At 43.1% G+C, this 60,948-nt stretch overlaps 1 protein-coding gene across 1 annotated transcript; it reads right to left on the reverse strand.

Moving 5' to 3' along the window:
- Positions 1–19,393: 19,393 nt before the first annotated feature.
- On the reverse strand, positions 19,394–60,675 carry lypd6b (LY6/PLAUR domain containing 6B). The gene is made up of 5 exons (XM_002935292.5): positions 60,530–60,675; positions 23,832–23,991; positions 23,544–23,642; positions 22,470–22,600; positions 19,394–20,364 (listed from the first exon to the last, which is right to left on the reverse strand). The coding sequence occupies exons 2-5, from the start codon at positions 23,941–23,943 to the stop codon at positions 20,191–20,193; spliced, it is 516 nt and encodes a 171-aa protein (XP_002935338.2). The 5' UTR covers positions 23,944–23,991; positions 60,530–60,675; the 3' UTR covers positions 19,394–20,190.
- Positions 60,676–60,948: the final 273 nt, after the last annotated feature.

Consider the following 60,948-nt stretch of genomic DNA (forward strand, 5'->3'; position numbering starts at 1 on the left):
AGGATATGAATTATCAGTGTTCTTGCTCAGGGCACAGAGCTTGACTAGCGCAGTGCTAGTGAGTGAGTAACCCATAAGAAGGCTCTGTACTATGTGGGTGATTCCGAAGTCTGACAGGAGATGCTCTGAAGACCAGAAAAAAGATGGCGGCTTGATACTCAGGGAACAATAACCCAGGCTGTTGCAGTTTTTGATAAAGAGGAGGGTCAGTTAGGCAAGCGACTAACAACTTGACACTACCCCCCCCCCCACCCAGGGATTTTATCTTTCCTTCTTATTTAACAGTACAAACAAGCAGCATTTCAGCACGTTTCCATTTTCTTCAGCTTAAAGGGGAAGTTAACTTTTTGATAAACCTTAAGAATATTATAGCTAGAACTATTCTAAGCAACATTTTCTATAGTCTTAGGGCAGTACATTATGTCACAGCCACAAAATGCCAGAAAATACCTTGCCATGAGGAATACTGAGAATTGTCTCTGCTAAAAACACTCAAATCACGTAATATGTAAAAAAATGCATACAAAGGCATTTTTGAGCAATTACGTGATTTGAGTGGTTTTGCACAGTTTTAGATAGTTCTCAGTGTCCCCTATGGCAAAGTATTTTCTGGCATTTTGTGGCTGCGACAAAACATACCATGTGTCATTGCATTTAATGCTTTATTTTTTAATGGTTTTCTATATACAAATGTAATTGTAACCCATTTTTGGGAATCGTTTATATGTACACATTAATTGTTCTGTCTTGTGTACCCCTCTATTCTGTAAAGCGCTGCGTAAACTGATGGCGCTATATAAATAATAATAATAATAATATACAGGACCCCTTATCTGGAAACCCATTATCCAGAAAGTTCTGAATTAAGGAAAGGCCATTTCCTATAGACTCCATTTTAATCAAATAATTCACATTTTTAAAAATGGTTTCCTTTATATTTCTAATAATAAAACAGTACCTGTACTTGATCCCAACTAAGATATAATTACCCCTTATTGGGGGCAGAACAGCCCTATTGGGTTTATTTAATGGTTAAATGATTCCCTTTTCTCTGTAATAATAAAACAGTACCTGTACTTGATCCCAACTAAGATATAATTACCCCTTATTGGGGGCAGAACAGTCCTATTGGGTTTATTTAATGGTTAAATGATTCCCTTTTCTCTGTAATAATAAAACAGTACCTGTACTTGATCCCAACTAAGATATAATTACCCCTTATTGGGGGCAGAACAGCCCTATTGAGTTTATTTAATGGTTAAGGGCAGGAAGGAGGGACGTGATGTCACTGGGCGGGGCAGTGACATCATAGGGGTGGCCCACTGCAATCATGGGGCGTGGCCAATTGCCGCATTAATCTTGGAGAATCCTACCGAAAACTGGGCTGTCTGGGTCAGGTGGCAACCTTACGCCTTATGCAGGTATTGGACCCCTTATCCGGAAACCCATTATTCACAAAGTTCCAAATTACGGAAAGGCCATCTCCCATAGACTCCATTTTAATCAAATAATTCACATTTTTTCCAAATTATTTCCTTTTTCTCTGTAATAATAAAACAGTACCTGTACTTGATCCCAACTAAGATATAATTACCCCTTATTGGGGGCAGAACAGTCCTATTGGGTTTATTTAATGGTTAAATGATTCCCTTCTCTGTAATAATAAAACAGTACCTGTAATTGATCCCAACTAAGATATAATTACCCCTTATTGGGGGCAGAACAGCCCTATTGGGTTTATTTAATGGTTAAATGATTCCCTTTTCTCTGTAATAATAAAACAGTACCTGTACTTGATCCCAACTAAGATATAATTAGCCCTTATTGGAACCAAAACAATCCTATTGGGTTTAATTACTGCTTAAATAATTTTTTTAGCAGACTTAAGGTAGGAAATCTGAATTACGGAAAAACCACTTATCCGGAAAACCCCAGGTCCCGAGCATTTTGGATAACGGGTCACATACCTGTACTAGCCTTCCAGCTCTGGAATTGCCTATCCAGCAAACTGAAATTTACGGAAAGACCATCTCCCATAAACTCCATTATAAGCAAATAATTCTAATTTTTTTTTAAAAAAATTCCCTTTTTCTCTGTAATAATAAAACAGTACCTGTACTTGATCCCAACTAAGATATAATTACCCCTTATTGGGGGCAGAACAGCCCTATTGGGTTTATTTCATGGTTAAATGATTCCCTTTTCTCTGTAATAATAAAACAGTACCTGTACTTGATCCCAACTAAGATATAATTACCCCTTATTGGGGGCAGAACAGCCCTATTGGGTTTATTTAATGGTTAAATGATTCCCTTTTCTCTGTAATAATTAAAACAGTACCTGTACTTGATCCCAACTAAGATATAATTACCCCTTATTGGGGGCAGAACAGCCCTATTGGGTTTATTTCATGGTTAAATGATTTCCTTTTCTCTGTAATAATAAAATAGTACCTGTACTTGATCCCAACTAAGATATAATTACCCCTTATTGGGGGCAGAACAGCCCTATTGGGTTTATTTCATGGTTAAATGATTCCCTTTTCTCTGTAATAATAAAACAGTACCTGTACTTGATCCCAACTAAGATATAATTACCCCTTATTGGAGGCAAAACAAGCCTATTGGGTTTATTCAATATTTAAATGATTTTTAGCAGACTTAAGTTATGGAGATCCAAATTATGGAATGATCCCCAGGTCCCGAGCATTCTGGATAACAGGTACCATACCTGTAATACATAAAGAAAGGTTAATTACAAATTATTTTAGAATGTCACTGCCCATACCAATCTAAAAGTTAATTGCCATGTAAACTGCCCCAATAACATACCTGGCAACATTACTGATATAGATATTATATATGAATATATATATATGAATATAAATATAAATATACATTATTCACCGCTAGGTTGTGAACTTCGCTAAATGTGTATAAAACTGATAGGCCTGTTTTACTGGTTTCCCCATCCCACTACAGACTGTCGCTATTATGCACATCGTTATTGCATGTATCAGATGTTCCCTGAGGAAGTATCATTTCATTCTCACTTCCCAGCATTCTATTAGGCCTGCATGGCATATTGGGGAGAGGAAGACCTCCTTTCTTACAATGAAACTACTACAGGGCAGGAAATATATACCAGACAGGTTTGAAAACATGAACCCTTATAAATATACCTACAAACAGGGCCGCCATCAGGGGGGCACAGGGGGTACCTTAAAAGGGGGCCCGGCTGTGCTACAGTTTTCTTAATAGCTCGGGCCCCCTTAAATCAATTCCGGGCCCTGTCATTGGTGGTCAGCGGGTGATCCTATTGGTCGTGCAGAAGACAGGCCCTTTTATAAGGTTGCGCCCCGTGCGTACTGGCGTGCATGTACGCACGGGGCGCAACCTTATAAAAGGGCCTGTCTTCTGTCGGCACTCAGAAGTGCAGAGGCGTTGTCAAGGAACTACCTCGCCGGAGGAGCGCGAAGCTGCCGCTGAAGACGCCAAGACGCCGGGGGCTGTGCTGTTCTGTTCCGTGCTGTGCTGGCTACCAATGTACTGGGGTCGGGGGCCCTGCTGGCTACCAATGTACTGGGGTGGGGGGCCCTGCTGGTTACCAATGTACTGGGGTGGGGGGCCCTGCTGGCTACCAATGTACTGGGGTGGGGGGCCCTGCTGGCTACCAATGTACTTGGGGGGGGGCCTGCTGGCTACCAATGTACTTGGGGGGGGGCCTGCTGGCTACCAGTGTACTGGGGGGGGGCCTGCTGGCTACCAATGTAGCGGGGGGGGCCCTGCTGGCTACCAATGTACTAGGGGGGGGCCTGTTGGCTACCAATGTACTAGGGGGGCCCTGCTGGCTACCAATGTACTAGGGGGGCCCTGCTGGCTACCAATGTACTAGAGGGGGCCATGCTGGCTATCAATGTACTAGAGGGGGCACAGCTGGCAACCAATGTACTAGGGGGGGCACTGCTGGCTACCAATGTACTAGTGGGGCACTGCTGGCTACCAATGTACTGGGGGGGGGCACTGCTGGCTACCAATGTACTGGGGGGGCACTGCTGGCTACCAATGTACTGGGGGGGCACTGCTGGCTACCATGTATTAGGGGGGGCCTTGCTGGCTGTGAGTCCTTTGTACTGGTGGGAGGGGGGCCCAAAACATTTTCTTGTGAGGGGCCCTGTGATTTCTGATGGCAGCCCTGCCTACAAAGAAACATTAGAACAGTTTTCATGAGATTGAATCCATTTCAAAAATATAGGATCGCATTGAAAGGATACAGGCCGTTAAGAGAAGGGCTGCATCAATGCACCGATGGGCTCCTCGCCCCAAAGAGGTTTTTAAACCTGCCTGATCAACATCTGGCCAATTTTCGGCCACATATCGTTTGGGTAGGCCAGTCTGAGGACCCTGTTCATGGGCCAACAAGCTGCCATTTTGGACCATCCACAGATTCTATCTGCTCATGTACAGTATGACCTTAACTACAGATTCTATAATATATACTGTACCTTTTATATTTACAGACCTGTTTGATGACCTACCTAACATCAGCCCTGGCTCTACAGAATCTGGACCTGGTTCGATACTAAAAAAAGTAAAAAACAGCTAAAAGTATGGAGCCTTATAACTTTTAAATGTGATACAGTAGGGACAGCGTCTGCCCTCCATTAGGGATCACTGATACTGCTATATAACTGTGGACAGAGATACCAACTCTCCAGTATCTTTCATTAGTCTCCTGTATTTAAACAATGTGCTGGGGCTCTGAGTTTGATTCCAGCCAAGGGTAATGTCTGCAAAGAGTCTGTATGTTTTTCCTGTGTCTGTGTGGGTTTCTTCCAAGTTCTTTGGTTTCCTCCTACACCCAACAGGCAGGTTATTTGGCTTCTGATAGAATGTACTGTGTTGTGTGTGTGAATGTGGTAGAGACCTTAGATTGTAAACTCCACCAGGGCAGGGGCTATTGTGAATGATGAAAAGTCGCGATTAAACATGGTATATAAATAATAAATGATTATAATACCCTGAGCTTGTCGAAATAGTGGTTGGCATATGTTGGACTATGGCTGTATAATGGGGCTTGGTCAGGTCATGATGGGAGGTGTGGTTGAAAGCTACCATAACTCCATCCTGTGTGGTGTGTAGACCTAAAGCAGCCAAATACTGTGCAGCTATGGCTCCTCTTCCCTTCCTCATCTGCCCATGCACTATGCACTGCCTGATTAACAAACCAACCCATATTTGTACTAAATAGAGATTAGTCTGAATCATCTGGCCTGGTTTTGGCCCCCTCCTCTAACTCCAGCTGTGGAACATTCTAACATCAGCCTCAGCTCCCCCTCCTCTAACTCCAACTGTGGAACATTCTAACATCAGCCTGGGCCCACTCTTTTAACTTCAGCTGTGGAACATTCTAACATCAGCCTGGGCCCCCTCCTGTAACTTCAGCTGTGGAACATTCTAACATAAGCCTCAGCTCCCCCTCCTGTAACTTCAGCTGTGGAACATTCTAACATAAGCCTCAGCTCCCCCTCCTGTAACTCCAGCTGTGGAACATTCTAACATCAGCCTGGGCCCCCTACTGTAACTTCAGCTGTGGAACATTCTAACATCAGCCTCAGCTCCCCCTCCTCTAACTCCAGCTGTGGAACATTCTAACATCAGCCTCAGCTCCCCCTCCTGTAACTTCAGCTGTGGAACATTCTAACATCAGCCTCAGCTCCCCCTCCTGTAACTTCAGCTGTGGAACATTCTAACATCAGCCTCAGCTCCCCCTCCTGTAACTTCAGCTGTGGAACATTCTAACATCAGCCTCAGCTCCCCCTCCTCTAACTCCAGCTGTGGAACATTCTAACATCAGCCTCAGCTCCCCCTCCTCTAACTCCAGCTGTGGAACATTCTAACATCAGCCTCAGCTCCCCCTCCTGTAACTTCAGCTGTGGAACATTCTAACTCCAACTGTGGAACATTCTAACATCAGCCTGGGCCCCTTCCTTTAACTTCAGCTGTGGAACATTCTAACATCAGCCTGGGCCCCCTCCTGTAACTTCAGCTGTGGAACATTCTAACATCAGCCTCAGCTCCCCCTCCTCTAACTCCAGCTGTGGAACATTCTAACATCAGCCTCAGCTCCGCCTCCTGTAACTTCAGCTGTGGAACATTCTAACATCAGCCTCAGCTCCCCCTCCTCTAACTCCAGCTGTAGAACATTCTAACATCAGCCTCAGCTCCCCCTCCTCTAACTCCAGCTGTGGAACATTCTAACATCAGCCTCAGCTCCCCCTCCTGTAACTCCAGCTGTGGAACATTCTAACATCAGCCTCAGCTCCCCCTCCTGTAACTTCAGCTGTGGAACATTCTAACATCAGCCTCAGCTCCCCCTCCTCTAACTCCAACTGTGGAACATTCTAACATCAGCCTGGGCCCACTCTTTTAACTTCAGCTGTGGAACATTCTAACATCAGCCTGGGCCCCCTCCTGTAACTTCAGCTGTGGAACATTCTAACATAAGCCTCAGCTCCCCCTCCTGTAACTCCAGCTGTGGAACATTCTAACATCAGCCTGGGCCCCCTACTGTAACTTCAGCTGTGGAACATTCTAACATCAGCCTCAGCTCCCCCTCCTCTAACTCCAGCTGTGGAACATTCTAACATCAGCCTCAGCTCCCCCTCCTGTAACTTCAGCTGTGGAACATTCTAACATCAGCCTCAGCTCCCCCTCCTCTAACTCCAGCTGTGGAACATTCTAACATCAGCCTCAGCTCCCCCTCCTCTAACTCCAGCTGTGGAACATTCTAACATCAGCCTCAGCTCCCCCTCCTGTAACTTCAGCTGTGGAACATTCTAACTCCAACTGTGGAACATTCTAACATCAGCCTGGGCCCCTTCCTTTAACTTCAGCTGTGGAACATTCTAACATCAGCCTGGGCCCCCTCCTGTAACTTCAGCTGTGGAACATTCTAACATCAGCCTCAGCTCCCCCTCCTCTAACTCCAGCTGTGGAACATTCTAACATCAGCCTCAGCTCCGCCTCCTGTAACTTCAGCTGTGGAACATTCTAACATCAGCCTCAGCTACCCCTCCTCTAACTCCAGCTGTGGAACATTCTAACATCAGCCTCAGCTCCCCCTCCTGTAACTCCAGCTGTGGAACATTCTAACATCAGCCTCAGCTCCCCCTCCTGTAACTCCAGCTGTGGAACATTCTAACATCAGCCTCAGCTCCCCCTTCTCTAACTTCAGCTGTGGAACATTCTAACATCAGCCTCAGCTCCCCCTCCTCTAACTCCAGCTGTGGAACATTCTAACATCAGCTTTAGCTCCCCCTCCTGTAACTCCAGCTGTGGAACATTCTAACATCAGCTTTAGCTCCCCCTCCTGTAACTCCAGCTGTGGAACATTCTAACATCAGCCTCAGCTCCCCCTCCTGTAACTCCAGCTGTGGAACATGCCAAACATTTTTCTCACATATTAGTGGAAACATTAACAATACATTTGTTGACATAGCCCTAAAAGTATAGATAGTAAAGAAATTACCTTATCTCTGTCATTGTCATTCCATTGTAACTGCGCCCTTGTCTCTTCCACTCTGCGATAACAACCTTGGTTATTTGTGCAATCAATAAAATGAGAATCCCTTCTTGATTAATTGCATATCATAAAGTAATATATGTCAGCAAATAGGTAATCTGTGTCTATGCCTGAGATAGCAGATAATAATATTATTAGGTATCTCCAGGTCAGCATAACAGGATACAGGAAAGAATAAAACACAGAGCCGTCGACAGGCTGGCGTCGTATTAGCAAGTGGGTTTGTGATTGGTGCTGTGGGCTTGTTTAGGTATATTGGGAAATGTGTAGGAAAACGTAGCATGGTGCTGTGACCTGCACTCATACATGAAACAACTCACCGTTGGCTTTTAAAGCTGGCCATATGGGTAAAGATTTTTAAAAGATCTTTTCATTATCATAGGACCAAGTTTATTAGGTGAGTAGGCAGGGTTTGGGGGAGCAGAAAGAGGGCTTTGGGCAGATCAGGATAGGGGGGAACAATTAGGGTTTATAAATTTACTGGCAAGTACATTGTACAATGTAATATCAGCCCTAGCCTTGTCCTGCTGTGAAATGCCAGCCAGGTAGGAACCCTAGCTATGTCCTTTACTCCCACTCTTCCTGTTAGAACCTGCATTATTTCCTGTCAGGTGATCAGCGAGCAACACAAAGAACATCACAGATTGGCAGCTTAAAAAAAAAGCAGTCGCATAATAGTATATAGGTTATATGTAAGGTTGCTGCCTGTCCGGTTTTGACACTGGACAGTCCGGTTGTCGGAAGGACTGTCCGGGTCAATTCCTCCAAAATTAGGAAAACCAATTGGCCGATCATCACATCAATGTTAGTGAATCCCTTCCCTGTGATATCATGGCCCCATGACATCTAGGCCCGCCTCTTCCCTTCCCCCTATGACATCACCCCCTGCCCAGTGAAGACAGCTGGCAGAGGTGGCAACCCTAGTCATATGTTCATTTAGAACTTCATTCAAATGTGCATATATGGACCAAATACTAACAGATACAAGTGCTGGCAGTTGGTTTCCATCAAAATGATTGGCAGGGGCTCAGCATTTGCCATTAGCCTAAATGTTCTAAATGACCCATACAGTGTCCCTATTCAGTTCTACTTACTATACCCCGTCGTACTTGGCCTTTACGCTGCCCAGCTCATTATACCAAAGTCCTTTTCTCAGAGAATATGTGAGTGGCATGTTGGAAGCTGTGGGAAACATTAACCAATGAGAGGAAACATTAGGAAAACAGCGGCTGAGCGTGATGGACTGTTAGCGAAGCGAATAATGGTGTAGATTATGTATCTCCATGAATGTTCCCTTTCTAGCCGGGTTTATGTCATTTGTATCTGATTTGTACATGGAAAGAGAACACTTTCTAGTTCTGTGCTCCAAGGCAAAACAAAAATTACACAGTAGAGTGTTTTGGCGCTCGCCCATCAATACTAATTAAACTAATTAAGCAATCCCAGCGAGAAGCACTCTTTTAAAAAAGCTCCTATACCCAGAACACAGCTTTACTAATTCAAGGAGCGTTAGACAAATGATGAATTAAAACTAAATGTAGCTCTGAATCTAATGCTAAATTAAAATTCCCAGAATTCTCAGTCAGCTGATTCTACACCACATTTCCCAGCATTCCTACCAAGCCATTAATTAGCTGCTAAATTGTAATCTCAGCATTCTTAGGTAGCCTATAGTATCCCAGCTGTTTTTGAATATAGCACACTTTACCAACTCCACTTTGGTTATTGCTGAACTACAAACCTGTTTACCATCTATTGGGCCAAGTGCTTTTAGACAGGCCTTGGGACTTCTAAATGATCGTATTTTAAAGTAGGAGGTACATTGTTTCTTATTATAGACAAGTTTCAGTCACATGATATAAGTTACATCACTCGGCACCATGAGTAACTGCTGACAAAAGTAAGCCAGCACTGTTTATGTAGGGAATAATGTTTTATACAGGTCATAGAACTCCAAAGTGACTTCTAATATCCTTATGTTTCACAACAGGGGATTATACTATTTTTATAATACACAAGTTCAATGAGTTATGTGACACAAATGACATCATTAAGCACCACTTATAACTGATGACATCACTAATCCCCATTTATAAGAATATCAATTGCAACTCTTCAATATCATATGAAGTCTGCAGGTTGGGAAAATTATTATTAAGTTATTGTCACCATCCTTCCCTTCTATAATTTCCACTATTTTCATATCCAACTAAGGGTATAGAGAGCTATACCTTTAATATCAATGATAAGATATTTGCATCATGTATTTTTATAATATAAATAAAATAAGTGGTGTTATTTCAGCAGAATGCCAGATCCCTCCTATGGCGAGACCACCCAGATTTTCTACATCCTGGGTCTGTGTTATCTTAAAAGCACTTAGGCTGTTGCGTGCATGTACAATGACTGATTGTATCTGTATTTTCTACAATAGGGGCATTTTCTAAATTCTGAGTTTCTGGGATAATAGCCTTGCAAGTTCTTTGCCCTACAGTAATATACATGAATAATCCAATGGGTTACAATTCCAGGACAGGAACAGTTTGTGGAGAGACAGTACTACCTTTAGTGGATCACATAGTCATTACTAAGCTGGCTATACACTGGCCAAGAAAGTTTCATACGATTAAAATGTATGAAAATACCCAAATGTTCATCTGAATGTTTATGGCCAGCATAAAGGGGCCACACATGGGCAGATCCCATTCCCAATGGATCAGCTCATTGATGTGGTCCTTGGTCCGACGGCTCCTATACCCCTTCTTGTAATTAACGATCGAATTAGTCCGATATAGGTGGGCAGATCTGCTCGTTTGGCGACCTTGCCAAGCAAGTGGACTTTAACAAATATGGCCAATGAATTAGGCACAACCTTGGATTGCTTCAGATCCAATTATATGGAAAGAGCTGTAGGTTGCCCAACATCTGTAAATAGCTCTGGAGCCAAAGGTCAGGGGTTGTTTACATCTGCTAAGTACAGTTGTGGTAGTGCAAAAAAATGCCATTCATTAACTTGTGTCTTGGGTCTAAAGCTGCTTCTTGCACTTCCGCATAGTTGTGCTGAGGGCACATTCATTCATTCCAAAAATACTGAGCAAGTGTGCATGTTGATGCAGGGGAACTTCAGCAGCCGCACCGCCACCTTGTGGTTGCACTTAAACTGAAATTATGGGAATAAACCCTGAGTGGGTAAAAAACACGGCGAATTGTGTCTATAATTGAACCTTGCACACTGCACTTGTGGCCATAAATGATTACTGAAAACAGTTGTTCCCAAGCTTAAGTGCTGCAGGTTGGCCAATATTTGTGTGCGATCGGCACTTGAGCTATAGATTACGTGCCTGAATTGGCTTTTTCTACGCAATCAGATAAACAGCCCCTTGTTCCATTAGCCCTAGAACAATAGTTCCCAAACTGCCCAGCCTGAAGGCCAGTGAGGGTTAAGGTGGCCATACACGAGGCGATTTCGCTCGTTGTGCGATGAACGATTATATCGACAAACGATCGTATGGCGATTGGGTTCCCATACGATATGCCATCCACGGGCAACGATAATTCGGGAAAGATTTCGTCGCATCATTATCGTAAAATACGTACGATCGTACATCTACGTACGATCGAATGTCGTTGACTTCCGCTGCTGGCAATCGTGACATGCGCAGAGAACAATCGTTGAAAGACAAATGTCTGACACTCACACCAACTGGCAGATTTTATCGTTAAACGACCAAAATTTTTAAACCTGGCCGATCGATTTTGGGGACGATAATGTCGGCTCGTTTAGTGGGCCGACGATCGTTCGTACACCACCAACTATACGATAACTTAACGATAGCATCGGATTGTTCGGGAATCGGTCGTTTGTAAGTAAAAAATCGGTCCGTGTATGGCCACCTTTAGATTTGGAGAATGCTTCCTAGAAGCCTATGGAAAAGTTAGAGTAGTGGTAAAAATTCACCTAAAATCTGCAGATGAGGAGTTGCTGTCACCATTTTACCCTACTATACTTCTATCCCAGCCTTATTTTGACCCTCTAAAAGACAACTCAGTGTATAAATGTCTGTACCTTAGTTTTAACATATTAACATCACACCAGTTGTAATATTTTAACATTTTAAGTTTTAGGGAATTATAATACTTTAATATTGAGTATTCCTATAAAAAAAGAGCATTATTTTAGTAGAATACCAGTTCTTTCCTCTGGTGAGTCTGTCCACATCCTTGATCTTTGTTATCTTAGGAACTCTTGGGCCAATGCGTGCCATGTACAATAACTGATTGGATTGGGGCATAGTCTATATTGTGAGTCTCTGGGATAACAGCTATTGCATACTATATGCCCTATAGTTATATATGTGATAAATCCAATGGCGTTATTAAGCTTTGGAAGTTCCCAGCAGTGTCAGACTGGGATGCCATGGGCCCCCCAAAAAACCTTCGCTTGTGGGTCCACTCTCCAGCTATGTTTCCTCCACACCTCACTCAAACTCTTTATTTTTCTTTTATCTTTACATACAATAATCTTTTATTCTATCTATTTAGTCTCTTTGTTTCTATAGAGAAATTGGGAATGACCATGAAATAGGCCAAGTGGTTAGAAGCAGGAGGGCCCACTGACCTTTATTCCTGGTATCCCAATGGGCCAGACACTGGTTTTCAGTGAACCCCAGTACTATTTAGGGGTAAACACCACACAGCATAACAGGGTGGATACCCCAGATCAGTTTAGAGACACTTGATTTAGTGTTTGAGCCAGAGATCATGTGCCCTTTAGAGAAGTGGCTCCCAACTGCAGTTTGGATGCATATTCTAAGGGCCAGTCAGAGTGAGATTTTGGGAGAATACTTATTTGCTTTCCTCAAGGCTCAAGCTCAACCTATTGGTTAGTTAGGGTCTAGATCAGTTTTGCCCTAGATCTGTGGTCCCCAACCAGTGGCTCGTGAGCAACATGTTTCTCACCAACCCCTTGGATGTTGCTCCCAGTGGCCTCAATCCATGTCTGACTTGGAGGCATAAAGACCATGGATACAGCCAAACAGATTCTCATGTAGTCTGCTAGTTCACATTGGGCTACTAAATAACCAATCACAGCCTTTATTAGTCACCCCTGAGGGACTTTTTTATTTTATATTTAAATGTTGCTCACGGGTAGAAAAGGTTGGGAAGCCCTGCACTAGATCATTTTGGAACTCAGGCCTGATGTTTTCATATAACTGTAACCTTGTTATAAGGTAAAAGGGCCGTGGCCAAATGCTGGACTTCACAGGTCAGTAAGGAAGCCCTTTGCCAATGAGAGCCATGAAGTGTTGGGTGTTTGATCCTGCTTGATCATCTTACCCTACTGATTAGGCAGACAAATACGATATTCTTATGGTATTCTTTTAGTATTCTTAGAGCTATACTTCAAAGGGGACACTGATTTCTTTAAGCTATGTGGGCTATTCTTGTGGATCCCCTTGGATAGCCAAATTGGACAATAACTGTAGAAAAATTGCTGTTCTAAAATTCCTTGCATGCCATCAACCTTATCAGCAAATATCAATAGAGGGGCCAAGTTAATAAACATACTACTGGTTTCTCCCTTGTTACCCTGTTCCAGACACGTAAGACCAAAGATGACGTGCAAACAGGTTTTTGTGCTCTCAGAATAAATGTAAATTTACGCACAAATTCAATATTGTCTTGTCAACCTTCATGCGTGGTTCACATTCCACGGATGTTATCTCTAAGTAGCATAAATCCACACTTAATCCAGATATATTATAGTTCAGACATGGTGTTAGAAGGTTGTGTGCTTAGCAGGAAATAGATAAATCTACAAGAGTCTGGATAAGGGCCATCTCAAGTGCTAATAATGCGCTCTGGGGTCTGGCGCCCTTCCAACACACCAGTTACTTACTGTGAGCCAGCTCCCATACTGTATCAGCCACTTTCATATACTGGAATCATTTATAGGGGAATTAAAAACTTAAAAGTATTTTTTTTTTTTAGTTTTTTACATTTTTAACATCAGTAGTTTAATAAGATGCTGAATAAGAATAAGTGGTTTGAAAGCTTAAATAGATAAGTTAAAAAAAAACTCTTAAAGGTGACCAATCAGATTTTGGCTTTCAGGTAGGACTATGATGTTTTCCTGCAACAAACTGAGCATCTTTCAGACATGGGTATAGCAATTATTGTTTTACTATATTTAAACTGCTTTCCAGTTCTTGGCTCACCAATAGGGTTGCCAGCATTTTGCCAGCCTAGCCGGTACAACACCTGCCAAGACTGGGGCCAGTATTATTATTATTTATATAGCGCCATCAATTTACGCAGCGCTTTACAGAATAGAGGGGTACAAAAGACAGAACGGTTAACATGTACATATAAACAATTCACAAAAATGGTTTGCAGTTACATTGGATGAGGATCGGAGACACTAGGGGGAGGGCCCTGCTCGCAAGAGCTTACATTCTAAAAGTATTACAAATTTACCGGCAATATAGCTGGCAGTAAATCTGTAATCTCCTGAAGTTCAGCCCCTGGCCTGCCCCCTTAACCCTCAATCTGCCCAGAACCCGCCCCAAGCTTACCTTTCCTCTTCCTTCTTCTCCTTCCCCGATTCTCCAAATGTCTGTAACATCAGATCCCAATCCTTTTGTCACCATCATGCCCCCTTTACATCACAGCCCGTCCCTTTTGTTTCCACCCCCCCTGCTGGCCAGTAAATTTATATTAAAAAGGTGGCAACCCTACTCACCAACTGTCAGGGACAGACTAGCCCATTGGGACACCAGGAGAAATCCTGGTGTGCTGTATCACCCTGAACTCACCAGAAGGCAATGACATGAGAAAGTGGTGGCCAGACAAAGTGCAACCATGGTGGTCAGCCCTTGGGGTTGAGTTTTCCAATGGGCCCAGATATCCCAGTAATGCCAATAGTGTCTGGCAACAAGGCTGTCCTTAAGGCCAAGGACACATGGGGCCTTAGCTTTTTCGTTCATGCATTTAACTGCAGTTGCCCTGGAAGGAGGCATAGGCCAGGGATCGCCAACATAGCATATTAAAATGGCCACTGTAGTTGCCTCTAAAATACTACCTAAAGAACCTGCCTACAGCATTACTAACTGAAACCTAATCTAAAGGTAAAAAAAATGTATAAAATGCTGTAAATCCCACCATGAAAGCAACTGTGCATTACCCTTTTGAGCATCAGTCCCTGCCCTTGCAGATATATAATTAGTCAAATTGTGATGTCATTTAGAAAGGACATGTTGATTGCGCCTTGTCACAAATCCCCAGTGCCAAGTCTCTTTCCCATTAAATACTACTTCAGTCCAAAAACAAAAAGGTACATTGGACAACAATGGCCCTGACTGGACAATTCTTAACACTGAACACCCTCAGGTAGGGATAATGTTCTTCTAATTCTGTGGGCGGTGCAGTGCTATGGACATATTATTTGTCAGGTGCTTATTAGTGCTTATTAGTGAGTCCACATAATGCACAATGGGGAAAGCATGGAGCACAAGGTTAATGACGCTCATTCACGCAGAAGGAAATGGTTTGGTGCAGGTATGTGCCCTTTCCACCTTATGCATCCCAGACTTAGCCATAACATTCCCTTCTCCATTTTCCATCCAACTGCTCGGAAACAAAATGGCAGCCTGTGTTGTCTAAATGCATTGTTTTCCTATGTTACCAGCATGATCCATTCCTGCATTCGCTCACAGCTCACAGGGACTTTTCCAGCGCACATGCCCCAGCAGTTCCCAACCTGTCCAAAGAGCCTTTATGTCAGCCTATGAATTCCCAGTAGGCAACAAAAGATGAAATTTCACACGTTGCATCACGCCCTTCGATGGTTTCAGAGGCAATATCACAAAATTCTTTGCATGGATTATGAAAGGGAAGCGATAGGAAAAGCAGTGTTAGGTGAGTTTTGTGTTGCTGTGTGTATGTTGTGTGAAATTTGCGTGTTTGTGGTGGAAACTAGTACGTTTGTGGGTTATAAAATATGTAGTACTTACTTGTGAAAGTAACAGTAACTTGTTCACTCAACAAAATTCTTTTTGGGCCCCCTAAAGGTTTGAAATGCTTCCCTGTACCTTGCCCCCCCAGTAGTGCCAGGGTCTGCTTCCTCTATACTTATGCCCATGGCTGCAGATTATTGGCAATGTAACAGAAGGCTGCAATTCATATAATGGAGGCCCATAAGGCTTATTGTTCTTGGTAACTAAATGTTACTGACTGTCAGCGGGAGGGGGCACTGAATGCTCCAGTAAACTGCCCCACCTCTACTCTTCCTTGCTCAGAACAGGTGTGAAAGGGGAGGGTTATCAAGGGCTTAAGGTGAGGATGGGAAGGAAGGGGGCCAGACAACGTTTTTGCTTTTGTGGTTTTGGCTCAGGGCTACATTTAAACTGCTATCTTCATGGCCCATTTGTTAGGGAAGGGCAACCAGTAATCAAGAGATCCCAGCTACAAATCTCAGCTATGTTTGAACTCCTAACAAGATGGAAAGAAGGCAGCCCAGGCCCATTTGTTAGGGATGGGCAACCAGTAATCAGGAGGTCCCGGCTCCAAGTCTCGGCTATGTTTGAACTCCTAACAAGATGGAAAGAAGGCAGCCCAGGCCCATTTGTTAGGGAAGGGCAACCAGTAATCAGGAGACCCCAGCTCCAATCACAGCTACATTTGAACTCCTTGTTAAGGGCTCTGGTACATGGGGAGATTAGTCGCCCGCAACAAATCTCCCTTGTTGCGGGTGACTAATCTCAAGGGAGATTTGTTGGGGGCGACTAATCTCCCAGTGTACCAGAGCCCTAAGGAAGGGCAACCAGTAATCAGAACGTCCCAGCTACAAATCCCGGCTATGTCTGAACTCCTAACAAGATGGAAAGAGGGCAGCCCAGGTCCATTTGTTAGGGAAGGGCCACCATTAATCAGAACGTCCCAGCTCCAAATCTGAGCTACATTTGAACTCCTAACAAGATGGGAAGAAGGCAGCCCAGGCCCATTTGTTAAGGAAGGGCAATCAGTAATCAGAACGTCCCAGCTCCAAATCCCGGCTATATCTGAACTCCTAACAAGATGGGAAGAAGGCAGCCCAGGCCCATTTGTTAAGGATGGGCAACCAGTTCCTATGAAAACAGCTGAGAAGAGAAAGGTTCTAGATTTGGAATCTCTACTTGACGGGTACCTGGGAGTTTCAGAGGTATCTTGGAATCAGCTGATTAGTAGCACTTTATTTAGACTGTCATTATTCTATTGCAAAACCTATCACTATTGATTAGCTATTTACTAACTTCTTCAGCACCAACCAATAAGAACATGGAGTTAAAGCCTGGGACAGATAAAAATAGTATTGGTTCCATCTTAAAGCAGGTGGGAATAGGTAATGTCTTTGCCCAGGGCCTTGATAATAAAAAAAAATGCTATGTTCTTAACCTAAAATGCTGTGATTGTGTGTCTGTTTATACATTTTCCATTTTTTGGGGGACTAGAAAAAATGGTGTAAAATCACAAAGCACTGGTATCATAATACTACATATACACATATATAGATAGATATATAGATAGATATTATAATGTTGTACATGAAAACAAGGCCGTGTGCTCTTATTAGAAAAAATATTACTTCCGCTTACTATTATCCATGTGTGGTGCAATTGATCCCTGATTGGATTGGTTTGCAATTCCAACTGATAATCAAATAAAATCTAAAATAAATGCACACTGGACTTTATGAACTGTACGTTAATCCAATAAAGTACATACAAGCTTATGTTCAGGGTTTATTTATCATAAATACATTACAAATAAAAAGAAAGACATGATTTAAAAAAAATCTAACATGGTAAAAAAATATTGTATAACTAAAAAATGTAACGTTTGTGTAAAAATACAATTAAATCTGAGTGCATCTCATTTTACATACATTAAGGCACAACAAAGGTCACAAAATAGAATCAGACACATAGAATCAATCTATAAGATTGACTGGCATCAAAAAAAGGGGAGTGATTGTCGCACAAACGGACATAATTGGGGCTGATTGCTGCCAAAGGAGCCTCAACAATCCGGTTTCGCTGAAAATCTAACCATAGCAATGATCTATAAAAGTCACCGTTCATTTTTCAGAAATTTTGATGAAATTCTGTACTCGAGGGGGGTAAAACCCATTATTTACCATGGGAGGCCAAACCTAGGCTATACAAAAGCCATAAATAACCTGTAAAATATGTAGGTAATAATGTACCCACTGAATCCCCAAGGAGTTTCTTGATCATATAAAGGTACAATGCTGCAGCCCAGGTGATGGAATTCCAAGGTTCCAGAGGTTTCACAATATTTTATATACCCAATGCAGTTCAGTGACTCCTAATAACCGTATACTGTATTTTATTATAGGTGGCACATTATCCTTTATATCCTATACAAAAGATATCAATAAACAGTTGAATACATCCTTATATTTGTAATGTAATTGGTTATTATTAACACATGAAGTTACTTGTCATGTAAATCACTGAAATATGTGTCAAGAAATTGTGATACTAACTCAGCCTGCAGTCTTGTGCCTTTATATGGGCACAGAACCCCTCAGTGACTTCTAATATCCTTATCATTTACAGTAGGGGGTACATTATCCCTTATAATACATGAGTGATACTCAGAGTTCCCTGTATAACTCAGCCTGCAGTCTTGTGCCTTTATATGGGCACAGAACCCCTCAGTGACTTCTAATATCCTTATCATTTACAGTAGGGGGTACATTATCCCTTATAATACATGAGTGATACTCAGAGTTCCCTGTATAACTCAGCCTGCAGCCTTGTGCCTTTATATGGGCACAGAACCCCTCAGTGACTGCTAATATCCTTATCATTTACAGTAGGGGGACATTATCCCTTATAATACATGAGTGATACTCAGAGTTCCCTGTATAACTCAGCCTGCAGCCTTGTGCCTTTATATGGGCACAGAACCCCTCAGTGACTTCTAATATCCTTATCATTTACAGTAGGGGGTACATTATCCCTTATAATACATGAGTGATACTCAGAGTTCCCTGTATAACTCAGCCTGCAGCCTTGTGCCTTTATATGGGCACAGAACCCCTCAGTGACTTCTAATATCCTTATCATTTACAGTAGGGGGTACATTATCCCTTATAATACATGAGTGATACTCAGAGTTCCCTGTATAACTCAGCCTGCAGCCTTGTGCCTTTATATGGGCACAGAACCCCTCAGTGACTTCTAATATCCTTATCATTTACAGTAGGGGGTACATTATCCCTTATAATACATGAGTGATACTCAGAGTTCCCTGTATAACTCAGCCTGCAGCCTTGTGCCTTTATATGGGCACAGAACCCCTCAGTGACTTCTAATATCCTTATCATTTACAGTAGGGGGTACATTATCCCTTATAATACATGAGTGATACTCAGAGTTCCCTGTATAACTCAGCCTGCAGCCTTGTGCCTTTATATGGGCACAGAACCCCTCAGTGACTGCTAATATCCTTATCATTTACAGTAGGGGGTACATTATCCCTTATAATACATGAGTGATACTCAGAGTTCCCTGTATAACTCAGCCTGCAGCCTTGTGCCTTTATATGGGCACAGAACCGCTCAGTGACTGCTAATATCCTTATAATTCACAGTAGGGGTAAATTATCCCTTATAATACATGAGCGATACTTGTGATAATTATTCCCTAAATTATTTACAATACCACATACATTATTCCCTATATGATTTACTGCACGGGGTACATTCTTCTCTATATTTTAGGAAAAAAACAAGTCAGGTTGATTTCACTTAGTATAGTGTAAAACAAAATATTACACTAAACCTTTATTAAAGGTAAAGTACACCTTCTCTAAAATGATGGTGACATTTGTATGCAACTAAGAACAGAGTCAAATGTGAATAAAGCAGCCAGTATTTACACTGGAGAATCCTTTTGCATCAGTTGGCAGAAACATTGCCATGTAAGGTATATCTCCCCTTTAAGGTTCTGCATCGATACAATCTTTGTTAGTAAAAAACACAGCAATTTCCAGTGTTCCCCCTAAGTGCATAATTAGGGTTTATATTTAACTATAAATCTTCAATCATACAAGTAGCCTTATTACTAGGGGCTACCATGGCCACAGCCAACTGGGGTGGTCTTATTCTTGCTCAACAGCCAGTCATTTTCAATGAATTTTCCAATGAAGAATCTCCTATTTCCTTCTTTAACCCACCAGGAAAAGTCTGCAAAGTCTGTATTTGTTTCTAAATACATTACTGGTTTATCCATAATGGGTTTAACGTACTAATTAGTGTGTTTGTGCTGCTGTACATTCATACAGGCGATTCGTTTTTCTTTCATCCCATTAATTCAGAAGCTGTTTCTTCCACCTTATTAAAGTCAAATTGGTCTTAAATTGCATTGCAGTTGTAGGAGTGGGCCACTATTTCCAGCCATAGTCATTTGATCCACTTGCACAGACCAACTTCCAACTTTGCTGCTTCTTCCTTGGCTATGTCACTCTTCAAGTATATAAATTCACAGAAAGCAGGGTTTCATAAAGTCTACTCAATCCCCATGAATATCCATATATGCTTCATGGCTGAAGTTGAAGGAGCAATAATAGGGCTGAAGCTATTGTGATGGAGTAAGAGGCAGTTCTACAGGCATCAGATTTCCTATATGACTTCATGACGCTAAACACAGCGTTTGTGTGATTCGTTGGAACCTCCACGTTGCAGATCATCCCATCACAGCAGGACACACATTCCTATGGGTAAATACAATGTTAGTTAGGGGGTGGAAATGTGTTTCCTTGCCAATATCTTTGATGGTTTAGGGCAGTGTTCCCCAACCATGTTGCTCACCAACCCCTTGGATGTTGCTCCCAGTGGCCTTGAAGCAGGTGCCTATTATTGAATTTCTGATAAGGAGGCAAGTTTTTGTTGCATAAAAACCAAGTATAATGCCAAACAGAGCCTTCTGTAGGCTGCCAGTCTATATAGGGGCTAAGTAGCCAATTATAGCTCTTATTGTCACCCCCATGAACCTTTTTTTCATGCTTGTGTTGCTCCCCAACATTTTTTCCATTTGAATGTGGCTCACGGGTATAAAAGCTTGGGGATCCCTGGTTTAGGCTAATGTCCCACGGAAATATTAGTCGCCCACGATAGATCTCTCCTACCATGGACGGCTAATCTCTCCGAAATGCCTTTCCACCGGCAACAAAGGGAATCACCGGTGGCAAGGCTTATGCATCGCTTCGGCTTTCCAAAGTGGCGCAAAGTTTCTTCTGCAGGCAACTTTGTGGAAAACTGAAGCGATGCAAAGGCCCTTCATTGCCGGCGGAAAGGCATTTTGGACAGATTAGTCACCATGGTTCTCCGTGGGACTTTACTCTTAAAATTCTAAGCTGTGTTGCAAAGATACAGAAGCCTAATGTCTCAGTAAGTTGCTGTAGAAATCAATGGATCCTGAGCCTTTACGTCTTCTTAAAGTGGGCCAGATATGGTCAGGCAGCTGATTCCAGCTTAGCTATCTAACTATCATTGGTTGAGAAGCAGTTTGAAAAGACCATTTTTCTATATGACTACCATGGACATTAGCAGTGACTTCTGGATAACACAGGAGCCAACAATCACAGAGGTAAAACAAACTGCAGAGTCCCCCGAGGGACCTTGGCAAATGACTAGGACGAAGCTAACGTCTAACATCTCAGGCCTTACTAGGAGAATACGCTACTGTATTTCAGCTACTCAACTTCACATTTACAAATATGCCGCAGATGGAGGTCAAAATGACAAGAACATGAATGAATGGCTGTCAAAATAAAAGGGAAAGTAAACAGGGGCCACTTAATCTCAAGTACCTTGATGACATTTGTGATGTGGCAATCAGTCTCAACAGTCAGTTACTCGAGCCGACTGACAAACCTCAAACGCCTTTAACCAATTAATAATACGCAGGTAGTGGACTATAAATATAACCGGCACACAGTAGTGTTTATCTTACTGGCCACCCTTTGTCTTTCTTCCTGAATAATATGTACAGTCGGTGACAACAAAATTAATTAATAGTTTTTAAAGAGATAAATATATTCTATTTATAACTGGAGTTTACTAGGAGGGTGTAGCTAACTGTGTGCGCAGTACATTCTTTATCTGCTAATTGCCCTGGCATTCCAAGTACACAGAGGCCCAAACAGCCCCCCACCAGCCTAAGGCTGATGCCACACGTGGCGTTTTTACGCTGCGTATTTTCTAATTCTCTCGGCGGCTGAAAAACGCCTGATATCATCATCCATAGAAATAGCTTGAAAAGACGCGAAGCAAACCACACAATGCGGAAATACGCTAGAAAACGCCTAAGCACGGATTTATCAAGCGTTGGCTGAAATACGCCAGTACTTGCAAAGCAAGCTATTCCTATGGATACGCAAAGGCAGCTGCCAGACCTAGCGGAAATACGCGGCGTTTTTTGTTATTTCGCACTATTAGCACCATGGCAACAGGATTTGCTTACGTCACCAGTACTAGGCTGAAAAATGCCATGTGTGGCTTGTGCAGCGTTTTTAGGCTGAGAAAAAACGCCGCGTAAAAACGCCACGTGTGGCATCAGCCTAATAAATAGAGACTTGTCTATGGCATCTTACAGCAGCCCCTCTGGCTGAATCTAATTGCCAGGCCTGAGCTACAATATATCTTAGAGCTTGACATGGACCAGGCCTTCATAACAGATGCTAAAGGGCGTCCATAGTCTATCATAGTTCCACCACGTTCATTTGATTTCTATAGGAGGCATATATGTCAGTGGGTGAAAGTGAGAGTTGACGCTTTGATAAATGTGCATTTAAAAACCCTATAGAAAGTTTCTTACCATGTGTCCTGAATCCAAGCGATGGTGACACCCTACAGCGTGGCATTCTTCCCTCGTGGCACATTTTTTAGTGACGGATGTGCTCTTTCCCTGGGTATTAAAGTGGTGCACCGTCTTGCAGAAATGAGTGTCTACAAAAAAAAAACAACAACAAGGTTCTGTATAGTGAGATAAATTTTTCACCAGGTTTTGCCATGAACAAAATGACTCCAATGGATGAAATGAAATTGCATGGAATGGAAAAAAATGGGGTAGATTCACTAGTTTTGAGCATAAACCCGGGTCACAGGGGTAAATTACTGTATTCTCCATATTTATTGTATGTATGTATGTATGTATGTATATCTTTATTTATAAAGTGCTACTTATGTACGCAGCGCTGTACAGTAGAATACATTAATACAAACAGGGGGTTATTAAGATAATAATAGATAAATACAAAGTATAAACATAAATACAGATAAATACAAGGTACAGTTGCAACAAGTTAAGAGTCAAAGACACAAGAGGATGGAGGAATCATTTAGGTATCAGAAAAGAATCAGGAGGAGGAGGAGGAAATTTAATGAAATAATTCCGGCTCCAAGGTGTTGACAGTTACAGAGCTGGGTATGAATGTCACATGGGGAGGGCATCAAAGGTAAATAATGAAGGAGAGATCAGGGGTAATACTGTAACCATCATGGGGCTGTTATTTAAACTTCCCCTGGACTTTTTAGGGTCACTGTGGAAGGAAAGTTAATCAAAGCTAACTCTATGACGACCAGGACTGATAATAAAAGTTGTATAACGTATAACAACCTCAGTAAACTCAATCTCTATTATTAATAAGGACATGGAAAGACATTACACATTGCTCATCGCCTTCCACAGTGAGTCTGCAGATGTTAGAAACGGGTAAGTGCACAAGACACATCATTACAAGTGTATAAGACTCATCATCAGCATTGCCCCATTCATGTGAATTAAGAATCACCCACTAAAAGAACAACAGTCAGACTAAAGGCTAAATAACCCTGTACTCTGAGGTTATTTATTTAGTGATCAGTTTATGAGAATATATTTCATACTTACGTTGTGGGCACCATTTGTCTTCTGCCCAGCGGTTGCAGAGGTAATTATCTTTAGCTTTGTCGCAGGTAAAACACTTGAAGCTATTAGGGAACGGTGTGGCTGGAATTAGATATACACATTTATGGAACAGAGGCCAATCATAAGTCAGTAAATCAAGCTGAATGTTTAACATAGAGAGCGGTCACTGCTTTGCCCAGAATCTACAGTGCTTGGTGCAAACAACTGACTGAACGTATTATTATGTGATATATGTTTTTCTTTATGATAAGAGGGGACAAGGTTACTTACGATCTGAACGATGTCTGATGTGGTCGTAGTTGACATTTTTGGCGAATGTTCTGCTTCTGAGCAGCATGATGATCAGGAAGAAGCACGCTACAAGCAGTTGTGATGCCTGCATACTTGGGTAGTGGCACGCATGGGCAGGAGAACTCAACAGTTGTCAAACCTATGGAAGGAAAGGGATAATATATTGATTAACTGAACCTTTCCAAAGCAAAATTCATTATATTTCCTCCAACATCTTCTCCTGTCCCTCAGGTTTCACTTACAGTCAATAACATCACCTTTTAATCAACCACATAGGCATGCTGGCTAGGAATTTTTACACACACCCAATCACTTGCCAATTCTTGCTACATTGCCCGAATACGCCCTTGCCTCAGTTTAGACACAACTAAAACACTCATCCAGTCTCTTATAATTTCCCATCTGGACTTCTGTAATTTACTCCTTGCAAGCATCCTAACACATCACCTTTCCCAACTCCAATCTGTTATAAAATGCTGCTGATAGTCTAATTCATCTATCTCACATTCTACATCAGCCAGTCCCCTATGCTTATCTCTTCACTGGCTCCCAATCTCCTCTAGAATCAAGTTCAAATTACTAACACTCACATATGAGGCCGTTACTAATGAAGCCCTTCCCTATATTTCAGCTCTGATCTCAAAATACACTCCCTCACGCAACCTACACTCTGCCTCTGACCTTCGCCTCTTTTCTCCTCTCATCACTTCATCCCATTACCTTTCTCAAACTACTTGAAATGACAGATAAATGCCTTTTCTGCACAACTACCAATATAGCCACACACAATTAGTCTGCACTCTCTGAGCGGTTGACTCTAGAAACCAAAGAAACTCAAAAAATCCAGGCATATAAATGAAGTTCCACTAACTGAATAGTGAAAGATCTGCTTTTTTCCAGGACACCAGATGAGTATCTTCTCCCTTTACCTGACCACCCAGTTCAAAGGATGATATGAATGTTTGGTTCTTGGGCCAATGTAGGGACCCCCAAACCATTGAGATGTAAGAAGTGTTGGTGAGCCACAGAAACATGAAAAAGGTTTCTTGGGGATGCCAAATAAGGATTGTGATTGGCTATTTGGTAGCCCCATTTGGCCTGCTGGCCTGCAGGAGGCTCTGCTTGCAGTAAAACTGCATCTCTGGGATTCCAAAACTTGTCTCCAAGCCAGAAATTTTAAAAATGGCACCTACTTTGAGGCCATCCCCAACATGTTGCTGACGAGCCACTGGTTGGGGATCACTGGGCTAATGACTGCATTATATGAGCGGGCCAATTTGAGAGCATTCTCAGCCCTATGTGATCCCGTGCAGTCATTTTTCATTTTGTAAACTATGATTACAAGTCCTGATCAGATTTTGACCATATGGTACCAAACAGGAGCTCCAATAGAGACAAGTCACCAGTCAATGTCTGCCCATGTGATGGTACATTTACACGCTTAATAAAAGCCAAAAAGTACCAGGGCTAGTAACCACCAGTAACCAGTTAAATGTTTGTTTCATGTAGGTGACCAGTACATGCTACCTGCTGACTGGTTGCTATGGGCTACTAGACCTGGGGCAAACTTTGCAATTCTTACTGCATTACCCTACACAGTCCTATGCATTAACTAATTAGCCACACCCTATTTCACATATATTGCACTTTTCTATAGCTGGGCCTTGAAGGAAAACATTCCTCTCTATTGTTCCCAGCACAGGACAACATTACAACATTTTTCAGCTTTAGAAAAAAAAAACAAACTCCAAAAATTGATTTGACCTTTGGGGACTAATGTGTGTTCCCTTCGTGAGATTAAGTACATTTTTTCCAGTTATGTAAATACCTGGGATAATAATGGCCAGGACCTGAGGCTTTTTGTGCTCTTATGCAGAATTACCAGGAATCTGTACTGCCCCAAGGCTAGGGACTGTATAGGTCTCCCAGTAGAACAGTTTTGGAACATTTTTGGGTCTGGCAAACTTGGGCAAATTGGGCAGATTAGAATCACATGCACAAAACTCCTGGCCCATATTTGTATCTGTTTAAGTAAGGGAGTCTCTGACTGTAGTCAGCCATATCTCCCTTAGGTAATGAATTCCCTCTATGTCTCTATGGGAAGCAGGACAGGGCTGGTTAAATATGTAACATTTTTGTGTGTGGGCATCATGCTTCATTGGTCAAGTCTCCTGGTGTTTTTTTAAAAGGAAAACCCATAGATAGATAAGAGTAGCAATTACATATAAGCAAATGTTCAACGGGATTAATCTCTGGCAGGGATCCAACGCAAAGGGAATCTGCCTTAACAGAACTATGCTATTTACTGGGTATAAAAGAAGCATTATCCATATCTATAGGTGACATAAAGGGCCATTATTAGACACACATAATGATTATTGAAGTGTCCATTGGACTCCCAAGCTACTCCCATTGGTGGAGGATCTCCATACCTTAAGTCTACTAAACATTAATAAACCCAATAGGATTGTTTTGCCTCCAATAAGGATTAATTATATCTTAGTTGGGATCAAGTACAGGTACTGTTTTATTATTACAGAGAAAAGGGAATCATTTAACCATGAAATAAACCCAATAGGGCTGTTCTGCCCCCAATAAGGGGTAATTATATCTTAGTTGGGATCAAGTACAGGTAATGTTTTATTATTACAGAGAAAAGGGAATCATTTAACCATTAAATAAACCCAATAGGGCTGTTCTGCCCCCAATAAGGGGTAATTATATCTTAGTTGGGATCAAGTACAGGTACTGTTTTATTATTACAGAGAAAAGGGAATCATTTAACCATTAAATAAACCCAATAGGGCTGTTCTGCCCCCAATAAGGGGTAATTATATCTTAGTTGGGATCAAGTACAGGTACTGTTTTATATTTACAGAGAAAAAGAAAATCATCTTTAAAAACTAGAATAATTTGCTTATAATGGAGTCTATGGGAGATGGCCTTCCCGTAATTCTAAACTTTCTCGATAACGGGTTTCCGGATAATGGATCCCATACCTGCATATGGGCTGTTGGACTGAGGAACTCATCAACGAGCCAATCAAACCTGCTTGATCGAGATCTGCCCAAGTTAAGGCCAGATATCAGTCGAGCAGGCCCATTGGCGGAGCAGATAGGCTGCTGAATTGGTCTAAAGGAAATCTGCCCGGCTGCCCGCGTATGGCCAGAGTCAGATGGCCAGCAAAATTTGGATAAACTTCATTGTTTGGCAACATCCCCTTATAAGACTAAATTACTAAATTAATTAAACTACTTTAGACTGAAGCGAACCAGGTAATAAAGCAAATGGGTTCATAAAACAGGCTTATTATTTGCCTCCGACAAGTGTGATTGTAGTGACAATGTGACCCATGCAGCTGCACTCTGGTTCTCATTCACTGCGGAAGCACCCGGTGTCACTATCAACCCTGCTGCACCCCAGGGCGTAGGAGATTAAGGGGGAAAATTGTGGGAAGGGACTGTGGATGTGGGGCCCCATGACTCAGAATCGCCCCATATGCCTCTGCCCTTAGTCAAATAAATCAAAAATTTGCCTATATAGTGTTTTTGTCTTCTTCTCACCTCACCTGTCTGAAAGTTTTATTGGCAGCTGGGTAACAATCCCTCTCCATTCTAGATAATGAGCTGAGGCCTTATAAGCAGAATGAGGCCCATGGCTGCAATTAGCCCTCCTCTGATTTATAGTCCAGTCTCTGCTGATGACTGTAGGGTCAAAGGCATTTTTTTTGGAGGGGAAAAATATTTCCCATCTTGATAACACCCACTCGGAACAAAAGACAATGAAAGGAGCAAGTGAAGCGTAGCCGCTACTGCTTGGAATCTGTCGGAGTGGAAATATAACCCATTAGGAAGCCTGGCGTGGCTTATATCTTATCTTCAGATTGAAGGGGAGGACATTAGCTTGACAAAGGGGGGAAAGAAAGGAGCCGTTGGCCACAAAGGGTCTAGCGAGCAGGACATCAAAGTATTTCAACAGCAGAGAATATATTAAAGGCAAAGGCAGAGTTAAGGATATGACTATTCATTCCTCAAATGTCCCACCTGGGAGCTTGTTTGTACCAACGACCATTGTGTACGGCAGCCCCACTATGATTCCCCATGGAAGGTGGGTTGGCGGAAGCACCTGGAAACTCCCCCAGAGGCAGGGTTTCTACCTTCTCTAGAGAAACAATACTGTCAATTTTATATTGTTTATATGCCCCCCCCCAAAAAACATTTTCTATTTGTCCCACTAAAATACCATCGAGTTGACAACTGCACCCAAGGGTACAAACAACGCAGAGACTGTTAAAATAAAGAAAGGCGCACTATGGCACTGCCATCTTTAGCCAGCTGGGGGTGCTATACAGGTGTCCCATTTGGATCACTCTATAAGGCAAAATATTTTTCAACACCGGCTGCCCCTGACCTGCCCTAATACAAAATAAACCTGACCTGGTTCACTGCTTATTTATATATTATACCTGCGCCCCCGTTTCCAACATCATTGTAGGGGTGGGGCTCAGGTATATCAACAAGCACCGGCCCATCAGTAGTGGGGCTGAATCAGTATCAATATGGCCACCTCGTTGACTCATTTTACTGCAAATTCACTTGTGTTCATAAATGAGCGTTTATGTATTACGTTCCAGGAATATAGGACTGTGCACCCAGACACAGTGGCGTACCCGCTTTTCTCATAGGAGGGATGCCGGGAGTAGTACAACAGCAGCAGGCTGGGCATTGTTGAACTACACAACAGAACTCTTCACGCTTATAAGCAATGCATAAGGGTAATGTACAGAAACCCTGCTCACAATTTGTTTGAGATTCTTGAATTACAGAGAAATCTACACTTTCTGGGTGTGACGAAAAGTAAATTGCTAGGCCCCAAGGCCAAAAACAGATATCTGTCAGCGTGATAAAGCAAATCTCATGCTGAGCCTGATTAGGGGAGCAAAGAGCACTGTATGCTGAGATAGGATTAATGGCTGAACAACACTGAATTTAACCATACAATCCATCTGAATAATGTGAGGTTTAGGGCACATAAGGTAGAGCCTCGGCTTCCCTCCATCTGTGTTTTCTCTGCCATTGTGCTCCTGTCCTCTCCACTGTGTCTCTCCACAGACACACAGATATTGGTGAGAAAATGTATAGTTTCACATTTCTGCACCATGCTTGTACCTAGGCAGGCACCATGCCCATCAGTGCAGAGACACAGTGTAGTGGATAGGAGCTCATTGGCTTTCCCCATCTGTGTTTTCTTGTGTGCCCAGGGTCGGACTGGACCAGCGGGGCACAGGGAAAAAACTCATAACTCCAGACGGCTGCTGTCCTACCACCCCCGGTGCACCTGAAAGTAACTATATTGTATGAGCGCTCAGGGGAAGGGGGTTGGGCGGGCAGCGGGGGGTCACTTGGGGGCATGAGGGCCACAATGGGACCCCTTTGGGGGTGTGGGAGCCCCTAGGGTGGCAGCCCTGGAGGGCCCTGCACCCCCCAGTCCGACCCTGTGTGTGCCCTTAGCCTAATGGCGCACTGGCACTTTCCACACTATAATCAGCACACAAATATTTGCAGTATTAGTGTTCTAGTCGATTTAAGTGATAAGGCTCTGCCAAATAGGGCATAAGGAGTTAATTACAACTGTGCTTATTGACACCAGGGAACCTTGGAGCCGAGTAGTTAATAGTCACCCCAGATTTGTGCCCAGTAAATCATATGCAACCCCTACTTTAAATATGTGTATGTACCCTATTTGCCATAAAACACAGGCATAATTGCATCCAGGCATAACGGCAGCTGTTGCAACTTGAAGAGGCGCTGCACTTACACTAGAGTTATGGGGGAAAACTCTGCATTATGGGTAAAAAACATGGCAATTTGCATCCAAAAAGGCACTGTGTACACCGCCCTTGCATTCATAAATGACCTCTATAACGCCTATAAACTCCACCAGCATATTTCAATTGAAAAGTGCCATGATTTCATGATGCCAGGCTCCTCAGCAGGATTTGGGATCCATGCCACATGCCTAAGCTGTCTGACAAGATCGCCAAAAAAGCGGATCATTGCCCAGTTTGGCCACCTACACTCTGGGTAGAGCCTACACTCCTCTGGGTAGAGCCTACACTCCTCTGAGTAGAGCCTACACTCCTCTGGGTAGAGCCTACACTCCTCTGGGTAGAGCCTACACTCCTCTGAGTAGAGCCTACACTCCTCTGGGTAGAGCCTACACTCCTCTGGGTAGAGCCTACACTCCTCTGGGTAGAGCCTACACTCCTCTGGGTAGAGCCTACACTCCTCTGGGTAGAGCCTACACTCCTCTGGGTAGAGCCTACACTCCTCTGGGTAGAGCCTACACCCCTCTGGGTAGAGCCTACACTCCTCTGGGTAGAGCCTACACTCCTCTGGGTAGAGCCTACACTCTGGGTAGAGCCTACACTCCTCTGAGTAGAGCCTACACTCCTCTGGGTAGAGCCTACACACCTCTGGGTAGAGCCTACACTCCTCTGGGTAGAGCCTACACTCCTCTGGGTAGAGCCTACACTCCTCTGGGTAGAGCCTACACTCCTCTGGGTAGAGCCTACACTCTGGGTAGAGCCTACACTCCTCTGAGTAGAGCCTACACTCCTCTGGGTAGAGCCTACACACCTCTGGGTAGAGCCTACACACCTCTGGGTAGAGCCTACACTCCTCTGAGTAGAGCCTACACACCTCTGGGTAGAGCCTACACTCCTCTGGGTACAGCCTACACTCTGGGTACAGCCTACACTCTGGGTAGAGCCTACAATCTGGGTACAGCCTACACTCTGGGTAGAGCCTACACTCCTCTGGGTAGAGCCTACACTCTGGGTACAGCCTACACTCTGGGTACAGCCTACACTCTGGGTACAGCCTACACTCTGGGTACAGCCTACACTCTGGGTACAGCCTACACTCTGGGTAGAGCCTACACTCTGGGTAGAGCCTACAATCTGGGTAGAGCCTACACTCTGGGTAGAGCCTACACTCTGGGTAGAGCCTACAATCTGGGTAGAGGCGTTGCCTCTCTGTGTGGAACTATCCCAGCAGGTGCCAGGGAACAATCAGCTACTGTGTGTCGCTCCATACAAATCTGCAGGAAGCACTAAACTTTATTACAGGAATAGAACTATAAAATAGACTATGAGGGCATAAGGGCCTATTCTCTCTTCCATTGTCTTTGCCAGACTATTAAAAAGAGGCACTTTCAGGTAAAATAATGCTTGGACATCTGCACCCAAAACAATGTCTTTTTATTTATTTTTCCCAAGGAAAAAGCATCATTCACAGTAAGGAAAAATACTTTACATGTACGGGGCAGGGACCTCCATCCTTCTGTGTCTGTGACTCTTAACTTATGTATGTATGTATGTATAACTTTATTTATAAAGCGCCACAAGGGTACGCAGCACTGTACAGTCTTAACTTATTGCAAATGTACCTTGTATTGATTTGTATTTATTGTTATACTTTGTATTTATCTATTATTATCTTAATAACCCCCTGTTTGTATTAATGTATTCTACTGTACAGCGCTGCGTACATAAGTAGCACTTTATAAATAAAGATATACATACATACATACATACATGTAATTCCAATATACATCCATTAAATATTGCCAGTGGTTTAAAGGGATAATGTCATGATTTTTATGGAATACTTTTTATTACTAAATTACACTGTTTATATAGCAAATAATTCCTTCTGCCATTTAAATTTTTATTTTTGAACCAACAAATGTATTTGTAGCTGTAATATTGGTGTGTAGGCGCCATCTCAGTGCATTGTGCCTGAGTCTGAGCTTTCAGCCAGCGCTACACATTAGAACTGCTTTCAGCTAACCTGTTGTTTCTCCTACTCCCATGTAACTGGAGGAGTCCCAAGCCGGACTTGGATTTCTTACTATTGAGTGCTATTCTGATACCTACTGGGAGCTGCTATCTTGCTCCCTTCCCATTGTTCTGCTGATCGGCTGCTTGGGGTGAGGGGGAGGGGATATCACTCCAACTTGCAGCGCAGCAGTAAAGTGTGCCTGAGTCTGAGCTTTCAGCCAGCGCTACACATTAGAACTGCTTTCAGCTAACCTATTGTTTCTCCTACTCCCATGTAACTGGAGGAGTCCCAAGCCGGACTTGGATTTCTTACTATTGAGTGCTATTCTGATACCTACTGGGAGCTGCTATCCCTTCCCATTGTTCTGCTGATTGGCTGCTGGGAGGGGGGGGATATCACCCCAAGTTGCAGCACAGCAGTAAAGTGTGACTGAAGTTTATGAGAGCACAGGTCACATGGCTGTGGTACCCTGGGAAATGAAGAATATGGCCAACCCCTATGTGAAAAACAGATTACAATGCAGGATTCTGCTGGAGAAGCTCTATTAACTGATGGGTTTTGAAAAAAAACATGTTTTCCCATGTCAGTATTGCTTTATAGTTAATTTTAAATGTCATTGTTATTGAGAGCAATGTCGGGCTGCTTGGTTATATTCTCGGCACTGCTGGTTATAACTCCTAAACCAGAACTGACTTCTGCTACAATGTTTCCATAGTCAGAAAGGGGAGAGCAAAAAGAGATAAATTAATGCTGCTTTCATTAGCAATTACATTTACAAGTCAGGGTTGACCTGTGAATTCCTATAGGAAATCACCTGGGAATCTCAGTCGCTTTCTGGCCATACGCCCCAGAGCAGGGAAGGATTTATAGTGAGGGAAACCTGAGAGGGCCATAAATCTGCACAAGTCTGCTGTGTGTGACACGGGGCCTACCCACAGGTCACAGGTAAGTTAATACAATAGCCCAGGGATGGAGGCTTGCGCTCTGTGCCCTCTTGATCCACAGACTGAAGGGAAAGCCATAAAGTGCCTGCAGTGTGTACAGGGGGACCGCCTGATACTACAAATATGCAGCCACTAGCTCCGGGCTGGGACTGGAATCACGATTAATGGCAGAGAGGCCAAATGTTAATGATTTAGCACATTTGGGAAAGGGTGGGACACCCAAGGTTATCTGCCGTGCAATCTGTGCAAGTAGAACTAATTCAGTGCACACGTGTTACAGGTTACTAGAGACAGCATTAAAGGGACTGACTATACAAAACAATACACACCTTGCAAGGCTTCAAATATCTAACATCTATATTCTCATATCATTCCTTTATGAATCCAAGTGTACATTCTACCATCCATACAAACGTGTCCAGCAGTGGCCACCGTCTCATTACATTCTTTGCACAAAGGGACCTCATCAGAGCAATCATGGCCGCTCCCACTAATAGCAATAATAACATGTAGCAGATATGTATATACCTTCCCATTCCAATACAGGTATAGGACCCATTATCCAGAATGCTCGGGACCAAGGGTATTCCGGATAAGGGGTCTTTCCATAATTTGGATCTCCATAGCTTAAGTCTACTAAAAAATCAATAAACCATTAATCAAACCCAAAAGGACTGTTTTGCCTCCAATAAGGGGTAATTATATCTTAGTTGGGATCAAGTACAGGTACTGTTTTATTATTACAGAGAAAAGGGAATCATTTAACCATTAAATAAACCCAATAGGGCTGTTCTGCCCCCAATAAGGGGTAATTATATCTTAGTTGGGATCAAGTACAGGTACTGTTTTATTATTACAGAGAAAAGGGAATCATTTAACCATTAAATAATCCCAATAGGGCTGTTCTGCCCCCAATAAGGGGTAATTATATCTTAGTTGGGATCAAGTACAGGTACTGTTTTATTATTACAGAGAAAAGGGAATCATTTAACCATTAAATAAACCCAATAGGGCTGTTCTGCCCCCAATAAGGGGTAATTATATCTTAGTTGGGATCAAGTACAGGTACTGTTTTATTATTACAGAGAAAAGGGAATCATTTAACCATTAAATAAACCCAATAGGGCTGTTCTGCCCCCAATAAGGGGTAATTATATCTTAGTTGGGATCAAGTACAGGTACTGTTTTATTATTACAGAGAAAAGGGAATCATTTAACCATTAAATAAACCCAATAGGGCTGTTCTGCCCCCAATAAGGGGTAATTATATCTTAGTTGGGATCAAGTACAGGTACTGTTTTATTATTACAGAGAAAAAGGAAATCAATCTTAAAAATCTGAATTATTTGATTAAAATGGAGTCTATGGGAGATGGGCTTTCTGTAATTCAGAGCTTTCTGGATAATGGGTTTCCATACCTGTACTTCTATTTTGGAAATTCTGTTTATAAATAGAGGAGAGATGTTTTGTACATGGTAGGCTGTACAGCAAATCTAAAAAAAAACACTCATTAATCATAAACTTTTAACGCTCAACTATAGGGGTTATTTACATACCGAAACATGCAGAAAAAAAACCCAAAAATGACTAAAATGCTGAAAATGTCGTTCCATTGTGGCTGATCAGAGAGAGTTTGGCTGTTGCACAGTTCATCAGCATATTAAATAAGATAAAGACAAAGAAAGCCCTTAGTCCAAACACTTGGTTTTTCGCAAGATAAGCGTTTGACAAATCATGGGTCAACACAAAAATCTGTAGCCCTCGCACTTTATCAGAGGAATGTCAGGGGCTGAGTGTCAGAACCCACGCAGATCAATCTTGTCAGGTGTACAGAACAGAGATACCTGGGGCTTATTGCATGTTATCTCGCCATTGGGTTGGCTCTGTCTGTGCTCTGGGGGGTACGAAGCAGAAAAACAAAAGGAGGGGCGGTGACAAGTCGGGGAGAGGGTGTAAAGTTGGCCAATTTCGATCTTAAAGATCGTTCGTTCTCTCCATTGACGTTCATTGACAATAGGGATTCTACCTCCACTTGACGATTCAGCCCTTAATGCAGATTTTGATCCCGTCTGATCGATGAGACGACAAGAAACAAGGAATTGTACAATAATATTGGTGCGTGTATGGCCACCTTAAGGCTATGAAGGGTGAAGGGGTTGAGGGCATTGAGGCTTTGGACAGAGAGGGCAAAGTGTTTTGTGGTAAGGAAAGTCTTTAGGCAATGTTCCTCACCAGCAATTGATACAGTCCCTCTGATGGCACTGATTAAGGCAGTGATCTCCAACCAGTGACTCGGGGGCAACACATTGCTCACCAACCCCTTGGATGTTCCTCGTAGTTGCCCCAAAGTAGGTGCCATTATAACATTTCTGGCTTGGAGGCAAGTTTTGGAAGCCCAGAGACACAGTTTTACCCCAAGCAGAGCCTCCTGCAGGTCAGCAGTCCATATGGGGCTACCAAATAGCCAATCACAGCCCTTATTTGGCATCCCCAACAAACTTTTTCACGCTTGTGTGGCTCCCCAACACTTTTTACATTTGGGTATGGCTCACAAGTAAAGCTTGGGGGATCCCTGGACTAGGGGCTACATAGTATATAGAGATAAGCAGACATAAGCCACAGATCTGGGTACAGCTTCCCTATCTGCTCTCTACCTTCGCCCCATATATGTGAGGAACATCCATGCACCAGAGGACCTGTCCCCACTTAACCTAGGCTTTCCCTGACACTCCATTCGCAGGCGGTGAATCCATTTTCCGAGAGCTCCTATAACATCATTACAACAAGAGGTAGAAACGGGGTCACCTTAATGAGCGGCCCGATTACATCTGCTGGTTTCCACTGGAAAATTAGTTAAGCCACCAAGCATACAGTGACCATTTCTTAGCCTTCCCCGCTGAACAAATGCAGCCTTTGTGCGCACCTGACAGAATCCGAGACGCTCCCATTCTGTTGGTAATACGCTCAGAAGAAACTGTCTCAGGTATCAGCGCTCGGAGCATTCCTTTCGGGAACCCTGGGACTCGCTGACTAGGGTGGCACTCGGCCAAGTGCACTCAAGCTTGTCTCTATTGACGTTCCGTACTAACAGCATAAGCAGTGCCGCTACTTTTACTGAGCCACCAGCGAGCTTACAACGCAAGAAGGAAGCTACAGTTAGGCCTAATTAACTTAACAAAATGCTTAGTCTCTGCGCTCACTATCAGGCTTGAAACACCAAAAGTCACCGGTACAATGACAGCAAGAAGTCTAGAATGGAATGGTGTTACTCCATGTAACTTTTAGATAAGGTTTAACAGTGTATGTTAACATGTATTTTAAAAGTTCTGTGGTTTCCTTTGTTCTGCCTCACTTCAGCTTTCTTATCTTTTTCACTGTTGCAGATAATTGTTTCTCAGATATCTCCAGAGCACAGTGATTACATGCTTGTTGTCCCTAAAAACTTGCAAATTCAGGTATCTGTGTCATTCAAACACATTTGGGCCTGTCAGTGGGTATGCTAGGGGTCTAACTAGGTAACTCCTAAGGCTAGGGGCCTAACTAGGTTACTCCTAAGGCTAGGGGCCTAACTAGGTAACTCCTAAGGCTAGGGGCCTAACTAAGTTACTCCTAAGGCTAGGGGCATAACTAGGTTACTCCTAAGGCTAGGAGCCTAACTGGGTTACCCTTAAGGCTAGGGGCCTAACTAGGTAACTCCTAAGGTTAGGGGCCTAACTAGGTTACTCCTAAGGCTAGGGGCCTAATTAAGTTACTCCTAAGGCTAGGGGCCTAACTAGGTTACTCCTAAGGCTAGGGGCCTAACTAGGTAACTCCTAAGGCTAGGGGCCTAACTAGGTAACTCCTAAGGCTAGGGGCCTAACTAGGTAACTCCTAAGGCTAGGGGCCTAACTAGGTTACTCCTAAGGCTAGGGGCCTAACTAAGTTACTCCTAAGGCTAGGGGCCTAACTAGGTTACTCCTAAGGCTAGGGGCCTAACTAGGTAACTCCTAAGGCTAGGGGCCTAACTAGGTTACTCCTAAGGCTAGGGGCCTAACTAGGAAACTCCTAAGGCTAGGGGCCTAACTAAGTTACTCCTAAGGCTAGGGGCCTAACTAAGTTACTCCTAAGGCTAGGGGCCTAACTAGGTTACTCCTAAGGCTAGGGGCCTAACTAGGTTACTCCTAAGGCTAGGGGCCTAACTAGGTTACTCCTAAGGCTAGGGGCCTAACTAGGTTACTCCTAAGGCTAGGGGCCTAACTAAGTTACTCCTAAGGCTAGGGGCCTAACTAGGTAACTCCTAAGGCTAGGGGCCTAACTAGGTTACTCCTAAGGCTAGGGGCCTAACTAGGTTACTCCTAAGGCTAGGGGCCTAACTAGGTTACTCCTAAGGCTAGGGGCCTAACTAGGTTACTCCTAAGGCTAGGGGCCTAACTAGGTTACTCCTAAGGCTAGGGGCCTAACTAGGTTACTCCTAAGGCTAGGGGCCTAACTAGGTTACTCCTAAGGCTAGGGGCCTAACTAGGTAACTCCTAAGGCTAGGGGCCTAACTAGGTTACTCCTAAGGCTAGGGGCCTAACTAGGTAACTCCTAAGGCTAGGGGCCTAACTAGGTTACTCCTAAGGCTAGGGGCCTAACTAGGTTACTCCTAAGGCTAGGGGCCTAACTAGGTAACTCCTAAGGCTAGGGGCCTAACTAGGTAACTCCTAAGGCTAGGGGCCTAACTAGGTAACTCCTAAGGCTAGGGGCCTAACTAGGTTACTCCTAAGGCTAGGGGCCTAACTGGGTTACTCCTAAGGCTAGGGGCATAACTAGGTTACTCCTAAGGTTAGGGGCCTAACTAGGTAACTCCTAAGGCTAGGGGCCTAACTAAGTTACTCCTAAGGCTAGGGGCCTAACTAGGTTACTCCTAAGGCTAGGGGCCTAACTAGGTAACTCCTAAGGCTAGGGGCCTAACTAGGCTACTCCTAAGGCTAGGGGCCTAACTAGGTTACTCCTAAGGCTAGGGGCCTAACTAGGTAACTCCTAAGGCTAGGGGCCTAACTGGGTTACTCCTAAGGCTAGGGGCCTAACTGGGTTACTCCTAAGGTTAGGGGCCTAACTGGATTACCCTTAAGGCTAATGTCCCACGGAGAGATTAGTCGCTGCGATTTTTAAAAAGTGAGTTCCAGCGACCAGTCGCTCATTTGTCTCTACATAGAGAAGAACATAAATCGCCAGTACCTAAACCGATGATACTTTTTCAGATTATTGCTCCGAATTGCTATGAGACCCTTTTTCGAGCGATTTTACAAAGAAAGCACTGTCATTCGTAACTATTGGAATCGCTGAAAGTAAAACCCACTAAGCAACAAGTCGCTGCGATTTCCCAATTGCACTGTAGGCGGGGAATATGACACTGGGATTTGTGGAAAATAGAATTGTTCCGTTGTTGAAATCTCTTGTTAGGAAAAATCGCAGTGACTAAATCTCCACGTGGGACATTAGCCTAAAGGTGGCCCTGTACAGGCAGATTTTGGTTACTTCAGACCATTTGGGCAGCTAATCTGCTTGTGTATTTGCACCCCTAAGGGGCCTACCTGACATCCAGCCTAAAATTGTCCAGATCTCAAGTGGACAGGTTTGATGCTAGGGTTCGAATTAGCCCGATATTGCCCACCGCAGGGGTTGCCAAACGAGCAGATCACACCATGTATGTCTACCTTAAGTCAGCCAACATGCTATAAATGGTCAACGGTAGGGAACTATGTGCCTGAGCACCCATCATGCCCTAAGTCCAGGAGAATTCCAATTGGAGTCCTGCGTTGGGTCGGATACAGGCAGGTACCCATGGAATACCAGCACTGCGCATGTGTTTCAAGTAGAAAAAGTGTAGGCTCTAATTTGGAATTTCTTTACCAATCCCCATCCAACGCAAAATACTTCTTTTTGTAACCTTGGCTGATCCACCTCCCAGAGGGATATCACTTACGGTCCATGGTGATGTGACTTCTGGTTTATACGGGGATAAAATTAACCCCCTACAGGTAAGTTCTGGGGCAGGGACAATGCGAGTAGGTGGGCCCAGGTCGGATTCTCATTCCAGTTGATCAGATGCTTTTTACCGCCTTGGAATGTGCCAATCCATGGCTGGTTACAAGCCCAACAAGAGCTAATAGGCAATGTAAGCAGGGTAACAGCATCAAACTACAGGCAGTCAGTAGACAAGAGGAGCCACAATCTGCAAGTAGAACCAATAACACCTTCAGAATATCTAGGGAAAGCCGTGCAACAAGAATAATGTGCCGCACTCATCCATTGAAGACAAATTTTAAAAAAAAAGGAAAATTTAGTGGCCCTGGGACAACAAATTCCAGAACCCTTGTTTGCCTGCTTGAGCGAGCAGATATAAAATCCAAACATTTAACTCTCCGGAACAAAAACAGGTTTTCCCTTCGCAAACAGTCGGCCCATTCACAGCGGCGCACACCTGAGAGGGATTAAATGGTACATTTGAATAAAGATGAATTATTCATCATATAAAGAATGTTCCCCGCGAGGTGAGAGATCTCTCGCACAACAGAAGCTGGATACAGTTTTCAAGGCTTCCCAACACTGTGGCTGCCATGTTTACAGAGGCAGTCCATCTGAATTTTTGACCCCTTATGTTATTCGCGGCTCAGGGATCGGTGCCAAAACTTCGAGCTGAATGAAGCAGTCACACTTACAAGGGCCCCCGCGTATTATGTTTCCGCCTGATTAATACTTTCGTAAGAGGCACTTTCTTTTGTCAGCGTTACGGCTGGAAAACCGATCCAGGGGCACAGTCTATAGGGCCTTGCTGCGTCGCTCTGAAGTAGCATTCATTCCCCTAGCTAAGCCTGTTTCAATAGAGAGGAGCCATTGTCACATATGGGATACCCGCTTACAATCCCCCCTCTGGGGCGTTAACACAGCCACTGCCCCACTACAGCACTCTGATGTACGTGTAAAAAAGGTAACCAGCTATAGATGATCACTACACTTCCCATCAGAACTTTGAGACTATAATCTACATCAGGGATCCCCAACCTTTGAGCAAAACTTACATGTAAAAAGAGTTGGGGAGCAACACAAGCATGAAAAATGTTCATGAGGGTGCCAAATAAGGGCTGTGATTCGCTATTTGGTAGCTACTATGTGACTGGCAGCCTAAATGAGGCTCAGTTTGGTAGTACAACTGGTTTTTATACAACCAAAGCTTGCCTCCAAGCCAGAAATTCAAAATAAGAACCTGCTTTGAGGCCACTGGGAGCAACATCCAAGGGATTGGGGAGCAACATGTGGATCACTGATGGGGATCACTGATCTACATAATGCCTATTTTTATCATTGGCCAAGTTGCGTTTTGCTTTGGCCAGGAAACATGTTGTTGTCCTGTTGGCCAGGAATTCTGTTGTTGTCTCCATTCCCGGACATGATGTGACTACATCATGTCCGGGAATGGAGGCAACAACAGAGTGAATTGCTTTTCTCAATACACCAGTACAACATTGACTTCAAAATCAGGGCTCCAGGGGGGCTCATTAAGGTCCCCGACTCTATCAAGGGAACTGTGAAAAATTAGTTATTGGATAAAATATATATAGAAGCCAATTTATTTTGCCAACCTGAATCATGAATTCATTGTTGGCAGTTTCTTCTTGAGACCGACACCCAGACACAAAAAAAAAGTCTTCTTCGTCAAAGAACGCACACGTATAACCGAGGGACATTGGAATTGGAATCCCAGTGCAAAGCCAAAAAAATAATAGGGACTGAGATAACTAAAGGTGGCCGTACACGTTACAATTACGCAGGAAAGATCGCTCGTACCCTCCACTAACGTTCAGAGCTGAATCGTCAGATATAGAGGTAGAAACAATAGGAATTCTATCCAATCTGACTATTCAGCCCTAAACGATTCAGCCCTAAAGGTCCCCATACACGGGCAGATTGTAGCTGCCGATATCAGTCCCTTGGACCGTGTATCTGCCCGTGTAGGGGCAGAAACGAGGGGCCTGGCTGACCGATATCTGGCCTCAAATCGGCCGGATATCGATCGGCCAGGTTAGAAAATTCAGTTGAATCGGGGGCTGCTTGGCTCGTTGATGCGGTCCCCGAACGGACTGCCCCTTGCCGCCAATATAATTCGATCATTTGCCCCCAGGGTGACCGATATCCAAGGCTTTTGGGATATTGGTCACCTCTTCAGTCCATCATACACGCACCGAATATCATACAAAACCTTGTATAATAGTCACTGCTGCGTTGGCCTGGGTGCAACCACACAGACCATATTTCAGCTGCAAAGTGGATCTGGGTGCAGGCACATTCCAAAGCTGATCAGATTCTCACCCTGCATTCACCCCCTTGTGGCTTAGGCCTTATAACTTGGCACTTGCTTCTTGTATTTATTTTTTATTTCCTGCACTGTTGGTTCCCCTTGTCTGTACTGTTAATTGTCTGCACAAATGTACAGTGCTGTGCATACAAGTAGCACTATATAAATATTATATACACACATATATATACAGTGCAGTTTTGGGAAAGGTTAGATGTCAGACATGAAAAGCCACTTTAATCTATTATTTAATTGTATTTGCATTGGAAAGTATTACTTTCAAGCAAGTACCTTAGAAAAACTCAGAGCTCTGGTGCATTAAGCAAACACAGAACGGAGAGAAAGCAAACCCAGCTTTATTCTCCCGGGTTGTTTTACGGCACAAAAGAAACCAAAATTTCAGCTCTCTTTGCTCTTTTAATGGTTTAATTATACCCATGTTTACTAAGAGAGATTTCCCATAAATCTAAGAGTAAACAGTTGAGAAATTGCTATGAAACTCTGTCGCCTGAGTTGTGGCTTTGGTTGGGGAGGAGGGAATTGTGTGCTCTCTGGGTGCAGTTATGAGTATTGATTAAGGTTCACGTGGATCAAACAGATTTCCATTAGTCAAAGAAAGCAATCAGCACTCACCAAGCTTTTCATTTTAAAAATAAGGTGCACGTCACATGGTGTCCATCAAGACAATATACTGAAAAAGCCTTTATTTGGCATCACATGGCTTAGACCTATGGCAATGCAACGTTTCAGGCCAATACTAGGCCCTTTATAAAGCCACTTGATTAAGGTATTGGCCTAAAACGTTGCATTGTTGTAGGCCTAAGCCATGTAACGCTAACTAAAGCTTTTTAAAGTATAGCTCTTGATGGTGTTGTATCTTGGGTTTAGATTTTAATCACTCAGCAGAATGAGGCCTACAATAAGGCTCTGCTGTATGTTAGGACCAGTGCAGTGTCATAATATCACTACCATAGAAAAAGACCCATAAGAGGAAGCCATATTGTTTCCTTTGAAGCGGAAGAATGGGGTATCAGCTGCAGACTCCAGTGAGGCAGAGGCCATATTATGTTGAAAATAAATTACTGAGCCCCACAGAAAATTATAATAGGGTTATCCTCCCTAATCGTTGTGGAAGAAGATCTCCCAGCAGGCACCTTGTCTTTTATTGTTTTGTTAAGGTCCCCCCCCTCTATAAACTGTAGTAAAGCCAAAATATTAATCTACTGGTTCCAGCAATGTCTGACCCATCTTTCTATATTGCTAGAGAAGAAGCCTCACTTCTGTTCTGGTTTAGTTTGTGTAACTGAATCTCATCGTTCAGAGTGGGTGTCCAAATCTAGGCCTGAGTTTGGGTGTGACCTAGCAGCATGGAAACCAAGAGACCTGGTGAGAATACACATAAGGGTGAAGACACACAGAGCTACTAGTAGCAGCTACTTGTCATGGCTACTACAATAGACAATGCTGATCATTTACTGATAATTGTCTCTACGTGTGTTTTAGCAGAGGCAATTCTTAGTATTGTCTATGGCAGGGGATTTTCTGGAGTTTAGTAGCCGCGAAAAAGTAGGTGCTACTAGTAGCTCAGTGTGTCTTCACCCTTAAGCGGAGATTCTTTTTTTATCACTCAGTTACAGACTTAAGGTGGCCATACACGAGGCGATTTCGCTCGTTGTGCGATGAACGATTATATCGACAAACGATCGTATGGCGATCGAGTTCCCATACGATATGCCATCCACGGGCAACGATAATTCGGGAAAGATTTCGTCGCATCATTATCGTAAAATACGTACGATCGTACATCTACGTACGATCGAATGTCGTTGACTTCTGCTGCTGGCAATCGTGACATGCGCAGAGAACAATCGTTGAAAGACAAATGTCTGACACTCACGCCAACTGGCAGATTTTATCGTTAAACGACCAAAATTTTTAAACCTGGCCGATCGATTTTGGGGACGATAATGTCGGCTCGTTTAGTGGGCCGACGATCGTTCGTACACCACCAACTATACGATAACTTAACGATAGCATCGGATTGTTCGGGAATCGGTCGTTTGTAAGTAAAAAATCGGTCCGTGTATGGCCACCTTTATACCAACTAATTAGAGGTTTAAAAAACATGAAGACTGTATAGAATGGTTCTTTTAAAAAAAAATCCCCAAATAGGTACTACACAGCCTTATTATTTGTTTCTGACCATTCAGAATGACCATTGGTCCTTGCATCCAAAAATGCTTTACAACCGGTCCAACTGTAATGTAAATTATACCAGCTCTGAAGCAGGCTGGAATTCACAACAGACCCTAGCCCTGGCCCAAACAGTGACTGTCTATGGCAAGGGTGGGCAAAACATTGATTGCGGTCCTCCAGTCGATCCCCTGTGGATTTCTGGTGGACCGTGCTGAAGCTGGCAAATGCGGAAGTGGGCGGTTCCACACATTTATTGGGTATGCGTACATACGAGGCGTCGCGTACATACACGGGGAGGAGTCAGAAGTTGATCGCCACAGGAAAAAGTTTGGGCACCCCTGGTCTATGGCATCTTGCAGCAGCCCCTAAGGCATTTGCCAGAATCCATAGATCGCCAGTCTGGGTCTGCTCTAAAGTGCCAAAATGGAAATACTGCTCTGCCAGCAATCTGTACAGGTATTGGTTTAGCCAAGTGTACAAAAGCAACAGTTCAGCCCATGGGCCTTTGGGTTTGGTTTCCCCAAAGCTACACTGAATGTGGCCATTATGTGCAACCAGCAGTGATCCCTCTAGATCAGGGGTTCCCAAACTCCTACTAGGAGTGGATAAAAGTATAGATAGGATAGGATAGAATGCTAATCTGAAGGCCAATCAGGCAGGGTATTGGGTGTAGATACTAATTTGTAGTCTCATATATACCTGCAGTGAACTTGGTGGGCAACCCTGATTAAATATTAGACCCCAAAGCACAGCTAGAACCTGAAGAGTCAGAAAACCACTGCTCTGTGTTAAAGAAGCCTGAACTGAAACATAATGTGCAAGTGACACCATCAAAGTCATGGCTATTTGCCAGTTTGTTTTTCTAAAAATCCCCCCTATCAGCATGATCAGTCATCCGTTACCCCGTGACTTCCTCCCTTTGATATATATGCTATGTTCAGGTAGCAGTTGGTGACCTTGCTAGGGGGAGAGGTGGCCAGTGGGATAAGAATGTGCCGCACATAAAGGGAATGTGAGCCACACATGACAGACTCAGTGAGTATATTATACTGTAATGTTGGAATGTTAAATAAAGGCTAAGGGAACAAATAACATGTATGATGTAGCCTGGAAAGAACCCATGTAACTCATTGCCAGGGCATTGTCTCATTAACTAAACTAGTTTTATCCACAAAACCAAAGTGATATTCTGAGCCTGATAACAGAGGTGCAAATATTTGTGTATGTTAGTAATTTGGGGTCATGTGGAGGCAACTTATGCCTGACATAGGGGACGGCGTGTGGGCTAGACACAAGCATGCATTGCCACAGCCTTCAGTTATGTGTACATATAACGGCACAAAATAAAGCAACACACACACTTCCTCATCAAATCTATGTATTTATATAGCACATAGCGATTTACGATGCCTAAGCACGAACAGGCAAAATATTTCACTTTTATGTATGTAATAGAATGCCCTATTCCGACCAACTTTTCAACTGGTCTTCATTATTTATTGCATATAGTTTTTTAATTATTTGCCTTCTTCTACTAACACTTTCCAACTTTTAAATGGGGGTCCCAGCTGCCAAAATCTATTGTCCCTCGAGGTTACAATTTTATTGTTATTGTTACTTTTTATTCCTTATTTCTCTATTCAGGTCCTCACCAGTCTCCCGTTCAAACCACTCCCTGGTTGCTAAGGTAATTGGGACCCTAGCAACCAAATAGCTGCTAAAACTCCAAACTAAAGAGCACCTCAGAGTTCCGCACCGTTGCTCAGCTTTTTGCACAGCTTTGGCACAATAGGTCCACTAGCACAAACAGAGATAGACACAAGCACATCCAACGCATCCAAAAGCTTTGTATTTGGGCTCTTACAGTGGCACAATTCTGTGGTCATTTTGGTGCCCATAGGTGTGCCCAAAAATAAAATATAAATGCCTCAGAGTTGTTTTACAATAAGGCAGTCAACAAAACTATGTCTAAAAGTGGCCATACACTGTAGGATCCGCAAGCAGATCTTCTCCCTATATGCCCACCTACAGGCACCCTAGGGCCAAACAATATAATTAAAATGGCAGGCATAGGCTCCAAAAGATAAATCAAACTGCCCGATCGAGATCTGACCAATTTAAGGCCAGATATCGTTCGGGCAGGCTCGTCAGTGGTGCCCATACACGGGCAGATAAGCTGCCAAATCGGTCTAAAGGACCCATATTGGCAGCTGGAATTGGCCCATGTATGGCTGCCTTATGGTGTTTTCAAGTGATAATTGCCTGTCCGTAAAGTGCAGCCACAAATGTAGGTGAGTCCTACAGGAATAAATGATGGGACTAATCCATATTTTAAATCTAAGATAGCTCTAGCCCTATGGCTAATGGCACACAAGGCTGTGCACTAGTTTTTCTCTGCAGACAAAAAAGGAGGAAAAGCTGATGTACAGCCCCGTGTCTTATTAGCCTAAAGCAAAACAGAACATTACAAAAATAAAAAAGGCAAATAAGCACTGCCCAGCCTTGTACTGTCTCCTTTCCACTTGGGAACAGTGTTCTTAGCGCCACAAGGACCATTAAATGCAACTGGCACAAGGGTGCAGGGTGCAGCCACAGGAACAAGGCGCATTAGGTTCGGCACCGGTTAGCATGCTGGGTGCTTGTGCCTAGCTCCAGTTTTTCTGCATAAACTGCTTATTTGCCCTCCCTAAACCTTGCCTTGCTAAATATAAATGAGAACCGAGGAAAGGAAAAATCGTGTGCACTGCAAATATTGCAACTTTTACTACATTTCCCCGTTGTTCCACTGACTGATCTCTCTAAATAGATTTTGTTTTCATTTTATGGCCAAACACAGGCGTGTAAATCACCAGCTTTCTGACAGATTGATGTTAAAATCTCAAGCAAATACTCTTGTAAAGTTAAATACTCTCCAAAAGTTAAAAGTGCTTATAATATTTCTTTCCGTGAGTTCTCTGGCATTGTTTGAACAAAACCTTTTTCTCCGTCTCTCGTACAAAATCTCTGCTTGAATTACATCTAAGCCGGGACCTTCACAGTAGCCACATGTGCCGCCGCCACGGGAAGTATTTTATGACCCAGCTACTGTATAGAATGGAACTGGGTTTCAACAAAGGTGGAAATTCAACTAAGAGGAAGCGGCATACAAGGGAATATCTGAAGGAATGTGAGAAATGTTTCCTGAATGGCATGAGAAGGTGACTAGAGACAGGGCTGCTGTTGGTAGTGAAGGGAACCTCAGTCATCAAAGGGTGCTGGGAGTTGCACTTTCACAACAACGAAGGGCCGAGAGCTGGTAACCTCGACTTATAGGAAAATTCGGCAATGCCGATCATGTCACACAGAGCCAAAACTACTGACAAAATGTCTACAACACAACATGTTGGGGTATCACCCCAACCCAAAGAAGGGCCATGCCCCAAAATGTTATGCAGCTTTAGTCTCCAATAAAAGCAAAAAGTATCTGCACACACCTGTTTCAACCCATAAAGGGTCTTCATCAGGGGAAAAATTTTACTGATGATGAAGACCCTTTATGGGTTGAAAAGCATTGGGTTATATTTTCTTATAATGTGATTTTGTATTACCGTAATTTTTTCTTTTTTATTTATTTTAAGAGCACGGATACTATTTGCTTTTTTGACTGTTTTGGAGTGACTAAATGGGGTTTCTCCTGTGTCCCTGCACCTCTTTTGTTTGTTATAATATAAGGTGTGCGCTCTTACACTTTGCGCAGTATGCCGGGAACTCTGGGATTTTCAACCACTGGTTTATATAAACATTCATATGTGATTCATACATGATTTTTAAAAGTGTGACTGTATGTATGTATGTATGTCTGTATAACTTTATTTATAAAAAGCCACAAGGGTACGCAGCGCTGTACAGTCTTACAGAATACAAAATTACGCACAGGGAGGACAAGTGTTATAATAAATAAATATAATAAATATATATAAATAAACATGGAATAAGTGCCATGAGGTATGAGACACAGTAGGAAGTAAAGGTCCCTGCCCCGTAGAGCTTACAACTGTGGCCACCATGTCCTACTATCATCATTTTGTGCCATGATTACCTTATTCCTTCATATAATATGCCTACCTACACCTGCTCCTCTGAGAGATGCCACTTTGCATGGCAGCCAATAGGCCAACCCTATTTATGCTCTGTAAAAGCAGCTTTGACCAATTAAGACAGAGCTCATATTACAGCAGACAGGGGGCCTACAATCAAGTGACCACGGGTGTTTATTTGAGCAAGTGGGACACTACAATAAAAAAAAATAAAATAAACCAAAAGCAGGTGAGTAAAAGCAAAACAGGGATGTTTACAAGCCTTTGGAAGCCATTCTTGTGCAGGTAATTAGTTGTCAGAGTAACCAGGAGACTTAGGGCAGATAAAGACAACCCTATTGTTTGCTCTGCTTTCTCTCCAAAGCTCTGATAAATGGTTTTACGAAGTTGAAGTTTCTTTAAGATAACATAATCATGTGAGTTTAGGAAGGGGGTAGGAACACATGTATGTGGTCAGAAGAAGCAGTAAATATAGATTCAGGATTTTATATTCTTCAAAATTGGCTACTAAAGTTAATAATTAGTTGCCTTTCATAAAAAGGGTATTAACTCAAGGGAACATACTTTTGCCTCTTTATAGGTCCCTGGTAAGGCCTCACCTTGAGTATGGGGGGCAGTTTTGGGCTTCAGTCCTTAAGAGGGATATTAATGAGCTGGAGAGAGTGCAGGTAAAAGGGATGGAAGAACTTGGACTACGAGGAAAGACTGTCAAGGCTGATTACCCTTTATATGAGACAATATTATCATAATGGGGGATCTCCTTTCACATTGAAAAGAACAAATGACAAGAAGCCCACCCTCTGAACTTGAGGAACAGAATTTGCTCCTGAAGTAAATCAACTGGTTCTTCATTGTAAGGGTGGTGAAGCCATGGAAAACCCTACTGGGCGATGCTTTGATAGTAGATTCATTTGTCTTTTGTAAACCCAAATTAACTATGTAAAGGTGCCCATACACCTTAAGATCCGCTCGTTTGGCGAGGTCACCAAGTGAGCGTATCTTCTCCCGATATCCCTCACCTACGGGTGGGTGATATCGGGAGAATCCAGGCTAATTCAGTCGTTGGCCCTGGGGCCAAACGATCAAATTACGGTGGGTATAGGCAAAGTCGGTCCGGGGACGAGCCAATGCGGTCCCCAATCCGACTAGATTTTCTAACCTGCCCGATCGAGATCTGGACGATTTCAGGCCAGATATCGGTCGGGCAGGCCCGTCGGTAGTCCCCATACACGGGCCGATTAGCTGCCGAATCGGCAGCTAGAATCGGCCCATGTATGGGGACCTTAACTGTCTAGTGGTCAAGAACTCGGCTTGGCACATTTTTTTATAATCCATTCAACCAGAACTCCATCCAAGTATATATAATAAGGGAATTAGCTATGGCTGATCCATTTTTTAAAGAGACTAGGGACCTGATAAATCCTAGGGACCTGATAGATCTTGTTATTTAAGGCGCCCGTACACTGAAAGATGGCGAGGTCGGCAATCGAGTGGATCTTTCCCTGATACGCCCACCTTGAGATATCGGATCACATTGACAGAATACAGGTCGTCGGGACCAGGACTGCATCAACGTGCCAATGCACTCCTCTCCCCAATGGGATTTTTAAACCTGCCTTATCAATATCTGCCCAATCTTCAGCCAGATCTCAGTCGAGTAGGCCAGTCTGAGAGCCCCATACACAGGGCAATAAGCTGCCAAGTCAACAATCAGCAGTCTGTGTATGGCCACCTTAATTGTTGGCCTGCAATAAGCCCAATGTCATACAACACAACTCAAACAGGGGTAAATCCTGCAAATCATGCTAGATAGCTAGATAACCCCCAAAACAAACAGTCTGTCCGCTACCCAATACTATAATTCATTTTTAAGCATTTTTACCAACACCCACCATTAAATCCCTACTTAGCCTCGCAAACCAACAAAGTAGTTGGCTTTTCTACCCCATTCAGCATATTTACATCTCCAGTATCAGTTTGCTCTAGATTTTCTCTACCTTTAATACTCCTTTAGCTCATTCTACCCTTAGCAGAACAAACAGACTCTGAACAGTCGGCAAACACACCTAAGCTGGAATTCTCCAAGTCGGCCACCATACAAAGTTACATGTAATTGTTCTGTATACATCTCGGCACAAAAAAAAGCACCTGTGTGAACACTTCTGGCCTTTGTCCAGTATTTCAACACTTCCATAATAACTGATTTTTTTTTCGACTCTTGAAATTCCTTTCTGTGGTGATATATATCCAAACCCAGAGCTAACAGTACAGGCACTTAGCCCGTCACGAAGAAAAACGGCTGGTGTTAAAATTCTTGGATAAACACACAGTGGTATTAACACTTCACACAAACCATTCTGTACCTGAAATCCCTCAATGTCAAACGGTTGGACCTCGCAGGTCAGAGGGCTGGGTGTTGCCCCAAACTGGCAGCATTTCAAAACATCTTTTAAAATTATATTAGTAAATGAAATACAAACTAGATTAACTGAGATCCATACAACACTGTAACATTATAAGTACAGGTATGGGATCCGTTATCTGGAAAAACCAAAAAGTAGAGCACAAAGGCCAAAAATGTCATATAAATGTCATATAAATGGTAATATTTACAGTACAGGTATAGGACCTGTTATCCAAAATGCTGGGACCCAGGGCTATCTTAGTTGGGATCAAGTACAGGTACTGTTTTATTATTACAGAGAAAAGGGAATCATTTAACCATGAAATAAACCCAATAGGGCTGTTCTGCCCCCAATAAGGGGTAATTATATCTTAGTTGGGATCAAGTACAGGTACTGTTTTATTATTACAGAGAAAAGGGAATCATTTAACCATTAAATAAACCCAATAGGGCTGTTCTGCTCCCAATAAGGGGTAATTATATCTTAGTTGGGATCAAGTACAGGTACTGTTTTATTATTACAGAGAAAAGGGAATCATTTAACCATGAAATAAACCCAATAGGGCTGTTCTGCCCCCAATAAGGGGTAATTATATCTTAGTTGGGATCAAGTACAGGTACTGTTTTATTATTACAGAGAAAAGGGAATCATTTAACCATGAAATAAACCCAATAGGGCTGTTCTGCCCCCAATAAGGGGTAATTATATCTTAGTTGGGATCAAGTACAGGTACTGTTTTATTATTACAGAGAATAGGGAATCATTTAACCATTAAATAAACCCAATAGGGCTGTTCTGCCCCCAATAAGGGGTAATTATATCTTAGTTGGGATCAAGTACAGGTACTGTTTTATTATTACAGAGAATAGGGAATCATTTAACCATTAAATAAACCCAATAGGGCTGTTCTGCCCCCAATAAGGGGTAATTATATCTCAGTTGGAATAAAGTACAGGTACTGTTTTATTATTACAGAGAAAAAGGAAATCAGTTTAAAAAATGTAAAGTATTTGATTACAATGGAGTCTATGGGAGACAGACTTTCTGTAATTCGGAGCTTTCTGGATAACGGGTTTCCAGGTAATGGATTCCATACCTGTAATAATAAAACAGTACCTTATACTTGATCCCAACTAAGATATAATTAATGAGCTTAAATGAGTTTAAATGGCGTTTAAATGATTTTTAGTAGACTTCAGGTATGGAGATCCAAATTACAGAAAGATCCCTTATCCGGAAAGCCCGGGTCCCAAGCATTTTGGATAATAGGTCCTATACTGTGCTGTTAATATTGCCAAATGATGAAAGGCATTTTTGGCCTTTGTGCCCTATGTTTTAAGCAGCCCACAACACAGCACCCCAAACTATGCCAAAGGGGGTTCATATTGGCCTGCATTGTGCAGTGTTTAATGACCGGCAGTTACATGTGGATTGGTCGCCTTCTGGCAGGCCAGTAATGGGGGCACATTGTATTCTGTGGAACTATTATAGGTCAGGGCCTGGATTCCTGGATTTTCCAGTGATTTACAGCAGCCCTAGGACTAATATGAAAACAAAGGCCTTTACTTGCCATTAAACTACTTTATCTCATTACCAAATTTAAATACGTACTCACTGAGCCCTGTTTTCCTACCCGGAACCCTTTCTTTTACACATGTTTGTTTGAGCTTTGTCTGTACTTGCAGGAATAATTCTTATGCAGATTCAGACCAAGCCACTTGCCCAAGGACACGAGCAGGGTTTTATCACCCAAGGAGTTCACGTTGGCTTTCTCTGGCTGTGCTTTCAAAACATAAGAGGGGTCATTTACTATGACCCTGGACAGAAGTGTTTAAAGTGTAAGGGTGAAGACACACAGAGCTACTAAGTAGCAGCTACTTGACAGGTCCAAATGACCGATATCTGTCCAAAAAGCGGGCAGATACTGATCAGGTAGGTTTGATTTTCCCGTCAGATCGAGGACCGCATCTGAGCATTGATGCGGTCCTTGATCTGACAGCCTGTGCTTTTAGGGTTGCCGCTTTATTAGGGGTGCCACCTCTCTTGGGCGTGAATTCTGGGCAGGAAGGAGGGACGTGACGTCACTGGGCGGGGCAGTGACATCACAGGGGTGGCCCACTGCAATCATGGGGCGTGGCCAATTGCCGCATTAATCTTGGAGAATCCTACCGAAAGCTGGGCTGTCTGGGTCAGGTGACAACCCTAAGCCTTATACAGGTATTGGACCCCTTATCCGGAAACCCATTATCCAGAAAGTTCGAAATTACGGGAAAGGCCATCTCCCATAGACTCCATTTTAATCAAATAATTTACATTTTTAAAAATGATTTCCTTTTTCTCTGTAATAATAAAACAGTACCTGTACTTGATCCCAACTAAGATATAATTACCCCTTATTGGGGGCAGAACAGCCCTATTGGGTTTATTTCATGGTTAAATTATTCCCTTTTCTCTGTAATAATAAAACAGTACCTGTACCTGATCCCAATTAAGATATAATTACCCCTTATTGGGGGCAGAACAGCCCTATTGGGTTTATTTAATGGTTAAATGATTCCCTTTTCTCTGTAATAATAAAAAAGTACCTGTACTTGATCCCAACTAAGATATAATTACCCCTTATTGGGGGCAGAACAGCCCTATTGGGTTTATTTAATGGTTAAATTATTCCCTTTTCTCTGTAATAATAAAACAATACCTGTACCTGATCCCAATTAAGATATAATTACCCCTTATTGGGGGCAGAACAGCCCTATTGGGTTTATTTCATGGTTAAATGATTCCCTTTTCTCTGTAATAATAAAACAGTACCTGTACTTGATCCCAACTAAGATATAATTACCCCTTATTGGGGGCAGAACAGCCCTATTGGGTTTATTTAATGGTTAAATGATTCCCTTTTCTCTGTAATAATAAAACCAGAGGGGTTTTTATATGTGGCTGTTGTTAAATTGGAGTTTAAGTAAAAGAGCAAGTTCATACAATGATTAAGAGTTAAGACATCATACAAGCCACACTCCTAAACCAGACACAACAGGACAGCCAGAAACATTCCGGCCAAGCCAGGTAAAGCCACATTTCTCCAGGTCTATCAATAACCCCAGGGGGTCAGGTGTTTGTGGTTTCCTCTGACAACTGTGATGGACAGGATTCATCTGACTGTCAGTTTGTGTAAGTGCTACATACGTGTCAGAAAGAAAATAACTTTGTTAGTTGCTACCCCCAACCCACCCTTTATAGAGACTCCCAAATGGGCTACAATTCAACAGCATCTATAAACGTTTGTTTCCAAAGGGTGAAATGTACATGGAAAGGAAAAAATTACCCACAGGAAAAAAAACCAAAATGGGTAAAATATTTATAAATGATATTTAATGCCTGTGATTTTATATAATGTTTCTTGTCTTGTATTAGCTCTATAAATGAAGTGCTAATCATGCCTAGAAAGGCAGCCATTGCTGGGAACGGCAGGACCTATTTTGTAACACTGGGTAACTTTGCTCTGGCATAGCAACCCATAGCAACCCATGAGGAATTAGCTTTAATCCCAATAGGATTGTTTTGCATCCAATAAGGATTATTTATATTTTAGCTTGTATCAAGTACAGGTACTGTTTTATTATTACAGAGAAAAGGGAATCATTTAACCATGAAATAAACCCAATAGGGCTGTTCTGCCCCCAATAAGGGGTAATTATATCTTAGTTGGGATCAAGTACAGGTACTGTTTTATTATTACAGAGAAAAGGGAATCATTTAACCATTAAATAAACCCAATAGGGCTGTTCTGCCCCAATAAGGGGTAATTATATCTTAGTTGGGATCAAGTACAGGTACTGTTTTATTATTACAGAGAAAAAGCAAATCAGTTTTAAAATTCTGAATTATTTGATTAAAATGGAGTCTATGGGAGACGGGCTTTCCTTAATTTGGAGCTTTCTGGATAATGGGATTCCGGATAAAGGATCCCATACCTGTATTGTACAGGGGATACACTGTACTGGTGGTGTTATATGCTAAACCAAATGTGTGCCCATGGAGAAGGGTCCTGAATATATTAAATAACCCAGTCATCTCATCATATTAACTACATAACACAATGCCACAAGGCTGAATAAGCCACTGTCTGAATTGAGCATATTGGGGCAGATTTTTCCCCTGAGACGGGATCGAATGAGACCATGTAAATTCATTTCAGCGGAGCTGGCGAGTTCAGCAAAAACGACAATAAGTAGGTTCATTTCATTCCAGTCACTTAGCCGAGCCCAGGGAGAAACGGGAACACATAATGGGCGGATAATCAAGTACAATCAGGACTATGACCCTGGATATGGGGGTGATTATGCAGAGTGGGTTCATAATAGGACTCTTCCCTGGCATCTGACACCGGCCTCTCTTTCTGGGTTAAAAGCAGCCTGGCACATGTATTCCATGCACTGTATAATAGGTGCCCGCAGCAGTTGCCAAGGCTTCCAACAATTTGCTCTTATGTAAAGAAACATGTTGTAACACTGGCAGATAATTATATCAACATTTATCAATGTTTTCTACGATGCTCTTTATGGGAGGCCCTGCCTTCATAGCCGCTTTTATGTTTTATGCTGTAGAATGTGCTTCCCAGGGGTTAGGGGGGAAATACGACCCTTTAGAAAAGTAACATGTACTTTAATGGCAGACTAAGGGGCGGATTTACTAAACTCTAACATTCTGAAAAATACGACTAAACTCATTTCCATTAATATCTGCCATTTATTTAAAAATCCGAACCGAAAAAGTCTGCCTGGAAAAAAGGTTTTCTAACTGTCGCCTTGAGAACTGTTGCACAAAACACAGCGTCAAAAGGTAGAGTATCTTTCAGGAAAGAGAAGGGACATCTGCCATTGACTTCTACATGATCTCTGGCGAATCGTCGGATTCCGATTTTTAGCCACTTGGAGACATAGGGGCCCATTTACTAAACAATTTTGAGAATTTCATATTTTTTCTAACATTTTTCTAATTTATAGAACATTTCGGAATGTATGCAAAAAGTTCGTTAAAATTCCACGAGTTTTTTGTGGTTTTCGTTAAATTTACACGAAAAAAACGTACTTTGCGCAAAGAATAGGAACATTTCGGAATTCGTTAGCGCTTTGGTAACACTTTCCATCTTTTTGCCAGGTTTGATCTGTCGGGTGCCATTGAGTCCCATGAAAGGCATCAAAGCCAGAAAGGTTTTCGTGCCATAACGAACTTTTAGGCACGATAATATTGTGACTTTTGGAACACAATTGCGACTTTTTCGTACGAACGATAAAAGCATTGCCGAGACATTTTAGAACTTCAGAAATGATCGTGGTTACTCTGAATTTTTACCATATCGTGTTTTAAGCCCAGAAAAAAACAGATTTTAGTAAATGTGCCCCATAGTATATCTCTGAAAAGTCGCAACTTTTTTTCCCTACAACTTTTAGCGAATTAGAAAAAAAAATCTGACGGTTAGTAAATGGCCCTTTTAGTTTTGCAGGTTGGGCATCACTGTCCATGCAATATTCCCATTCACAGAATAGAGCCCCCCCCACCCCTATGCACCAGCCTCCTCTTTTGTAAATGGAAAATTTATATCCCAACTGCGCTGTTTGATCCCAAGCCGACTGCCTCATAATTGTGGGTTTTTCTAACCTTTGATCTCTCGTTTAATGGCACTGTAGCTTCACGTAGTCCGGTAGCAAATATCCTATCCTGAACTCCTATGAGAAATTTTTACGCACCCTAAGAAAAAATGGGCGCTGGGCAAAACACTCACAATTACTCCCCATTCACAATAAACAAAAATCCCCTAAAAAATACCGGTGAATTTTCTAGACTTCTTGGCCTTTCAATACACATAGAAAATAACATAGAAAGGGAACCTTGGACTCCATTGGCTATTCATGTAGGTATGTGATCCTGCAGGAAAAACTGTGCTCCGGCCCCACATGCCCCAGGGAAAATGTCCTTGGCAAATGGAAGGAAAGGAAACATAACGACCAATTGTGGGATTATCATGTCCTTAAATGTGTGTTACTATTCTCTCAAGTGCCGGACTGAGAGGCAGCGGCTGTCACTTGAGTCTGATGGATTGAAAGTGCCACCACTTGGCGCTCCCTCTTGTCTGAGCCCTACGGATCGTGCAGTCGCAGCCTACAGTTCCAGTACAGCCACATAGTACAGGTATAGGACCCGTTATCCAGAATGCTCGGGACCAAGGGTATTCCGGATAAGGGGTCTTTTCGTAATTTGGATCTCCATACCTTAAGTCTACTAAAAAATCAATAGACCATTAATTAAACCAATAGGATTGTTTAGCACCCAATAAGGATTATTTATATCTTAGTTGGGATCAAGTACAGGTACTGTTTTATTATTACAGAGAAAAGGGAATCATTTAACCATGAAATAAACCCAATAGGGCTGTTCTGCCCCCAATAAGGGGTAATTATATCTTAGTTGGGATCAAGTACAGGTACTGTTTTATTATTACAGAGAAAAGGGAATCATTTAACCATTAAATAAACCCAATAGGGCTGTTCTGCCCCAATAAGGGGTAATTATATCTTAGTTGGGATCAAGTACAGGTACTGTTTTATTATTACAGAGAAAAGGGAATCATTTAACCATGAAATAAACCCAATAGGGCTGTTCTGCCCCCAATAAGGGGTAATTATATCTTAGTTGGGATCAAGTACAGGTACTGTTTTATTATTACAGAGAAAAAGGAAATCAGTTTTAAAATTCTGAATTATAAGATTATATATCAGTCACTTTGATACAAGGGGAAGCTAAACCAAACAGGGACAGCAAACAGGGGCTTGAACCCAAAATAGCCTAGAAACCTGCGCTGGTAAAATGGTTTAACTGTAATAACATCACACAGCACAAAATATTTGGACCGAGGACCCTAGAGTTCCCCTGTTGGCGCATGGGGGGGCCCAGATACAACAAACCTTCCCCAAATATTTCTTCATCATCAGAAGCCCTTGAGTTGGTTTAGCAGTGTTTGCCGAAGGTAAGAGGGAGAAGCTCCTTTGTTGTGTGGCTTTGGGAGGTCTGGGGTTAATGACTGTGTCAGCCCCCTGTGACCTTGAGCTGACTGGGCCTCAGGCCCAGAGACTTGTGGGTTATATGGAAACAAGCTTTGTATCATTAGGAGCAATACTGACCAATAATTAAAAGGTTAATATACTGCATTTAATTGTTCAATATCCCCTCAACAGGCTGCTATGCATAATAACATGGGTTACTGGGTCACAGAACCCTCCCTGCCTCCACATTTCTAGTAAGAGCTGCCATATAGCTTCTCTATGCATTACTCACAGACACCAGTCCAGCTCACCCCCTTGTACTGTACTGTCCTGTAGGGTCAATTTTCCCTTTAAATGGGTGGTTCACCTTTAAGTTAACTTCTAGTATGTTATAGAATGCCTATTCCTAGCAACTTTGCAATTGGTTTTTATTATATATTTTTTATAGCTTTTTAATTATTCAGCTTTCTCTCCTGCCCCTGTCAAATGGGGGTCACTGACCCCGGCAGCCAAAAACTATTGCTCTGTAAGCCTACAGTTTTATTATTTTTGTTACTTTTTATTACTTATCTTACTATACAGGCCCTCTGCTATTCATATTCTCATCTCTCCTTTAAACCACTGCCTGGTTGCTAGGGTAAATAAGACCCTAGCAACCAGATAGCTGCTAAAATACCAAAATGGAGAGCTGCTGGACAAAAAGCCAAATAACTGAAAAAACCATATAAGATAAAAAATGAAGACCAATTGCAAATTGTCTCAGAATATTGATGTCTACATCATATGAAACCCCTTTATTCTAGATTCTCTATAGAGAGAAAGTCTGATAGTCGGACCCAATAACCAATGTACACACCAAGCAGTTTAATTATTATTAACATTTATCTATAAAGCGCCAACATATCCCGCAGCGCTGTACAATAAGTGGGTTTCATACATTGGACATACAGAGTAACATATAAAGCAATCAGTAACCGATACAAGAGGTGAAGAGAGCCCTGCCCAAAAGAGCTTACAATCTACAAGGAGTAACATATAAAGCAATCAATAACCGATACAAGAGGGGAAGAGAGCCCTGCCCAAAAGAGCTTACAATCTACAAGGAGTAACATATAAAGCAATCAATAACCGATACAAGAGGGGAAGAGAGCCCTGCCCAAAAGAGCTTACAATCTCCCATACACTATATGCACACCTCAGCCGCCAACATGAAAAATAAAGGACAAATTACAATAAGAAGAGGAAAGAAAATTATTGATAAGCCCTTTATCAGCAGAATACCAACTCCCGGCCGATAGGTCGCCCCATAGCCTAGTGCCAAAGTGATGTTTAGCAAAAGGGAGTGTCGCACACACAAAGGGCACATTTGATCTGTGAGGAAATGGCAAATGGGCTCCAGTAGCACAAACCCAGCACCGAAGGCACAATTAACCCATTAGCAGCCAGGGGGAAAACGATCGCTGACGCCCTCGGGGAAGGTAGGGCAGGAGGAAACTCTCTGTACAAACGAGTCATTAAGCACAGATTTCTAGGCGCTTACTCATTAAACTGATTAATAAATAACCCTGCAATGTTAATGGGGTGGGGGGGGGATATATCCTACTTACAAGTATGCTCAGTTTGCACTTATATTTCTATACAATTCCCCTGGATATTGGGGCCCTTGTACGGGAAGCTGCCATACTGATAAAGTCATTTACATTACTATTATTATTATTATTATTATTAACATTTATTTATAAAGCACCAACATATTCCGCAGCGCTGTACAATAAGTGGGTTTCATACATTGGACATACAGAGTAACATATAAAGCAATCAATAACCGATACAATAGGTGAAGAGAGCCCTGCCCAAAAGAGCTTACAATCTACATCTTACCCAAAATGGTTAGGAGAATGGTACATTCCAAACTATCCAAACCCAAGAAATGCAGGCCGCCCCTCCTCCCTATCTATATCTAAGAATGGGATATTTATGACATAAAACCCCCATGTATTACAAAAAGAACGTATTTAGGTAGAGAGAAGGAGACAGGGGGTTAAATGAAGGCCGGGGGCGAGCATGAGAATAAAGCAAATCCTGACTGACGGCTCGAGCGCTACAGTTACAAAATAATGCAAGAATGTCCAGCCCTGCAGCTGTTGCCTTACTAACAACTCCCAGCACCCTTCCTGGGAGAAGTAGTTCAACAGCAACTACAGTACCTGGCTGCGTCAGTAAACTGGCAAGTGTTTAGTCTATTAGTGAAATAATAAGTAATATCCCCAATATCAGCACATACAGTTATCTGTATAGGGATTCCCTATTTATTGGTGTAAGTCAGTCCCTTTCCTGTTATTTAATCATCATTATTTTATCCTAGCTTTATATAGCGCCGACATATTCTGCAGCGCATTACAGAGACCAGACACCATTTCTCTCTATTCAGGACCCAGCAGGATATTTCTGACTGTGGGACAGTACAATGGGAATCCATTTATCACAGAACTCTTTACAAAGATGGAGTCTAATAAGCGCCAGCGCTGTTACTGACAGTGACCAATTAGGTCTTTGCTTTTATTTTCCATCTTGTATTATCCTTTGCCGATTAGTTACCAGCTGCCCCTTGTACAATTGCCAATTGGTTGGTAGAGCTGATAGGCTGCCTTATATTGTAATCCATACAGTGTCGGACTGGCCCATCAGGATACCAGGAAAACTCCCGGAGGGCCCAGGTGTCAGTGGGCCCTCCTGCTCACCCAACCATTTGCCTTGTGTGACAATACCATGGTCATTGTTCAATTCTATATGAAAAGAAACAGAAGAAAGGATAAATAATCAGGGTTGGACTAAGCCGCTGGGACAAAACCCGGTGGGCCCCGGCGGCCCAGACCCGACCCTTGCCGGCGCTCCCCCGGCTGACCATTCCTCCCCTGACGCATTAAACTCAGGGGAGGATGTTGGGTGGGGGACCCTGCAGGGGGGATATTAGGGGGCTCAGTGGGGGCCCCTGCGGTGGGGGGGTAAGGGAGGCTCAGCAGGGGCCCCTACGGGGGGTTAGGGGGGGGTGGGGGACGCGGACGGTAGGGGCCCCTACGGGGGGTTAGGGGGTGTGGGGGACACGGACGGTAGGGGCCCCTACGGGGGGTTTAGGGGGTGTGGGGGACACGGACGGTAGGGGCCCCTACGGGGGGGTTAAGGGGTGTGGGGGACGCGGACGGTAGGGGCCCCTACAGGGGCGGTTAGGGGGTGTGGGGGACGCGGACGGTAGGGGCCCCTACGGGGGGGTTAGGGGGTGGGGGACGCGGACGGTAGGGGCCCCTACGGGGGGGTTAGGGGGTGGGGGACGGTAGGGGCCCCTACGGGGGGGTTAGGGGGTGTGGGGGACACGGACGGTAGGGGCCCCTACGGGGGGGTTAGGGGGTGTGGGGGACGCGGACGGTAGGGGCACCTGTAGGTGGGCCCTGCACCCCCCAGTCCAACACTGTAAATAACTATGTAAAAAGTAATTAAGAGACTAAAGAAAGTGAACAAAGAAGGGGAGAGTGGGGCTAAGGTGTAAGGGTTTGTGGGGGGGCCCTTGGTACCCCAGTCCGACACTGAGTCCATCAAGCTCTGCCCAAGCAGGTCCTGGGTCCCTAGTATGGATTCTCCACTTTAAAAGTCGCAGTAGCGACAGAAGTTGCTCCCTCAGCAAGAGGCTCCATCCAGCTCTGCCTATAAAAGGAGCGGGGAGAGAAGCGCAGCTGCGGCTCAGAAGCAGAAACACAAGCGCCCAGAAATAACTCAGTGCCCTTAGGGGCATCCCAGCATGGCTGCCTCCCAGTGCCCCACAACTGGCAATTAGAGAGAGGGGGGGTAGGTACCTACCGTCACAGCAACATCTGCGCACTGACAGCGCCTCCCGGCTGCACAAAGCGCTCAGCCCGCTACACACACGCACGGAATCGCTCAGACTTCCAGCAGCAGCTCTGTCACTCCGCTCTCGCCGGCTCCGCTACAGCCAGGGACATGGGGCGGGGCTCTAACAGTGCCACGCCCACCCCAGTCTAACCTCCAACTGGGAAGGATAATAATATGGAACTTTAGCTGGAGGGGGGGGGGGGGGAGTGAAAGAATCCGAACAAGTAGGAGAAATGTCATTGACTTGTCGCACTGAATCGGCCTGTAGCTTTAACAGCGCTAATAATGACATCATACACCGGTTAAAGCAAATATTAATATGTTATATATGACATTAAAGCGATCTCATTGACAGTTGCAGGGGCAGATTTATTAAAAAAAGTAAG

The sequence above is a fragment of the Xenopus tropicalis genome, chromosome 9, assembly GCF_000004195.4.
Source record: "Xenopus tropicalis strain Nigerian chromosome 9, UCB_Xtro_10.0, whole genome shotgun sequence".
NCBI lineage: Eukaryota > Metazoa > Chordata > Amphibia > Anura > Pipidae > Xenopus > Xenopus tropicalis.

Bases quoted from the DNA above. Each gene is read 5' to 3' on its own strand.
- lypd6b (XM_002935292.5), bottom strand. From the start codon at position 23,943: ATGCAGGCATCACAACTGCTTGTAGCGTGCTTCTTCCTGATCATCATG. The intron at 23,643-23,831 runs GTAAGTAACCTT...ATCTAATTCCAG, and splicing joins CATCAGACATCGTTCAGATC to CCACACCGTTCCCTAATAGC. The intron at 22,601-23,543 runs GTAAGTATGAAA...TTTTTTTTGTAG, and splicing joins AGACAAATGGTGCCCACAAC to ACACTCATTTCTGCAAGACG.